This window comes from Calliphora vicina, chromosome 3 (genome assembly GCF_958450345.1).
Source record: "Calliphora vicina chromosome 3, idCalVici1.1, whole genome shotgun sequence".
Lineage (NCBI taxonomy): Eukaryota > Metazoa > Arthropoda > Insecta > Diptera > Calliphoridae > Calliphora > Calliphora vicina.
This window is the reverse complement of record NC_088782.1, coordinates 19,939,682-19,994,508: the sequence shown is the minus strand read 5'-3', so window position 1 is coordinate 19,994,508 and position 54,827 is coordinate 19,939,682. Positions and strand designations below refer to the sequence as shown.

The 54,827-nt window shown below is 31.3% G+C and overlaps 3 protein-coding genes across 5 annotated transcripts; all 3 read right to left on the bottom strand.

Moving 5' to 3' along the window:
• Positions 1-7,256: 7,256 nt before the first annotated feature.
• LOC135955283 (uncharacterized) lies at positions 7,257-9,366 on the bottom strand. Of its 3 annotated transcripts, none has more exons than XM_065505626.1 (3): positions 9,326-9,366; positions 7,900-9,216; positions 7,257-7,698 (listed from the first exon to the last, which is right to left on the bottom strand). In XM_065505626.1, exons 1-3 carry the CDS (start codon positions 9,326-9,328, stop codon positions 7,393-7,395), a joined length of 1,626 nt encoding a protein of 541 aa, XP_065361698.1. In that variant the 5' UTR covers positions 9,329-9,366; the 3' UTR covers positions 7,257-7,392. The 3 variants fall into 3 exon arrangements, with proteins under 3 accessions (XP_065361698.1, XP_065361699.1, XP_065361697.1); XM_065505627.1 differs by having other exon boundaries at positions 7,257-8,106; positions 8,347-9,216; XM_065505625.1 differs by having other exon boundaries at positions 7,257-9,216.
• A 6,157-nt stretch (positions 9,367-15,523) lies between these two features.
• On the bottom strand, positions 15,524-16,988 carry LOC135955237 (pupal cuticle protein G1A). The gene is made up of 2 exons (XM_065505566.1): positions 16,867-16,988; positions 15,524-16,796 (listed from the first exon to the last, which is right to left on the bottom strand). The coding sequence occupies exons 1-2, from the start codon at positions 16,867-16,869 to the stop codon at positions 15,684-15,686; spliced, it is 1,116 nt and encodes a 371-aa protein (XP_065361638.1). The 5' UTR covers positions 16,870-16,988; the 3' UTR covers positions 15,524-15,683.
• Positions 16,989-17,429: 441 nt separating this feature from the next.
• LOC135954164 (uncharacterized) lies at positions 17,430-21,016 on the bottom strand. Its single transcript, XM_065504238.1, has 2 exons — positions 20,927-21,016; positions 17,430-19,301 (listed from the first exon to the last, which is right to left on the bottom strand). The coding sequence occupies exons 1-2, from the start codon at positions 21,014-21,016 to the stop codon at positions 17,430-17,432; spliced, it is 1,962 nt and encodes a 653-aa protein (XP_065360310.1).
• Positions 21,017-54,827: the final 33,811 nt, after the last annotated feature.

Here is a 54,827-nt window from a genome sequence, read left to right as displayed (position 1 = left end):
TATTTTAAAAACTAATTTTATTATAAAACCACTCCACTAAAAAAAATTAATAAAAAAATATATTTTTTTTCTACCGAGGGACAATAAATGTACCAAAACGGGTCAATTAAGCATAGTACGGTACTTTTTGAAACAATGGTTCGTGGATTAATTTTCCTTGCTAAATAGAAAAATATATTAGTTATATTAGTTTCAGTTTCAAATCAGACAAGTATATTTCAACTTTAGAAAAAACTGGTTAATAATTTATTTTGCCATAACTATCAACAGGGCTCAAGGCCAATTTCTGGTTGCTGGTTTGAACTTAGGAAATGCTTGTTTTATGTTACTTACTTCAGAGTTGGAACGCCGAAAAATCTTTATGTTTACACACCTACCGAAAATATTCAAAATATTTGGGGTATTCAAACGGTCTGCTATTAAGTCATATTGTCATAATGTCCTAATATATTATTTCAGTTTAAAGAAATTGTTGTTGTGCTGCAAACAAAAAAAGTGTTATTTTACGACAACACAATAAACATAGTTCAAAAAGTCTTATAAGTTGAAAATTTTTTTGTTTGAAACACAACAAAAAATTTGTTAAAATATATTATTTTATATTAGGACATTATGACAATATGACTTAATACCAGTCCATTGGAATAACGCAAAAAGATTTTTAGATACTAAGATGTATTCCTTATCAAACATTAGATGGATTTGGATATTTTCTTTCGTAAATCGCATATTAGTTGCCACCTTTACATTTGTTATTAAAAATTGTACCAACGTAATAAATTTCATTGTGATATGTTAAAAAGGAAAAATTTTATAATTGAATGAATATTCCAATTTAAAATTTGTTGTCTAAATACGCAGTAGTTTTTAAATATCAGAGAGAATTTTACTCAGAATTTCCCTAAAATTAACCTGTTTGTTTAAAAAATTTCAAATCAATATTTTTGATGAGAAATAGGTGACTTACTGCAATTTTTAATATACATAATTTGAAAGTAAATTTTAATTAGGCTTAAGTTCATTTTATTATAATTTATTTGTAATAATTCAAAGAATATCACTGAATATTAAAATTTTAGACAATTTTCAAATTGGAATGCATTTTCTACCCTGCCAAGGGCATTGTAAATTTTTAATTTTTATCAAAATCGTATGTATTAAGTTGTTTGTGGTATGTAAATCAATTCATTGTTATTTCTAGATACTTGCCCTCTTATAATTAATTTGTTATAGATTTTTTATAAATTGTTATACTTACTTGTTTTATATATTGTTCCTCAACCGGAAACGGTAAATGCCTTCATATCATTAAATCCAAATACTACTCAAATAAAAAGCTTTAAATAAGTTAACTTTTTAGGCATTAAAGATCACTATGAGTAATAGAAGCTTTTAAAAACAATTTAATAAAAATTAAAAAATATTGCATACTAGAAGGCGCCAAAAATCATAAATATGTAACTCTTTAACAACCGATCAGAAAAATTAAGTTTCATATTCAAAATGATTAAAGAAGAAAAAAAACAGACGACGAATTACCGCATTCGATATCTAATGCTTTTCCAATTCAATAAGTAGGTATCTTTAAACAATTTCTTTAAATAAGAAATTTGTATTAATTAAACAATTTCAAATTTCACCCTTTTCTACCAAAAAATTTCCTTTAAAATAATAAATCTCATTAATCAAATCCTGTTTTCTAACAAAATCCTATTAAAACTGGTAACTCTGCACGAATGGCCAAATATTTTAGTTCTCACGCAGTCATTATTAACTTCACACTTTATAAATTGTCGTTCGTCTTTAAGAGCTTATGAAAATAGAGTAAAAGTGTGGTGAATCTTACAAAATCCCTAAAATAATAATTATAATAAAGTAATTTGATGCCAAATCTATTAACATTTACAAAAATAATGTGTTAAAGTTTAGTTTTTAATAAAATAAACCAGTGAAATAAAAAAATCCATGAAATTAAACAAACAATGCAAAAAGTCCTTTCCATGTTGTTATTGTATTTAGCGGTGTTTAGTTGATGCTTTTTAGCTAAAGCCCTTTTTACATGAGTTTGTATGTAAGTGGGTGGCGTGATGATTTGCATTTTAAGGTGTTTGTTATTGTTTTTTTTTTGCACATAGAAAGAGCCTGAGAGAAATTAAGCAGAGTAATATAAAATAAATATGTAAGTGTTTACAAAAACAAAATCAACAAGTGTTGTTGATTTTGTTGGTATGCTAGAGTTGCCAGTATTTTTAATAGTGCGAATAACGACTCAATAGGTTCGGGAATTTATTTTAATAAATAAATAATAAAATTTGTAACAAATAATGTGCGATTTTTAAAGGTAAGTGAAAAAAACATTATTATTAACAACCTTTTATTTTAATTATTAATTTTCCAGGACTAAAACAAATATAATAGAGAATTTTATATAAAAAAAATAAATTTAAACATTTTACTAGGTACTTACTGGTTATTTGAAGTTAATTTGACAAAAAATTATATAAAAAATTCCCAAATTATAATGTTGCCAATTTATACATGTTATGTATTCTCAAATATCGGAATCTTTATTTCGGCATAAAAATCTTGTAAGATTCATTTGTAGGTGTCTTATAAGAATTTTAGTTATTTATTTTGAAACATATTTTAAGAATTAGAGCAGATTATCAAATCAAATACTCTTTGACCTCATGCTAAAAAGCATATAATCTTAAGCTATCTTTGATAATTTATATTTTAAAATAATTTTCAACGGTGGCTACTGTAACGCTAGATTGGATTATTTCGGTAACAAAATTTTAGCGGTAACGATTATTAAAATTTACGAAATATATGTATATACATAAGTTGTTCAAAATTTCGACCTGTACTCTGCGCACAAGGTTTACATGGGCAGCCAGAAGGACATCGTTTAATCGACTCAGAAAGTGATTCTAAGTCGATCGGTATACTATAAGGTGGGTGTTAGACTAATATTTTTGGGCGTTACAAACATCTGCACAAACGCATTATACCCTCCCCACTATGGTGGTGTAGGGTATAATGATTATGTTTTAAAGCATTTATACATGTCTGGTAAATGCTCATATATTCATACAATCATACAAAAGGAATGACAAACTTTTAATAACTATACATAATAAATAAACTTGCATTTTATTTGATAATAACGACAACATTTTTTGGCTCCCTACAAAAGTTGTCACCCTAAACATTAGGGTCTAAAGTGTAATTTTATGGGGAAGTACAACTAAACTGCGCCTCAAATGATTCAGAAAACTTCAGCTGATATCTAGAGTATTTTATTCAAACATCCATAAAGTATGCTAACATTTTAAAGTTTATTATGTCTATTTAGCATTTAGTTAACTCGGCAAATGACAATATAAATTTGTTTTATAAACTTTAAAAAAAAAAAATACAAAATTTGATTACACAGTACAACACATGATTTTGGGACTCAATTCTGACAATTGCACGTGAAAGTAGCCCCAAAAATAAGAACTTCTGCATCATTAGTTTTGTCAAGTTGGCTGCCGTAATAATTTAATGACCATACGAATTTTTTTTCCTCAAGGTGGATTTTTATCACTTTTTCTATATTTTAGCACGGTTATATCTCGTATACCGTACGGAATATCTCTTTTGTGGCTGAAGCAAAGTTGTAGATATTGAATAGTAGGAAAAAAGTACGGAACATACCTACCCGAAAAAGGTGCACCCAGTGCCTTAAAAATCGCAAAAATGCCCATTTTTTAACCAATTTTTCACCTTTTTTGCTCAATAACTGGATTACAAATCCAATTATGGACCGATCACCATGAAATTAGGTCATGTGATTTGTAACTATATGAAAGTTATTAATCATGAATTTTGTATGTATACCATCATTTTTAACAGATTTATTCACTTTAAAGTGATTTTCGGAAGCGGGTCTTATATGGGAGCTATGAATAATTATTGACCGATCATAATAAAATTTTTTGACATGAATTTTATATATATAAAACTTATTTTGAGCGAAATTTGTGTAGATACATATATAAATTAAACATTTATGACCGATAAAGTCCAATTTCGGGAGGGCATTTGTATGGGGGCTAAGTGAAATAATGAACCGATTTCAGCCAATTTCAACAGGCTTCATCCTTGTGCCGAACAAATTATATGTACCAAATTCTTTTATGATCGGTCCATAATTTGTCATAGCTCCCATATAAGACCCGCTTCCGAAAATCACTTTAAAGTGAATAAATCTGTTAAAAATGATGGTATACATACAAAAGTCATGATAAATAACTTTCATATAGACACAAATCACACGACCTAATTTCATGGTGATCGGTTCATAATTGGATTTGTAATCCAGTTATTGAGCAAAAAAGGTGAAAAATTGGTTAAAAAATGGGCATTTTTGCAATTTTTAAGGCACTGGGTGCACCTTTTTTGGGTCGGTATGTTCCGTACTTTTTTTCTACTATTCAATATCTACAACTTTGCTTCAGCCACAAAAGTGATATTCCGTACGGTATACGAGATATAACCGTGCTAAAATATAGAAAAAGTGATAAAAATCCACCTTGAGGAAAAAAAATTCGTATGGTCATTAAATTATTATGGCAGCCAACTTGACAAAACTAATGACGCAGAAGTTCTTATTCTTGGGGCTACTTTCACGTGCAATTGTCAGAATTGAGTCCCAAAGCAATGAACTGAAAAATGTTGTACTGTGTTATGAATAAGGGGGTAAGTAAGGTAAGTAGGTAAACAAATTTATTGTTTATTAATTTCCACATTATTTATTTTTAAACATATATTTCTATCGTGTTCTTAATTTGCTATAATTATTTAATAATCGCATAATTTAGAAAAATAACATAAAAAATCTAAACACAGTTGTCTCTTGTAGCCCCCCAAAAAGAAGGCGTTGGTTTCAAATTCATGCAAATCAAACCAGATTTAGAAATTTAAGATACATTTAATATTAATTTCCTAATTAATATTAAGTTTAACACAAGCTTTAGTTGTTTGGCGATGCACAATAAAATATAAATAAAAAATTAAAAAAAAAAACTAAACTAAAACGTATAAAAACATGTTTTATTTCATTAAATTAAATAACAATCAAAAACTCAAGCATAAGTATTTCTAATAAAACAAAAGGAAAAATAAAAATACATCAATATATTAAGACTTATGTATGAATGACGTTATGTGAGAAAGGTATTTCAAGTTTCTTTGGGGGTTTGTAACGTCTTGAAAAATATATACTATATTGAAAGTCAGAATCTGCAAAAGGCTGATTTGCTTATTTCTGATATGGTTTCTAAAAGTGAAGGGTATTTAGAATTCATTTTATACATCTTCTTTTTTCTTTAATTCATTAAACACAGATGCGGAAGATCTTAACAAAACAACTTAAACAAGAGCAGTTGACAACAATATTTCAACTGCAAAATTATAAAAATGTCATCAATTTCATACAGTCCGTCTCGCACAGTGTGTGTTGTGCATAAATTTTCGTCTCACTTTTAAATTAAACTAGAAATATTTTTTTATTTGTTTAATTAATTATATATGCAAATTTAACATTTATTTAATAATAAGAACTTTTAATAATTATATTTGTTTAGATGGAAGATTAAACAAAATATTGATTCATAAGTACTTAGAGCAAGAATTTTTTTAGTAATTAGCTTTAAATTAGAGATAAAAATGACGATCAAGTTTTCAAATTGTAATAAAATATTTAATGTATGGAACATGTTTAAAATTGGGAACATGTTAAGATCTTTAAGTCTGATAGGTACCTTATGCCCTAATAATGGTATGGTAGTTTACTTAAAAGTATTTTTAGGGCTCAGACGCTGAGGAAAGAAGTTTTCTGACTCTTACTCCACAATGCACTTGTAAACGACTTTAGTTAGACCAATCCTTGCATATTGATCAGATTTATGTGATCCTTTCTACAATAGGATCTAAAATCGATTGAATTTCTTTAATAACAATCCCTGTCGTGTTAATTTCGATGAAATCTTGCCAACTTTTTAACCCTTCTGCTTGAGCTTAGCAATGGAAATTTGAACTAACCAACCTCACCTTATTAAATACTTACGTCCTTATTGAGCCAATTCAGATCAATTTCGTCAAATTTGTTTCGATGTTCGCCTGTTAGTTTTACGGCCTCAGATATCTTACCGACCCGTTACCCGGATTTATATATCAAGAAAATCGGTCCATATTTGGCTGAGATATAAACAAAAGCAACGATTACTTCGTTTTCATCAAATTGTTTTGAATGTATCTTCCATATCCAGACAGTGTATATATCAAATGAAAGGTATTTCAAAAGCCTTTCCAATGAAATTGACTTTTTGGCATTCGTGTACCAGTAATTCTTATACTAAGGTTAAAGTTATTTGCGATTCGGTCCAGCTGAATACAGCAATTTTCTTTAATATTAAAAAGCTGTTGGTACAAAATAGAGTTATCAATGTGTTTTCCGCTGGGATAAACACATTTTTCAAGAAGGAAGCATTCAGTCTCTTTGAAACGGAGTCGGAATTACTTCACTCGATCCGACCGAAAATGGAATACAGCTCTCATGTATGGGTCGGTGCTTCAAATTCTATTTGGGAGCTTCATATTGATTCGCTGAATGTAAGTTGCGTTTCGCTGTTCTAGCGGTACTACAATGGAATGTGTTCTGATGAAATTAGGGAACTTGTTCCTGATAATCGCAGATTTTTATACACGTTTTTCATCAAGAACACATCCATTTGTGGTCCATTGGCCAGTGGATCGCACAACACACTACAGGGAAATATCGTTCTTTAGCCGCAATTTGCGTATGTGGAACAAACATCCCGCTGAAGTGTTTCCTGTCATTTTCAATGTGGGAATGTTCACAAACATTCTCTTTCTCTCTTTCCTCCCATCCATAACCTATTTCCTAGTTCAACACAATGCTTTGCATGATTAGGGGCATCACCTGAGTGCTGGTCCAAGAAGATAAAGGATAAATAATATGTTCTGCAATCTTATTACTTATTAATTGTGAGTTTTGTCTCTTATTTGACAATTTGAACAAACTTCATTGACACTCTTAATGTTAACAGGTAAATACCAGCCGACCACTGCATTAAACTAAGTTTAAACCAAGATCTTCAAATGAATTGCACTCAGCTGGAATATACATATCCCATATTTGCTGCTACAAAACCTATTTACTAAATACATTATCAATTAAAAACCAATTACTTTTATTCGATTTTATTTCGACATTTATTATAATATAAACAAAATTGTCAAACAATTTCACTATACAATATTTATAGCATTTTAGATTCTTAGAATCTAAATATGAATGTCATGAGTTTAGGTGCGTGTGATTTAGAAACGACGACGGATGACACGACGCTTAGCGGTCTTGTAACGGTAGCCTTCAGCCGAGGAGAAGGAGTGAGCTGGTGCGGAAGCAGATGTTTCATAAGAAGCTGTTTCGTATGAGGCAGCTGGGGTAGAGTAGGAGACTGCGGGAGCAGAAGCAGCAACGGAGTAAGAGGGAGCTGATTCGAAGTGAGCAACGGGAGTGGAAGCGGCTACAGGAGGCAAGTATTCAGAGGAGATGGAAGAAGAGGCTCCTTGGTGAGGAGGCAAGTATTCGCTGGACAAGTGGCTGACATCACGACGACGACGGATGACGCGACGCTTGGCGGTTCTGTAACGGTAACCTTCATCAGAGGAGAAGGAGTGAGCTGGTTCGGAGGCAGCTACATCATAAGAGGCAGTTTCATAAGAGGCAGCAGGAGCTTCGTATGACTCGTATTGAGCAACTGGAGCGGAAGCGGCTACAGGAGGCAAGTATTCGCTGGACAAGTGGCTGACATCACGACGACGACGGATGACACGACGTTTGGAGGTCTTGTAACGGTAACCTTCAGCAGAGGAGAAGGAGTGAGCTGGTTCTGAAGCAGCAACATCATAAGAGGCAGTTTCGTAAGAGGCAGCAGGGGCTTCGTATGATTCATATTGAGCAACTGGAGCGGAAGCGGCTACTGGAGGCAAGTATTCGCTGGACAAGTGGCTGACATCACGACGACGACGGATGACGCGACGTTTGTTGGTCTTGTAACGGTAACCTTCAGCAGAGGAGAAGGAGTGAGCTGGCTCTGAAGCAGCAACATCATAAGAGGCAGTTTCGTAAGAAGCAGCAGGGGCGGAGTATGAGACATCTTGGCTGGAAGCAGCTACAGGAGGCAAGTATTCAGAAGAGACAGAAGAACCGGCACCTTGATGAGGGGGCAAGTATTCGCTGGACAAATGGCTGACATCACGACGACGACGACGGATGACGCGACGTTTGGCGGTTCTGTAACGGTAACCTTCATCAGAGGAGAAAGAGTGAGCTGGTTCTGAAGCAGCAACATCATAAGAGGCAGTTTCGTAAGAGGCAGCAGGGGCTTCGTATGATTCATATTGAGCAACTGGAGCAGAAGCGGCTACTGGAGGCAAGTATTCAGAAGACACATCACGACGACGACGACGGATGACACGACGTTTGGAGGTTCTGTAACGGTAGCCATCAGCAGAGGAGAAAGAGTGAGCTGGTTCTGAAGCAGCAACATCATAAGAGGCAGTTTCGTAAGAGGCAGCAGGAGCTTCGTATGATTCAAATTGAGCAACTGGAGCGGAAGCGGCTACTGGAGGCAAGTATTCAGTGGATACTTCACGACGACGACGGATGACGCGACGTTTGTTGGTCTTGTAACGGTAACCTTCAGCGGATGAGAAAGTGTGAGCTGGCTCAGCAGCAGCAGTTTCATAAGAAGCAGTCTCGTAGGAAGCAGCGGGAGCTGAGTAAGAGACAGCTGGGGCAGAAGCAGCTTCAACATGGTAAGATTGAGTAGCAGGAGCTGAGTAAGAGACAGCTGGTGCAGAAGCAGCTTCAACATGGTAAGATTGAGTAGCAGGAGCTGAGTAGGAGACAGCTGGTGCAGAAGCAGCTTCAACATGGTAAGATTGAGTAGCAGGAGCCGAGTATGAAACAGCTGGAGCGGAAGCAGCTTCAACATGATAGGAAGGAGCAGGAGCGCTATAGCTAACAGCGGGAGCTGAAGCAGCATGTTGGTGAGTGGGAGGCAAGTACTTGTTGGTCAAGTGGCTGACATCAGCAGTTGCGGCAGCAACTAAGGCGCACAAAACGATAAAGAATTTCTGTAATTGAGATGAGAAATATTTGTTAGTTTAACAGTTCATTGTGGTTTGTATTTATTCTTTTAGATCTTTTAGATTAACAACTCTATAAGTTTTAAAGTGTACTAACCATTTTGAAGTGCTAACTTCCTTATCGACTTAGAATCGAATAGTAAATGATACTTTCTTCCGTTCTACTCAACGTTTTTATACAAAACACTAAATGCAAGAAATTAACATAATGTGTGCAAAATAATCAAACAAATTATTTATGGCACTTTTTTGTTGCGTTTATTTTATTGCAAATAAGTAGTAGATAAAAAGTTTTATGCAAGCCGGTTTTTTTGTTTCATTTTTGTTATTTTTTTTTGCGTTGTTTTCATTCACTTATTAATTATTATTGAAACTATTTCTAAAGGAAATTTTTTGTTGAGATGCTCGTGCAAATTAGATTTGTTTTTTTTTTCAACTATTGTTTTCAATGATCATCTTTAATGTATAACAAGTTGTGCTTTGTTGGAGTTGTAATTTTGCTGCACATCTAAAATAATAATCCATCAACTTATGCAGACAATTTTATTGCGATCAGTAGCTGCAAGTAGCTTGATGATATCAGTAATATCAGAGCAATAATATGTATCTTGAATTTTATATTGTGTGACAAATTTGTTTTAAAGAAACAATATGAAATTCTACTTTGATATTGAATGTAATTTAAAGGAGCTTATAAAGGATCGCAGTGAGATATTTCCGGAATAACGGTTGAATAGTGTTGTTAATGTTGTGTATCTTTGTTTATTTTTTTGAATTTTAACAATTTAATCATAATAGAAGCAATTTATTCAGTAATTTTTTTTTTTCTGTTACTATTAAATTTTAACTAGTGAGTATTTTCACAGAATTTTATCGATGGTCAAATCGAAAATGTGGAGGAGAGTTCGGAAGCTTAAAATAAATTTTATTTTTAATAACTTTGAAAACTGAATCAACCCTATTGCATTGTAAATTTAAATTATGAACTTCAAATGACTTTTAATTTTTTATTTTTGCATTGAAATTGGAAAATCTCAAATTGCGTAAAAATTTATTTTTTTAAACTCTTTTAATATTTTTTGTTTGAAAATTAAAATTTAAAATCGAAGTTTAAATAGTAGGGTACTCAAATTATTCGATTTTTCTCTTGTTTGAACAAAACGAATAATTCGAATAAGAGATCTTAACTTGATCGAATAATTCGATCACACATTTAAAATTAATCGAATTATTCGAATAATTTATTTTTTTTTAAAAAGTAAAGAATGAAGTTTTGATTTCGGTTTTTTCATATTTTATTGTTAAAGAAAAAAAGTATTGATAAAACAATTTTACAAGCATGCCCTGTCCTCCATCTTTTCACCAAAAAATTGCAAGAGATGTCAATGGTATGAGTCTCATGAGCAATGTATACAAGGGATACAAATTTAATGAAAAAATGTATGTAATCAATGTTTAGAATAACAGATCAAGATCCTTTTATTAATTAAACGCTTATTGGCCAAGTTATTAGCGAATTTAGATATTTTGAGTTTTTATATAAAAAGTCGATTTTGGTTCAGAAATATGAGTGATCACAGATCGAGCTTTTTTTCTTGATTAAACGCTTATTGGCCAAGTTATTAGAGAATTTAGATATTTTGAGTTTTTATATAAAAAATCGATTTTTATTCAGAAATATGAGTGATCACAGATCGAGTTATTAGCGAATTTAGATATTTTGAGTTTCTATATAAAAAATCGATTTTTGTTCAGAAATATGAGTGATCACACATCGAACTCCTTTTCTAGATTAAACGCTTATTGGCCAAGTTATTAGTGAATTTAGATATTTCAGTTTTCATAAAATAAAAAATTGATTTTTGTTCAGAAATATGAGTGATCACAGATCGAGCTCCATTTCTTGATTAAACGCTTATTGGCCAATTTATTAGTGAATTTAGATATTTTGAGTTTTTATAAAAAAAAAAAATTTTTTGTTCAAAAATATGAGTGATCACAGATCGAGCTCCTTTTTTTGATTAAACGCTTATTGGCCAAGTTATTAGCGAATTTAGATATTTTGAGTTTTTATATAAAAAATCTGTTTTTGTTCAGAAATATGAGTGATCACAGATCGAGCTCCATTTCTTGATTAAACGCTTATTGGCCAATTTATTAGTGAATTTAGATATTTTGAGTTTTTATAAAAAAAAAAAATTTTTTGTTCAAAAATATGAGTGATCACAGATCGAGCTCCTTTTTTTGATTAAACGCTTATTGGCCAAGTTATTAGCGAATTTAGATATTTTGAGTTTTTATATAAAAAATCTGTTTTTGTTCAGAAATATGAGTGATCACAGATCGAGCTCCTTTTATTGATTAAACGCTTATTGGCCAAGTTATTAGCGAATTTAGATATTTTGAGTTTCTATATAAAAAATTGATATTTGTTCAGAAATATGAGTGATCACAGATCGAGCTCCATTTCTTGATTAAACGCTTATTGGCCAATTTATTAGTGAATTTAGATATTTTGAGTTTTTATATAAAAAAAATCGATTTTTGTTCAGAAATATGAGTGATCACGGATCGTGCTCCTTTTCTTTATTAAACGCTTATTGGCCAATTTATTAGTGAATTTAGATATTTTGAGTTTTTATAAAAAAAAAAAAAAATTTTTGTTCAAAAATATGAGTGATCACAGATCGAGCTCCTTTTTTTGATTAAACGCTTATTGGCCAAGTTATTAGCGAATTTAGATATTTTGAGTTTCTATATAAAAAATTGATATTTGTTCAGAAATATGAGTGATCACAGATCTAGCTGCTTTTCTTGATTAAACGCTTATTGGCCAAGTTATTAGCGAATTTAGATATTCTGAGTTTTTATATAAAAAAATTGATTTTTGTTCAGAAATATGAGTGATCACAGATCGAGCTCCATTTCTTGATTAAACGCTTATTAGCCAAGATATTAGCGAATTTAGATATTTTGAATTTCTATATAAAAAATCGATTTTTGTTCAGAAATATGAGTGATCACAGATCGAGCTCCTTTTATTGAATAAACGCTTATTGGCCAAGTTATTAGCAAATTTAGATATTTTGAGTTTTTATATAAAAAAGTTGATTTTTGTTCAGAAATATGAGTGATCACAGATCGAGCTCCATTTCTTGATTAAACGCTTATTGGCCAATTTATTAGTGAATTTAGATATTTTGAGTTTTTATATAAAAAAAATCGATTTTTGTTCAGAAATATGAGTGATCACGGATCGTGCTCCTTTTCTTTATTAAACGCTTATTGGCCAATTTATTAGTGAATTTAGATATTTTGAGTTTTTATAAAAAAAAAAAAATTTTTTGTTCAAAAATATGAGTGATCACAGATCTAGCTCCTTTTTTTGATTAAACGCTTATTGGCCAAGTTATTCGCGAATTTAGATATTTTGAGTTTCTATATAAAAAATCGACTTTTGTTCAGAAATATGAGTGATCACAGATCGAGCTCCTTTTATTGATTAAACGCTTATTGGCCAAGTTATTCGCGAATTTAGATATTTTGAGTTTCTATATAAAAAATCGACTTTTGTTCAGAAATATGAGTGATCACAGATCGAGCTCCTTGATTAAACGCTTGTTGGCCAAGTTATTAGCGAATTTAGATATTTTGTGTTTTTATATAAAAAAATTGATTTTTGTTCAGAAATATGAGTGATCACAGATCGAGCTCCATTTCTTGATTAAACGCTTATTAGCCAAGATATTAGCGAATTTAGATATTTTGAATTTCTATATAAAAAATCGATTTTTGTTCAGAAATATGAGTGATCACAGATCGAGCTCCTTTTATTGATTAAACGCTTATTGGCCAAGTTATTAGCGAATTTAGATATTTTGAGTTTTTATATAAAAAAATTGATTTTTGTTCAGAAATATGAGTGATCACAGATCGAGCTCCTTTTCTTGATTAAACGCTTATTGGCCAATTTATTAGTGAATTTAGATATTTTGAGTTTTTATATAAAAAAAATCGATTTTTGTTCAGAAATATGAGTGATCACAGATCGAGCTGCTTTTCTTGATTAAACGCTTATTGGCCAAGTTATTAGCGAATTTAGATATTTTGGTTTTTATATAAAAAAATCGATTTTTGTTCTGAAATATGAGTGATCACAGATCGAGCTCCTTTTCTTGATTAAACGCTTATTAGCCAAGATATTAGCGAATTTAGATATTTTGAGTTTTTATATAAAAAAAACAATTTTTGTTCAGAAACATAAGGGATCACAGATCGAGCTCCATTTCAGGATTAAACGCTTATTAGCCAAGATATTAGCGAATTTAGATATTTTGAGTTTCTATATAAAAAATCGATTTTTTTTCAGAAATATGAGTGATCACAAATCTAGCTCCATTTCTTGATTAAACGCTTATCAGCCAAGATATTAGCGAATTTAGATATTTTGAGTTTTTATATAAAAAGTCGATTTTGGTTCAGAAATATGAGGGATCACAGATCGAGCTCCATTTCAGGATTAAACGCTTATTAGCCAAGATATTAGCGAATTTAGATTTGAGTTTCTATATAAAAAATCGATTTTTGTTCAGAAATATGAGTGTTCACAGATCGAGCTCCTTTTCTTGATTAAACGCTTATTGGTCAAGTTATTAGCGAATTTAGATATTCTGAGTTTTTATATAAAAAATCGATTTTTGTTCAGAAATATGAGTGTTCAGAGATCGAGCTCCTTTTATTGATTAAACGCTTATTGGCCAAATTATTAGCGAATTTAGATATTTTGAGTTTTTATATAAAAAAATCGATTTTTGTTCAGAAATATGAGTGATCACAGATCGAGCTGCTTTTCTTGATTAAACGCTTATTAGCCAAGATATTAGCGAATTTAGATATTTTGAGTTTCTATATAAAAAATCGATTTTTGTTCAGAAATATGAATCATCACAGATCGAGCTCTTTTGTTTGACTAAACGCTTATTGGCCAAGTTACTAGCGAATTTAGATATTTTGAGTTTTTATATAAAAAAAATCGATTTTTGTTCACAAATATGAGTGATCACAGATCGAGCTCTTTTTCTTGATTAAACGCTTATTGGCCAAGTTATTATCGAATTAAAATATTTTGAGTTTTTATATAAAAAAACCGATTTTTGTTCAGAAATATGAGGGATCACAGATCGAGCTGCTTTCTTGATTAAAAGCTTATTTGGCCAAGTTATTAGCGAATTTGGATATTTTGAGTTTTTATATAAAAAAATTTATTTTTGTTCAGAAATATATGAGTGATCACAGATCGAGCTCCTTTTATTGATTAAACGCTTATTGGCCAAGTTATTAGCGAATTTAGATATTCTGAGTTTCTATATAAAAAATCGATTTTTGTTCAGAAATATGATTGATTAAACGCTTATTGTCCAAGTTATGAACGAATTTAGATATTTTGGGTTTTTATATATAAAAATCGATTTTTGTTCAGAAATATGAGTGATCACAGATCGAGCTCCATTTCTTGATTAAACGCTTATTGACCATGATATTAGCGAATTTAGATATTTTGAGTTTTTATATAAAAAAATCTGTTTTTGTTCAGAGTGATCACAGATCGAGCTTTAGATTTATATAGATAGATTTTCAACAAAAATTCAAAATCGAGTTTTTGATTCAAAATGCTCTTGAGTGGTATTCAAATAATTATGTCAATGTTGTACCACGGGAGGCAAATCCATCCAACTGTCCAGAAAGAAAGGATTTTCATTGTAAATGGACCTTTCTTTAATGGGAGGATTTCCGGAAAAAGTGAAGAAAAAAAAAGTGTTTAATGAATTTGTACAATATTTGAATATATTTACATATTTTTGAGAATTTTTATATTGAACGGTCTGCATATTGAAATCAACCTTTCAAAGCCCCCAAATAACTTACACACATGATTCATACATCAATATAGCCGCTATAATCCCTGTTTGGTTGCTAAAAAGCAAAAACTTTTCTTAACCCCTCTTGAAGAAATTTTAAAGAATGGAACATTACTAAATTTTGAAAACCATTTATCTTTTAAAAAACTCTACTTATCGTGAGATTTTCCAAAAAAGAATCTACTAATGAAATTCAATAAAATAAATTAAGAAAATCATAAAATTTTATTGAAAAAACCTGCCTGAGCACAGCTAATGTATGCATATTTATAGCAAATGGATTTCACAATTATCATTGTGAATAGTCGGAGTATTTCCTGAATATTTTTATCTATAATTTGGCTGATAACAAAACATAATTAACAATTAAATAAACATTTGATTTCATTTGAATCGATTATTAAATTTATTGAAAAAAATAAATTTTATTCATTTTCTTTATTATATAAAAAAAAATTGTGGAACAATTTTAACATACAATATTTTAGTTCCATTTAGATTCTTAGAATCTAAATAAATAACTTAGGTACGTGTAACTTAGAAACGACGACGACGGATGACACGACGTTTGTTGGTCTTGTAACGGTAGCCTTCAGCAGAGGAGAAGGAGTGAGCTGGTGCGGAAGCAGAAGTTTCATAAGAAGCTGTTTCGTATGAGGCAGCAGGGGCAGAGTAGGAAGCAGCTGGGGCAGAGTATGAGGCAGCTGGGGCAGAGTATGAGACAGCTGGGGCAGAGTATGAGACAGCTGGGGCGGAAGCAGCAACGGAGTAAGAGGGAGCTGATTCGTAGTGAGCAACGGGAGCGGAAGCGGCTACAGGGGGCAAGTACTCAGAAGAGATAGAAGAAGAGGCACCTTGGTGAGGAGGCAAGTATTCGCTGGACAAGTGGCTGACATCACGACGACGACGGATGACGCGACGTTTGTTGGTCTTGTAGCGGTAACCTTCGGAGGCAGAGAAAGTGTGAGCTGGTTCGGAGGCAGCGGTTTCATAAGAAGCGGACTCAAAAGTAGCAGCAGGAGCAGAGTAAGAAGCAACTGGAGCAGGAGCTGAGTAAGAGACAGCTGGAGCGGAAGCAGCAGCGTGGAAAGATTGAGTAGCTGGGGCAGAGTAGGATACAGCTGGAGCAGCAGCGTGGAAAGATTGAGTAGCTGGAGCAGAGTATGAGACAGCTGGAGCTGAAGCAGCAACATGGTAGGATTGAGTAGCAGGAGCTGAGTAAGATACAGCTGGAGCAGAAGCAGCAACATGGTAGGATTGAGTAGCAGGAGCAGAGTAGGATACAGCTGGAGCAGGAGCTGAGTAAGATACAGCTGGAGCTGAAGCAGCAACATGGTAAGATTGAGTAGCTGGGGCAGAGTAGGAGACAGCTGGAGCAGCAGCGTGGAAAGATTGAGTAGCTGGAGCAGAGTAGGAGACAGCTGGAGCAGAAGCAGCTACATGGTAAGATTGAGTAGCAGGAGCTGAGTAGGATACAGCTGGAGCGGAAGCAGCTTCAACATGATAGGAAGAGGTAGAAGGAGCAGCACTATAGCTTACAGCGGGAGCTGAGGCAGCATGATGGTGAGTGGGAGGCAAGTAAGTGTTGGACAAGTGACTGACATCAGCAGATGCAGCAGCAACGAATGCGCACAAAACGATCAAGAATTTCTATAATGAAAATAAAAAGTTATTATTACACTTGCTTTACTATTCACTTTATTCACAATTATATACTAACCATTTTGAAGTGCTTATTTCCTTCTAGATGTAGAATCCGATAGAAAATGATACTTTCTTCAGCTCAACTGCACGTTTTTATATAAAATTGGGAATGCAAATAATTAGCATAATTTGCACAAAATCATCAAAAATGTATTTATGACATTTGATTTGTTGTTGTGAATCTTTATTGCAAATATCTAAAAAGCATATGCATGCAAGCCGGTTTAAAATTCTTGAATGATTCTAAATTCATAATATTGAACTTGTTTTTGTTCAACTTTTAAATTATTTTTTTTTGATTTTTGTTATTTTTTTTTTTTGGTTTTGCATACACTTTATAACTAGTGCGATCATAAAATCAAAAACTAATGAATTAAAACGAAATTTGTATATATTTTTTTTAATATTTTTTTAAATGTATTTTTATTGTATTCTTCTTATAGTTTCAGGTCGTTGGTATTTTTGTTAGAGATTTTGTTTCCGGTACAAGAAGTCTTAATACTTTAAAATGTTATATTTTGTAATTCTCCCAAAATGGAGAACTAATGAAATCACTTTTTGAAAACTGGGTCCTTTAACTTAATGACGACGGTAGACAACGCGACGTTGGGTCTTGTAACGGTAACCATCAGCAGACAATTCATGGGCTGGGACAGCTTCGTCTTGTTGGACAGGGGGCAAGTATTCGTTGGTGGGGGCAGCTACGACAGCTTCTTGTTGTACAGGGGGCAAGTATTCGTTGGAGGGCAAATGGCTGACATCACGACGGTTGCGACGGTATACAACGCGACGGTTGGTCTTGTAACGGTAACCATCAGCGGCCAATTCGTGGGCGGGGACAGCTTCTTCAACAACGGCGACTTCTTGGACGGGAGCAACTTCAACGGGAGCGGCTTCTTGTACAGGGGGCAAGTATTCGTTGGAGGGCAAGTGGCTGACATCACGACGGTTGCGACGATATACAACGCGACGGTGGGTCTTGTAACGGTAACCATCATCGGCCAATTCGTGAGCGGGGACAGCTTCTTCGACTACGTTGACAACAACGGGGGTTTCTTCAACGGGAGCGGATTCTTGTACAGGGGGCAAGTATTCGTTGGAGGGCAAGTGGCTGACATCACGACGGTTGCGACGGTATACAACGCGACGGTGGGTCTTGTAACGGTAACCATCATCGGCCAATTCGTGAGCGGGGACAGCTTCTTCTACAACAGCGACTTCTTGGACGGGAGCAACATCAACGGGAGCAGATTCTTGTACAGGGGGCAAGTATTCGTTGGAGGGCAAGTGACTGACATCACGACGGTTGCGACGGTATACAACACGACGGTTGGTCTTGTAACGGTAACCATCATCGGCCAATTCATGAGCGGGGACAGCTTCTTCTACAACAGCGACTTCTTGGACGGGAGCAACCTCAACGGCAGCGGATTCTTGTACAGGGGGCAAGTATTCGTTGGAGGGCAAGTGGCTGACATCACGACGGTTGCGACGGATTACAACGCGACGGTGGGTCTTGTAACGGTAACCATCATCGGCCAATTCGTGGGCGGGGACAGCTTCTTCTACAGCAGCGTATTCTTGGACGGGAGCAACTTCAACGGGAGCGGCTTCTTGTACAGGGGGCAAGTATTCGTTGGAAGGCAAGTGACTGACATCACGACGGTTGCGACGGTATACAACGCGACGGTGGGTCTTGTAACGGTAACCATCATCGGCCAATTCGTGGGCGGGGGCAGCTTCTTCAACAACGGCGAATTCTTGGACGGGAGCATCTACAACGGGGGCAGATTCTTGTACAGGGGGCAAGTATTCGTTGGAGGGCAAGTGACTGACATCACGACGGTTGCGACGGTATACAACACGACGGTTGGTCTTGTAACGGTAACCATCATCGGCCAATTCGTGAGCGGGGACAGCTTCTTCTACAACAGCGTTGGAAACTTCTTGGACGGGAGCAACTTCAACGGCTTCTTGTTGTACAGGGGGCAAGTATTCGTTGGAGGGCAAGTGGCTGACATCACGACGGTTGCGACGGTATACAACGCGACGGTTGGTCTTGTAACGGTAACCATCATCGGCCAATTCATGAGCGGGAGCAGATTCAACCTGTTGGACAGGGGGCAAGTATTCGTTGGTGGGAGCAACTACGGGAGCAGCTTCTTGTTGTACAGGGGGCAAGTATTCGTTGGATGGCAAGTGGCTGACATCACGACGGTTGCGACGGTATACAACACGACGGTTGGTCTTGTAACGGTAACCATCATCGGCCAATTCATGAGCGGGAGCAGATTCAACTGGAGCAACCTGTTGGACAGGGGGCAAGTACTCGCTGGTGGGAGCAGCAACTGGAGCGGCCTCTTGTACGGGGGGCAAGTATTCGTTTGAAGGCAAGTGGCTGACATCAGCAGCTACAGCTGCGATCACAGCAAAGGCAATCAGGAAAAATTTCTACAAATCACACAGAGAGAGATACAGTTTATAATTAATAAAATTATTCCACAGATGACTCTAAATCCACAGAGTAGTTAATGTAAAACCTACCATTTTTCGTTTTTTTTTAAATTAAATTAAATAAGCAATCTAATCCAACGACTTTACACTGTATTTTGAATGTATACAGTAGTAACTCTGAAACTAGAATGTTGTAGTCACAGAACTATTGCTAACTATTTATACAAATTCTCTTAAGACAACAACTCTTGTAACTCTTCTTCTTAGACATGGCTTAAACTATATAAACTATAGCAACAACTACAATGATAACAACGTTAACAACAATTTTAAGAGCCAACCACTAACAACGTGAGCAGATCTTCTTCGCAGCATGGATCAGCTGTAAAAGTTTCGCACATAACGTACGCATACGCAGGCACACAGCGATAAAGATGGAAAACAAAAGAAACGTAGAACATTCAGATGACAACAACAGTAACCAAAATACGATCTCACAAAAAGGGATTGTTAATGTATGAGATGGTGATTGTGTTGGCGTTGGTCGATCGTATTCAACTATTGTTGTTGTTGCTAGTTTAGCTAGCTGTTCCAGCTTCTTCTCTCCCAATAATTTATTCACATTTAATTGCCCACCAATTCATCGTGATCAGTAAGTAGTAGTAGTAGTAAATAATAAATATTGTATTATATATTTATGTATTGTCTATTTTTTTTATCTATCAATATCTATGTTGGTATCTATAGTTGTTTATTAATGTGTGTAGTAAGTTTTTCAAAAATATGAATTGGATGAATTGTTTTTTTAGCTTGATGTCGACTTGTGTTATTAATCTTCCTCACATTGAATTATTTAATTTTTATTTATTTATAAAATTTATTAAATACATATCTATGTTTTTTATGCGTTTCAAATAAATAGTTTTTTGGTTATTTTGTTGCCTTGGCAACATGAACCCTCCTTATACTACAACATCCAAATTTAATTATTCGCAATTTAAGATAATGAAAAAAAAACTACTTCATAGAACAAAATTTGGAGAAGAAAACATTAACTCATACCCATTTATCAAAGTAATTAAAGAAATGTATGTACATACGTTTATAAAACAAATTCAGGGTAAATATTTAATTGTTCATTATTATTATTATTTTTGGATTCTTGGTTATTTTTGTTTGTTTTTGATTTCTGCAAATCAATCACGTTTTTGTTCCGTATTTTAATATAAATCAATTTCATATTAACAGTTTCATTTGAACTACAATTTTAAATTATAAAAAAAGATTTATGAGATTTAAAAAAAAATATATGAAATCATTTATCTAATCATTTATCAAGTATCCTCTTCATATTATATTTTTGATGATAGCTCAAGTTTTGATGATGCAAAATGCATATTAAGCACTTCAGAGTATTTTTTGGTTTAGGGGCACATTCTCAGAATTCTTTTTATACTTCGTTGTTACCATAATTAGAATTTAGATTATGCTTAAGTAAAGAAATTACAACGAGATAGGGGATCATTCTTAAGGGAAAGATTTTACGGTTTATAGTCATTTATAGGGTAACGGTTTATAGTCATTTACAGCTCTTGACGAGTAGGCCAATATCCAGATCGTACCTTAACGATGATCCAATCCACTCCTGTACTCCGACTGAGTAACAGAATATTAATGTATAGAGGTGATGCCGTACTCCTCACTGGAGACATTTCTCCTTTAGAAAAGTGAACTCATGCATTCTGTGCTATGTGAACTTCTTACTTGGGTCAAAAAAAACTATCGGGCTATAAACGGAACTAATATTGAATTGGTACTTTATAAGATCCTATACTCTTTAATTTAAAAGATAATACAAGTCATTCGTAACTCTGAAAGCAGGCTCAAGATCTTATCTGCCTTCTTCACATGTAAAAAGACCTTTGGAAAACAATACTTAATTTTGTTTCTAAATTTAATCCTTTTTGGGGTGAGTAACAGTTTCAATAAAGAACATATCAAAGAAAATTACTCTATATATTTGGGGCGGAGATAAGTCTAATAAATATTGAATTGGTGCATCCACTCGAGAATTCAAACCATCACTCTGGAATTAAAAAGAAGACAACTGTCGTGTAGTAATAGCGAACACTAAGCTTTCGTGGAAACTTAATGCTGAGAACAGGAACATTGTCTGAACTCTAAAGTTGTGATTTCTCTACAAGTTAAATATTGTAGATTTTAAACAAGATAAAGAGAATGATCTGTCTTTCAATCATTGCAGCGATTAGGTCCACCTGCTAGTTATTTGATCCTATTTAAGCTCTTTTTGATGTCTTTACCAAATATATGTCCGCCAAGTTGATCCTACCACTAAGGCTTTTTGCGAATTTGCGTTAATAGATGGATGACTGGGTGGGAAATTATATTATTCGTAACAGACAAAGACTAAGAAAGACAGGATCACCTTAGACATTTGTGTTGACGTCAACTGAAACATATTGCTTGGTTTGATGTCATGCAATGGTTAAACCGTAGATCTTTGCCTGAAATTAGTTAGGCTGAGAGATACCAAGTGTACAGACTAATTATAAAATAAATATGATCCATAGTTGAAATCGTAATGATGTCAGGCATTTGCCCTTAACAAGAATTTGCCAGTGTTGTAAATGCTTCCATCCAACTAGTCACTGATGTTGAAGAAGCTCCTCGCTTCCACAGATTTTCAGATGATGGTAACAGTTACAAGACACACCGTCGTTTTGTATAGCCCCGGTACTGTCGTGATGTAAGCAACTTGCCTTCCAATGAATTCTTCCCCCTATAAGAGAAACCATCCCAATTGAAGTTTCTGCTATCTGTTTAAGAAGCAGAAGTGTTTTGATAGAAATGCCCACGAATTGGGTTACAAAATCCACTGTCATTCCATTTGAATTCGTAATTAAACGATCACCGACATTAGGCTTAGAATTAGAATCAATTTTATTTTCTGGCGACCCTGGAAACTTGGTATATCTCAGACTATCTGACTATCTCAGACTATTTCACGCTGGAGATCTCTGGTTTGACATAAATCCTAGATACAAACAGATCGTGGCTAGTCCAGATTGATTCGCCAATAGAAAAGTTTCTAAAACACCTCTGGCCATCGCTTATAGTCAACATGACAAAAGCTTTTGAGGTATTTGATAGGCGGTATTTGGTATTCTCAAAAAGCAATCTTCTCAAAAGGCTTACCCTCGTTACTGTCGTGATGTCAGCAATTTGCCTTCCAATTAATACTTCCCTCTGTAAAATAAACCGTCCTAGTTGTGGTTTAAGAAGCAGTCCTCGCCCATGAACTGGACTATAATAGTTATCGTTACAAAATCCACTGTCGTTCCTTATGAATTTGGCCGGATGAATGACTGGACGTGAATTCTATTATTCTTAATAATGGGATCGCTGATTTTAGACTAAGAATTGCAGAAACGGAATCAGTTTTATTTTTTGACGACCCTGGAAACTTTGTATATCTCAGACTATCTAATACATGAATTTTATTACAAGAGGTTTAAAAAATTAGAATCAGTTGTATTAATGCGATTGAATTAATTCGTATGTGATAACTTCAAGATGCAACAGATCGTGGCTAGTCCAAATTGATTCACAAAAGGGTGTTCATAATCTATTGATCGAAATGTTTGGATGGAAATGTCTTAAGTAAAAGTTTCTAAACGCCTCTGGCCATTGGTTATAGTTAACATGACAAAAGTTTTTGATATATAAGGTATTCTCAAAAGGCAATCTTTTTCAGATCAAGTGTAATTTATAATCTAGACCACGAAGACATACATATTTCGGAATCATCAGGGAGTCATAAATATAAAGAGTTGGCTGGTTTGACGTTTAAAAAAGATAGACATCAGTTTCAAGAGTAGCAGTCATGGAAGGAGAATGATATAAACACATCGACTATTCACATAAATTGTTTGAATGCGATTGAATTAATTCGTATGTGGTAAATTCCAGATGCGAACTGTCAAAAGTGATCGTGAAGTGGACGCTTAAGTCGATTGTTCTTGCCCTCGCTTATAGCTAACAGGACAAAGGCTTTTAAGATAAAGGCAAACTCCAAGTTGCTGAGCTGTATAGACATTTCTAATCTTAACCACGGCAGTACAGATCATTCTGTGGGATCTACGATTCTACACGAAGGAATACTTCGGTATCTTCGAAAGATATGAGCGGTTTAAGGGATCCGTCAAGAAAATCGGTTCAGAAACATTTGACGGATCGATTAAATTATGTCCGCACGCTCATGTCTACCATGTACTAATAAACTAATTCCATAAAATTTGACAGTCCTCTTTTGCACAGTGGGGGATCTGAAAAAAAAGTGGAAATAAATCTGTAACTTCTAAACGAATTGCCCGATTTTAATAAAATTTCCCATGGATATAGTGGAGGTGCTGATAAGTTTAAGTTTTGAATTTGGGCTTATAACACCAAGGGGGGGCCTAGCCACAATGCCCCAAAGTGGGCACCTCGGGTATATCAAAAATTCAGATTTTTGTTTGCGATCCGATTTGAAAGATTTTTATATATATGGAATGTACTTGACGAGATCTACAAAAAAACATGGCTTTAGCCATATATTATCTCTTATAATTTACGAGTTATTCGCATTTGAAAAGTAAAATTTTATTTTATTTACCTACCTTGGTCTGGTTTTTTGCTAATAACGGTTCCAATTCTTTCCCGATTTTCTTGAAGTATAATTTTTTGAATTAACAAGACATGTATTAATAACAGTATGAAAGAATTGTTTAAAAACATCTACTGAGTCAAAAGTTATGTGCATTCAAACAACATTTCGTGAATGACAACATTTCGTGAAATATTATAAATGCAAAATAATATCAAAATTCGTATTATTACATGGTCCAGAGCCTTCCGAAGTAGACCTATGTTTTATATAAAAAATTTAATTTATTTTAAAAAATTAAGACCTGTTTTGTATGTCCCAATATGTTCCTCAATAAATCAAAAAATCTAAACAATCCCAATTTTGGGATTTTTGGGAATTGTGGGATTGTCATTAACAATTCACAAATATCTTTTTCACTTTTGGATTTGGATCGAATGTTTCTATATACATAAGTGTAAAATTGCATTAAAAACGATTCATAAACAAAACTTTTATTGCATTTTAAAAATTAAAATTTTCCAAAAAAATCAGCTATAATATTTTATTCCCATATTTTTGAAAAAAGTCTTCTATAATTTTTTTAATTCTTAAAAATTTTGTACATTTTTGAAAAGAGGACATAATTTCCTACACGTTGATATATAATATGTATATCTTTTCTTTTCCCGTAGCTATATTGTTTTGGTCCAACAACAATATAGCTACACTTAGTCCACATACAAATACACTTCCTTACTAAATATCTAAAATATGTTGTAAGTTATAGATAGACCTCTTAACTATACTAGCTTCCTTTTTGCAAAATCCAAAAATTGCTGCAGTTTCCTATTATAAACAAGATGACGTCATCTAATAAAGTATTATTCACCTGTTTAATTAAATTCTAACATAATTTAAAACAATAGATATTAATGAACTAAATTTTGTTAAAACCAAAAACTAGCACTAACACAGTCATCTCTATATAATTATTAACTAAAGTGCCAGCTTAACATTGCTCAGGGTGTTAATACCAATTATAAATAGTTTGAACAAATTAGTATTCTCCTTGTTTTCATTCATTAACAATTTTCTAATGTTTTAATTTAATAAAAACAAGCCAATTTTAATAATAGTTTTTAAAAGTTTTTATTAAAATTCATATTAAACAGCATAAAATTTGTGTATTTTTTTTTTCAAGATTTTATGATGTGTTTAACAGCAAACGCCTGCTGTTAACACTCAGAACTAATTAAAGCTAATCAAAATAAATTGCAAACATTTGCAAGATAATACTTATAATTTTTAGATTAAATTAAACAAAGAAACTAAATTAATAATTTAAGTATAGATTTTTAGTTGCGGAACCAAAAAATATTTAAGAGACTCTTAATCATATTAATTTAAGATGTATAACGTTTCATAATAAATATAGCCGCAGGCTTTTAAATCAATAATTTGGTGTTTTGTTAAGAAAATTCAAAGCTAAAATATGTATTTAACCAGAGTATAAAGTTATTTTTAAATTAATTTTAGGATTAAACAAAACAAGTTTCAAAACAATAATGTCTTTAAATAAACTAAGAAGAAAACTATTTATAGATTTATTAATTATGAATAGAAAAATAAAAAAACACATAGGCAAAAAAATATGAAATGCATAAGGTTTTTTAAATTATGGATATTTGTATTAAGGAAATTCTATATTTAAAAAGGTGTTAGCCCATACTTTATAGTATAATTTCAAACTACTTGAAACTAGTATTCCGGGGGACATTTGTATGGGAGCTAGGTGAAATCATGGACAGATATTGCCCATTTTCAATATCATATAAACTTTATCAACAGAAAGAATTTGTGGAAAATTTAGCTTGGGCCCTATCGTGTTTTCAACAGACAGACGTACGGACGGACATTAGAATGTCCCTTAGAATTAAATTTTTTAAAATGTTGAAACTGTACCCGCTGAAAACTTTCGTAATAACTTAAAATACCACCAAAAAATTTTTTAGCTTGTTCTAAGAAGGGCAACATTTGCCGACTTTCGATTTAGTTTTGAGGTGCATGTACAAGGGGAAATAATGCATTTTTTAATTTTTGCCATTAAATAATAACTTTTGCAATTTAATTTAAAAGAATCGAAATGTGTACATGATTGTTGTTCAAATAAGATATAAAAGACAAAAATTGGTTAAAAAATTTTAAAGTTATTAAAAAATCGCCAGGCCATTAACGTGTCTCAGGCCACTAGAACAAGAAATGTTGGAACAAAATTAACATATTTTGAGAAATATTAAAAAAAAAGTTTATTTTTACTTAAAATATATCCATATTAACTTGTATATGAGTTTTTATCTTCATAGGATACAGTTTACTTATTCGCAGGTATAACCAAAAATAAATATTTTTTTTAACGGCAGTTTCAAAACTCCAATTTAAAAATATTGTTAAAAAAATGTCAGAATTTTTTGATCATTACATGAGGATTTATTTAGAACATAATGGGGAATAAAAATGTGAAAAAAGTATGTCAATATCTCCTATAGTTTTTCCGTACCTGCGATATAAATTTTGAGATTTTCGAGAAAAACTAATTTTTTGGGCATAGTGGGGAGGATTAATGCGTTTGTGCATTTGGTTGTAACGCCCAAAAATATTAGTCTAACACCCACCTTAAAGTATACCGATCGACTCAGAATTCTGAGTCCATTAAACGATGTCCGTATGCCCGTCCGTCCGTCCGTCTGGTCGGCTGGCTGTCCATGTAAACCTTGTGCGCAGAGTACAGGTCGCAATTTTGAAGATATTTCGATGAAATTTGGTACGTATTATGTTTTCGGCTCATGGACCAAGCTTATTGAAACTGGCTGAAATCGGTCCATTATTTCACCTAGCCCCCATATAAATGTCCTCCCGAAATTGGACTTTGTCGGTCATAAATGTATAATTTATATATGTATCTCCACAAATTCCGCTCCAAATAAGTTTTATATATACAAAATTAATTTCACCAAATTTTGTTACGATCGGTACATAATTAGTCATAGCTCCCATATAGACCCGCTTCCGAAAATCACTTTAACGTGCATAAATCGCTTAAAAATGTTGGTATACACACAAAATTCAACATAGTTAACTTTAATATAGACATAAATCACACGACCTAATTTCATGGTGATCGGTCCATAATTGGTCATAGCCCCCATATAAGGCGCACTTCCGAAAATCACTCAAAAATATAAATTATTGAAATTTTAAAAGAAAATGTTTTTGCTCTTTTACTTAGTGTAAAATCAAGCCCGACCATATAGGGCTTGATTTTAAGTAAAATCTGTTCAGAATATTATATTCCATGTAATTTTAAATATAGTCTGAAAGTTTTCCTAAAATCTGAAAGAGTTAACCCTTAAATCGTGAAGGTCAAAGGTCAAATTTTTCAATATTTGGAAATTCTCATGGGAAAATAGCGAAATGTTATATATTGTTGGGCCGATTTTGATGAAACTTAAGAAAAATTAACCCTTAAGAGCACTTGGGGTCAAAATATTTGTGTTTTTCGTGATTTTAAAAGTTCAGGGTCATTTGGACCCCAAATGCTATATAGTGCTCATATATATCACTACTATATCATTCTCATTTGTTTATGTTTGATTTTATCTTAATTACGATATGGGTCATATAATCTATATTAGAAATCTCCACAATTTAATGCCACCTCCATTTTAAATATCGTATCAGAAAAAAACTTAATAAAATCCAAAAAAAAAGCAAAACCACCGTTAAGTTATGCTTACATGAATAACACAGTACAACATTTTTCAGTTCATTGCTTTGGGACTCAATTCAGACAATTGCACGTGAAAGTAGACCCAAAAATAAGAACTTCTGCATCATTAGTTTTGTCAAGTTGGCTGCCGTATTAATTTAATGGCCATACGAATTTTTTTTCCTCAAGGTGGATTTTTATCACTTTTTCTATATTTTAGCACGGTTATATCTCGTATACCGTACGGAATATCTCTTTTGTGGCTGAAGCAAAGTTGTAGATATTGAATAGTAGAAAAAAAGTACGGAACATACCTACCCGAAAAAGGTGCATCCAGTGCCTTAAAAATCGCAAAAATGCCCATTTTTTTTAATTTTTTACCAATTTTTCACCTTTTTTGCTCAATAGCTGGATTACAAATGCAATTATGGACTGATCACCATGAAATTAGGTCGTGTGATTTGTGTCTATATAAAAGTAATTTATCATGAATTTTGTATGTATACCATAATTTTTAACAGATTTATTCACTTTAAAGTGATTTTCGGAAGCGTGTCTTATATGTGAGCTATGACTAATTATGGACCGATCATAAACAAATTCGGTACATATAATTTGTTCGGCCCAAGGACGAACACTGTTGAAATTGGCTGAAATCGGTTCATTATTTCACCTAGCCCCCATACAAATGTCCTCCCGAAATTGGACTTTATCGGTTATAAATGTATTATTTATATATGTATATACACAAATTTAGCTCCAAATAAATTTTATATATACAAAATTCATGTCAAAAAATTTTATTATGATCGGTCCATAATTATTCATAGCTCCCATATAAGACCAGCACTTTAAAGTGTTAAAAATGATGGTATACATACAAAATTCATGATAAATAACTTTTATATAGACACAAATCACACGACCTAATTTCATGGTGATCAGTCCATAATTGCATTTGTAATCCAGCTATTGAACAAAAAAAGTGAAAAATTGGTAAAAAATTTTAAAAAATGCGCATTTTTGCGATTTTTAAGGCACTGGATGCACCTTTTTCGGGTAGGTATGTTCCGTACTTTTTTTCTACTATTCAATATCTACAACTTTGCTTCAGCCACAAAAGAGATATTCCGTACGGTATACGAGATATAACCGTGCTAAAATATAGAAAAAGTGATAAAAATCCACCTTGAGGAAAAAAAAATCGTAAGGCCATTAAATTAATACGGCAGCCAACTTGACAAAACTAATGATGCAGAAGTTCTTATTTTTGGGTCTACTTTCACGTGCAATTGTCAGAATTGAGTCCCAAAATCATGTGTTGTACTGTGTAATTAAATACAATAAAATAAATTTATAACCAAAAATCAAAATTTACATTTTCAAAAGTGAGAATGCAGGAATAGAGGAGAACTTCAAAAATACAAAACTATTGTATTAATTTTGCTTAATTAAAAAAAAAAACAAAAAATCAGCATTGGTGAAGGGAAGTAAATAAATAAAAAACAATCAGCTTTTATTTGTTTTAATTTTTATGACTTAAATTAGCATAGAGTTTTGATTATTGTATAATTTTCTTAATGAGAAAAAAGAAATTTCTAATTTATGCGGCAAATTTTCTAATGGCATAATAAAATCGCACATATTAATTGTTTAAACTAACATAAATATATCAAGAAAACAGTGATTAATTATGGTCTATTTTTATAGTAATACAAAAAAATAAAATAAAAAACGACACTATATCTTTATTTTTAATAGAAAACTATAAAATAAAAATTTTAACGATTATCAGTTCAACGCTGCTATAAAATTTACACAAAAAAAAGAGAAGAACAAATCTAAAACTGTGTCTATATTTGTGGCCATTGGCTATAAAACATAATTAAAATCTTATTATTTATTTAAAATGTTTGAAAAAAAATTAACGACAAATTTGCCATTTTAAATGTTTCATCTCTGTTAGTTTTTTTTAGCGTAGTTTTACTTATATTTAGAGTTTTAAATGAAAACGTTTTGTGTTATATTGAGGTTTTAATAAAATTGGTATACCCTACACCACCTTAGGGAGGAGGGTATTATGCTTTTGTGCTAATGTTTGTAATGCACAAAAATTTTAATCTAACACTAGCCTTATAGCATGCCGATCGATCACTTTTTGAATCGATTTAAAGATGTCCGTCCGTTTGTCTGGCTGGTCGCAATTTCGAAAGTATTTCAATACAATTTTGCACTTGTATTCTCTTCGGGCCAAAGACGAAGCCCATTGAATCGATTCATTATTTCACTTAGTCCTCATACAATTGTCCTCCCGAAATAGGACTTTATCGGTTATAAATACTTGATTTATGTATACAGATATCCACACAAATTGTTCCACAAATAAAGGCACCTACAAAATTTTCAGCAGATCGATTCATATTTGACCATAGCTCCCAAGTAATTGACCATAGCTTCCGAAGCCCCTGGTATCTAGAAAAAATACAACACAAATAAGTCTTATATAGAAAGAAATCACACGACCAAATTTCATGGTGATGGGTCCATAATTGGCAATAGTTCCCATACAAGGCCCACTGCCAACAATCACTTTGAAACTTTAATAGAATAATGATTTGTTCATACTCAGTGTAGGGTATTATATGGTCAGGCTTGACCGACTATACTCTCTTACTTGTTTATTCTACTTTTTTATTTTGGTGAATTTAAAATAAAAATACTCGTATATGGTCATCTACATAAAATAATGTTAATTAGAGAATGGCTTTTTTTCGAAACAATATAAGTGTGCGAATTTAAATATGAATTAGGGAAATGAATAAACATGAACTATTTTTGTTTTAAAGTGATCTTAAACGAATATTGTGGATGCTCTATAGCGATTGATATTAATTCTAACTAAAAAAATATATACATAACTCCTAGAGAGAAAATAAATCCTAATATTGATTAACATATAATATATTGAAGTTCCTAAGATATTTAGGAATTTCGGAAAGAGCATTTCAACAAGCATTAATAGTTGACTTTTGTAGAAATTACAAACGGATTGACTACCCATTTATAACTACTATTACCACATTTGAGAAGGGGCATAAAAAGTAAACGAAACAGATACAAATATTTACATTCTAATAAAATAAAAAAGTTAATTCTAAAAATAGAAGAAATATATGTATGTGTTTATTTAAATTGACAACAAAAGATTCTACTAATTAAAAAGTTTGAGAAAAATTTAACAACAAATTAAAAAAAAAGTTTGAATGTCTAAAATGAAATTGGCGCAAACTTAGTAGACAAACTGAAATGAAATGCAAATTCGCTGTATTTCGAAATTCAAATTTATCAGGACAATATTCGTGAGGACTAGCTGTTAAAACTTCGAATATAACAAACTTCACCATGTAAATGCTAAGTTCGTGTACATTTACAGAGAGCTTTTTTATGATTTTCATTATCTTAAAAAAAATCTAATAATTTCTATATCTAATTCTAATTTATTTCGAAAAAAAAATTGTTGACTTTTTTTTAGCCAATCAATAGGATCTCTTTTGAGCAAAAAAAGGTTTAATTTGAAAAAAAGTTTCATAAAGTCAAAAATTGTATGTCTTGAGTTACAAAACATTTATTTTGATATATATCCCACTCGCATTTCACTAAGCGACCAAAAAGGTATTCAAGAAAAAGACATAAGCTTTATTTTGAGAAAAAAACCTTTTTGGCCAAAACGACAAATTTGGATCCCCTCTAACTCAGAGAGTTCTTGATCGATCTTGATTTTGTCTAAATTACTATCAAATAGGAAGACATCGGTTTTAAAAATTTGTTCACTTGACATGAAATCTCAAACATATATTGGGTGTACGTCTTAAAAATGAGGTAAATATATTTACAATAGATGGCGTAGCTTTTGAATGCGGGTTTTGTTTTTGAAAACTAATATGTCATTTTGAAGGGTACATACATACATATCTGTCATTACTGTCACTTTGTTATGGATCATTATAGTGTAAACAACAAAGTTTTTTACTTCGAAAATGTCGAATTCCATGTCAACAAAGCATCATATGCGGGAAGTTGTGCTTTACTGAAGCACACCGATTGCTCACCAAACCTTATGGTGAATGTGTTCCATCGGTTTCAATGTGCGAGAGAAGGTTTGTTCGGTTCAGAAAAGATCACCCAGGCCATTCAAAAATGTTGGAAGATCAAGAATTGGAGGCATTATTCCATGTACATTGTTGTAAAACTCAACATGAGCTTGCAAAATCATTGGGAGCTACTCAAGCAGCAAACCTGGAAAGACGATTTTATGTCTGATTGTATGTCTAAAATTATGTTTAAACGCTATAAAAGAAAATCATTTTTGCACCGAATCATTACTTGCGATGATAAATAACATGAAGCATAAGAGATCGTATGTAAAGTCCGGCCAACCAACCGAACCGACACCAGGTTCCAATCTATTATGAGCTGCTGATATCTGACCATAGATATATATTCCGTGAAGAATTTTTTATGGGGGCCGATTACGTAATTTTCAACAGAGCATGTCCTTTTACCAAAAGAACAATGTGTGCAAAATTTCATGATATTATCCGATATATATTTAAAGAAAATAGCAAAATATTTTTGAAAAATAATAACTTATTTTGGAGGTTGTCTGACATTTTGATCCATAACTCTAGTTTAACTTGATCGATTTTGCCCATTTTCAATACCAGACATTTGTGATCAACAAATAATTCATTTCAAAAAAATGGAAAAGTACACTCTGATTTATTTGCATTTTAAAAAACAAACAAGAAAAAAATTCAAACAATTTTTTTTTTTTTGTGGAATTTTTTTCATGTTTTTATTGTGTAAAAATGTAAAAAAATCGGAGTGTAATTTTCCCTTTTTTTGAAATGAATAACCTTAATATTTCAAAAAAATTCTTTCTACCTTAGTTCTTCCCTGTGCGTTCTACAGAATATGAATATTTCGATGTGTTACAAACGGAATGGCAAAAACTAAAAAGTCGAATTTGGGACGATAAAAGGCATCATGAAAATGTCACTGTTTGGTGTGGATTTTGGTCTGGCGGCGTAATCGGTCCATATTTCCTTGAGAACGATGTCTATGATTACAAACTTATTTTCATCTGAATTGGATGATATGGACACTAACGACATGTGGTTTTAATAGGACGGCGTTACGTACCACACAGCTCATTTCACATTGGACATTCTGCATGAGCGATTTAATGTTATAATTATCACCAGGGAAACCAAAATGCAAATGCATGTTTTTTCTGGTGAGTCTAATGAGCACATGGATAAGATATTTACACGTTTCAGAACTATTTAATTTGGCATCGATTTGTTAGTGCATATTTTTGCATATTTTACCCTTAAATGCATATTTTTGCATATATTTGTTTTAAGAGCATATTTAGTCATATTTTTGAGTTTTTAGAGCATATTTTACTGTTTAATAGCATATTTTGACTTTATCAAAAACAAATTTTGTCTTACTTAGTATTCGCTGTTGTGTTACAGGTTTTTACTTCCTTTGTATAAAATTCAAAATTGAAAAAATATATGGCTTTTTTTAATATAAAATAAGCACTATTTTAATAATAGCGCCATCTAAATATAAAATTTTAGTTCTAATTCAAACTTAACCATTCTAAGTGTTAAAGAAATATTATCTTTTAAATTTGCTCCTATAACATCAATTGATGTCGAAAGAACATTTTCTATGTATAAAAATGTTTTCAAATCCAATAGACAACGATTTTTATTTGAAAATTTAAGTCAAAATTTTGTAATTTATTGCAATAATAACCTTAATTGAAGAAGTGACTTTATATTTATATAAAATATCATCAAAAAATACCTCTCGAGGCATTTTCATAACTTAAGTTCCTATTGTTTTTATGTTTTATTTATTTTTTGTTATACTTGTTTTAGTTCTTGTTATTTTTGTTTATTTTATGTTACTTTACCTTTTTAGAAATTAATTGTATTGTTTTTTTTTAAATAAAAATATATTTTTCGGTTAAAAATTATGTAGTTTTTTTTTAAAAGCATATTTTTTAAATTTTAAGAGCATATTTTAAAGTTTTTACTGCATATTTAAAGCGCTTAAAACGCTTTTTTTAGAGCATATTTCCGGTTTCCCTGATTATCACACATGGAGATAATATGAACAGCCCACCGAGATTTTGCGATTTGACCCCGTTAGACTTTTTCTTGAGGGGTTTTCTTAAGTCGCAAGTCTACAAGCTGTATTTTGTTCATATGACATAAAGTATATGTCAACTGTTAAAATCTCCCAATTATTGTTACCGTTCTGTCCTAACAAATATGTAGATCTTCCTTGTATTTACGGCATTCAAATTTCTCGTAGGAATTTCATTTTTTTTATCTTGAAAAAAAATATATATTTTTCCCTCGATTATTCGAATAATTTGTATTATTTTTATTATGAATCATGATGAAGGGCAGACAAATTTTTATCGGTATACATTTAAGGGTTTATGGCTGATCATAAACACCCATATAAAATATAAACACGAGTCGCGTCAATCCAAACCAACAAAAAAACATTTTAATTTTTAAAAACAATTTCTCAACGCTAAATTACCACCAGTATTTGTCTAAATTTTAATAATTTCCCATAGAGTTCGTCTTAACAAACTACAACCTTAAATCTGCTAAGTTTTTTCATAATTCTTTCTAATAGTTTCAAAATCCATAACACATGTATTGTTAAGCTCTGGTTTAACATCTTTTTGCAAAATATAAATTTAAAAAAAAAAAAAACATTTTAGTTTTATCTACAAAATAATATTTTTACTTCACATTATTATTTATTTAAAACTTGTTGATAATAATTTTTTGTTTTTTTTTCTGTTTTTAATTTAGAATTTTGCATAATCCTGCTTTGGCAAATTTCGAGACGCTTTGTCTCTTGAAACCTTTTATGATTAACATTAATTAATATGCAAATTTTATACAAAATGTTCTTTCACGAAAAAGTTCTATTTGATTTTAGCCGTTTTTTTTTTTTTACTTAACTAATTTTTATTTCTCTATTTGTTTTAATGTGACCTGAAGAAGTATGAGAGGAGAGTGTGTGAGGTTTTAATCAGGTTTTTAAACTCTAGTGCGTGGTATTAAGATTAATTTACTATTGTTAACTAAACTAACTCTTTCTCATAAATCAAGGTGGCAAACACAAAAGAGAGCTAAATGGCTGGGGAGTTTGAAGTCAATGATGTTTATGATCATCATGATCATGTTCATAATGGTGGTAAATAAGAATAAAAACATGAATTAGAACAAGTTCTAAATTAGAAAACAAAAGACCTACAAACTTAAAATTCTAGTTGTAGTTTGTTTTTCGCCAGCAAAATTATATGAAAACTAGAAATAAGAGAATACATAAAGTTTGAATTTAGAACAAATGAAATATTATTTAACTATTGGATATTTTTAGTAACTTGGCAAATTGTTAGTTACTGTAGGGCAAGATCGTGTAGGGGTTTGAAAGCAGTTTGTTTGTTTTTAAGAAAATAAACAAAAATATTTAACAAAATATTCCCATTAGTTTTATTAAAGATCCTTACCCCCATTAACACGAAGTCTGGTTATGCCTTAACTAATAGTTATACGCTCGGTTAAAATTATTTTTGTATGAAAACTGTCGGTATAACTATTAGTTAAAACATAACCAGACTTCGTGTTACTAGAGGTTATTTAAGTTAAATAATACAGAACAATTAAAATTATAATGAATTAAAGAAAACTGTTTTTTAATCAAGACTCAAGTTCAACATTTTTAAAAGTAAGAAATTTGTATGAAATTTTTTTTATTTAAGAAGTTTTGATGATATCTTTATATTGTCTCAACTCCCATCTAAAGATGAGCTCTGGGCATAAATTTGTTTAACAGATGATTTTGAAAAGACTTTAAACTCTCTTTTAACGTTAAACTCAGACTATATTTCAGACAGATACTTAGTTTAAAGTTCATCTAAATTAAGGGACTGATTCTGAAACACACTAATACTCGTGGTGCATTCGCTATGGCTGTTTGACCGTCTGTGTAAATCAAGCTAATGACGAAAATATAAAACCAAAATTATTGATATTCAACAAGGATATTTATTATTATGCTAGAAAGTTTGGTATTGAATATTACTAAAATCCTTTTAGAACAAAAAAAGTTATGTAGCAATCTGAAAGAGAGTTTATTTTTTCGTTACGAAAAACGATAACCAGAGATTGAGAAAATGGGACTGTGAATGAATGGCACAAGACAATATAAAATCCTTGAACACAATTGTGGTGTAAATCTATTAGTGCCAAATTATAGCTTGTTCTGTGGATTACACTGTAATCCTGACAAGATCGTCTTCGACCTTATATGAGCTCATAGTTCCCCATATGATTGTCAATTTCGTTCATTGATCTCTCTACGTTTTCACAACAATACTTATGTACTAGGGTATTCGAATTATTCGATTTTTCTCTTGTTCGAATAAAACGAATAACTCGAATAAGAGATTTTAACTTGTTCGAATAATTCGATCACACGTTTAAAATTAATCGAATAATTCCAATAATTTAAATTTTTTAAAAAAAGTAAAGAATGAAGTTTTGATGTCGGTTTTTTAATATTTTATTGTTAAAAAAAAACAAAAAATTACGTTAAAGTTAACAATTCAAGTGTTGATAATGTTAAAAAACATTCGAAAACAAAGTCCATCATTAAATTTGCAACAGAAATATTCTGATCAGATTAACTCCAGAACAATCTACAAAACAATTGATTAGCAAACCCTTTAGTTTCCGTTTTGGAGCTATGCTTTAAAAAATTTGAGCTAGTTGGACAGGATCCTGAATTCAAATACAATATAAACGTATTAAGAACTTTTTTATGTCGTTCATTAATTCAGATTTTAAATTGAGTAACTAATTCTTTAGTAAATTAATTAGTCACTATTTCTAAATTATTTATAACAAATTGTATTATACATCAAGCTCTATCAACGTTGCCGAATTTTTGCTTAATAAAGTGGTCTTGGGGAATTACACAATAAAGGGAATCTGTCCAAAGTTTGATATCATTGTCAGTGAACGTGGCTAATTTGAAGTCAGGCAGTGCATGATTGATGCATTTACAAATACGCAAAAAGTTTATTACCATGTTAGACAAAGATTTTCAACGATGTTCAAAATCATGTATAATACGAACTCCATGCTTTTCTTGCAACAAAACTATATTGCAATATTTGTGTTTATCATTCGATTTATTAAATATTTTGCAACTCTTATGTACGCGGTTTATAACGTCAGTTATATATATTTTAAGATCATGTCCTTTATCTATTTCAATGTAATCATTACAAATGTCATCCTCAATATCACTTTCGACGACCGTTTCAAAATCACATTCTCTATCACATTCAACTCCACTTTTATCTAAGTTAATATTTTGATTATTAATTGCGATTCTTCTAATAGTTCGCCAGCTAAATAACAAATATTTTATTCCGTAGCTTTTATTTTTATTGGTTCAAGTCCTAAGTTAGAAATTTCGAAAGATTTGTTTTTAGAATTGTAACTTCTTGCAGTAATATTTATATATTTATAGAAGGAGCTATAGGAACACTCATCTACAGTGATAGAAAGTCCCTTTGTCTTTAGTTATTTGTCGAATTTCTGAAACAATACTATTTTTGTGAGTTATTATTACTTATTTAAATTTGAAATTATGAAAAATTTTAAGCAATTTAATAAATTTAAATATATATGAACATTTTTTCGTTTTATTCGATTATTCTACATAAAATTGTTCGAATTATTCGTTATTCGAAAATGGCCATTTCTAAATTGTTCGAATAATTATTCGTAAGAAATTATTAGATTAATCGAACGATCATTAGTCGAATGAATACCCTATTATGTACATATATGTTCGGCAATCATGTAGTTTAATTTGTAATGCAGTTAATTTTCCCAGCCTCCTCTGTCCGTGATCGATTCAGAGGCCTGCTGGATTTGAAATGAAACATGAATATGTTCAAGGTTGGTGTATCGTAGACGAAACCTTAATCTTATTTATTTAGCAATATATTGTAAACTTGGACAATATTGGAACTGTTGGTAGAACGGTTGACTGGTAAATCGATGGGACTCTGATCTCACTTTAATATCCGGCAACTTCTAACTACAAACAAATTCAAGAGGAGATCTTACATTTTAAAGGAGATATTCGAAGAATTACAAAGTTTTTATAATCTGAAATATTGCAACAAGAAGAATTCGTGAGTTCATGAATATGTAAAAATTTTTCCAAAGTAAAGTGTATCCCAGAGTCGGACGGGGCACGGTTTGGACTATAAAGCGGGTGAGACAAAACTTCCCAACCACTTCATTCTAAATACTTTTTAACAGGTATTGCAAGATGTGGCCGATCGTTGTTATGACGGAATATTACGGTTTCATGTCTGGCCATTTTTCTTCGCAAGTAAAGATTCGGTGCAAAAATTATTTTCTTTTTTTAGCTTTCAAGCAGCATTCGGACATGCAAAATCTTCTTTCAAGGTCTGCTTCAATTCGTATGGTACCCAATTTCCCTGCTTTTGGATGAATCTTGCTGTTCGCAAACGATTTGAAATTGCTGTTTGATTAGCTCCCACTGATTTTACAAGCTATTGCTTAGTTTTACAACAATCTTCATAGAGTAATGCCTACAATTCTTGGTCTTCAACCTTTTTTGGCTGGCCTGGGCGATCTTTGTTTTCCGTATCAAAATCACGACTTCTGAACCGAACAAACCATCTTTCGCACGTTGAAATCGATGAAACACATTCACCGTAATCTTTGGTGAGCAATCGGTGTAAAGCAAAACTTCCCGCATATGACGCTTTATTGTTATAAAATTCGACATTTTCGAAGCGAAAAAACCGCTGTTGTTTACATTATAATGTTCAATAACTAAGTGAGAATAAATCGAGCCCTTAGCGGCAAATTATCGTAAGCGACAAAACACAAATTTTACAGGAGAAGGTTTTTTCGATTATTTTGAAATTTATACATAAAATTAAAAATGTTATGATGCGATATAATATAATTTCGTTCAAGCTATTTGTCTATTTTTCAAAAATATTTATAACTTTTGAAAATTAAAAATTCATGGAATACTTTATTGAAAAATATGACAAAAAAAGTTTTTTATTGAATTTTTGCATAGCTAAAAAATTTTCGAATTGAAATCAAATTGTTATTTATGAATAGTTTTTAATGAAATTTCACAGTTATGTAAAATTTTCTATTCAAAATGGAAAAATAAAAACGAATTTTTAAATTTATTATCAGCAATCCCGCAATTCCCAACAAATTCTTGAAAAATCCCAAAAATGGAATTTTTAGTATTTTGGCTATAATATCCATACCAGGGTCTGAGCTATCGGAACCCTTTACAAAATAATTAAAAGCATATTGGGCCATCTAAAATCGGTTACTATATTTTGATATCGAATATGCGATTTGCGAATTTTTGTCCTAAATTTTAATTTTACATAAAAAAATAGGTGTTTTTTGAATGGACCGGTCCCCTCGGTAAGAACAATTTTTAATTTTTTTTCAATTAAAATATTTGATGAAAACTTAGCTTTCAGAAAGTATAAATTCCTTATACATCCTCTTAGAATTTTTTTGCGATAACTTAAAAAGAATAAAAGTTCTTTTTTCCCAAAAAATTAGCGAAAAATCGGCTTTTTAAAATTTTTTAAATTAAAATGCATATAACTTTGGACTTAGTCATTATTTTTAAACAATTCTTGGAAAATTTAAACAATCGGAAAATATTTGGATACGCTGTTATCAAAAAACTGGAATAGGCTATGTAAAACTGTTTAAAATTTAATTTTCAAATGCGAATATATCCTAAGCTATAAAGATAATTGATAGCCACGACTAGGTATTTTGTAGATTCTATATCTGTAATTTTTTTGAAATCGGAACACAAACGAAGAAATAGGATCGTTTTAAAAATGTAACATACCCGAGGTGTCCTACTTTGTGGACCCTTGGTCGCGCCCCTGGTGGGCCCATGAGGTCCACATTCAGAACATAAACTCAACAGCACTTCTTCTTTGCGCATGTGAAATTTCATTTAAACCAATCTAATCATTTGGAAATTACAGATTTATTTCCCTCTTTTTTTTCTATACCACTGCACAGTGGTTTAGAAACTTTTTTTTTTTGGAAATAATTCGGTATCTCGGGAACTATTGGAGATATTATTACAAAATTTCACATGGTTAGAGCTGAGGTGTTTTTGAGTTGAATTGCATTTGTTCAGCTTCCTAGGGGTAATACGGGCCAGTTTGTGCCCCCTCAAAGTTGGTCACCTCGGGTCTCAAAATTTTTAAAAAAATCCCCAAAAATTCATTTATGATCCGAATGAGCTGCGAATGAGAATATGAAAAAACGTACAAATTTGTCAAAGCGGGCAAGGTTTGTGGAACTTCTGAGGAGTAAATAAAGGCTTTTTATATAAGTATTTGATACTGTTGAAAACATTATGACCTGAGGATTGATATTTTAGTAAAATTAAATAATTTTATAAAATGTTGGGACTTCATTTACCTTAAAAACTAAAAAAAGTTTCATATGGTGATTTTCCACGAATAAAAATATAAAATTTGATTTAATGTAAAATTTTAAGGGTTAAAGATATCATAACAAAATTGGGAACTAATTTAGATCCAAATGTCCTTAAATGAATGACATTATAATTTTTGACATTTTTTATTTTCAAATACCGAAATTCCTAAAACGGGGAAAATGTGTTCCAAAAACTGAGTTCTTTTAGAAAAGTGCCTACTGTGACGCTATTTACCGTGTGATAGTAAAACAACTTTCTAAGTATTTAAACAACATATAGGGTTATACAAATACGGAACTTTTTCGAGAATCGGTGCTTTGCCTTTTTAGAATTTTTTACTGAAACCTAAATATTTTTTTTAAAATTGTCCAAGTTTGGATAGGTCTGGGGGATACTGTGTCCGCTTAAGTGAGCCCAATTTTACTTTACATGCTTTTGCATTAAGTTTTCTTTCCGGAACATATAAAAATTGTATATAGTCCCAAAGAAAATTTGTTTGTACAAAAGAAAAAATATAGGGACTTTTTTAGGAAAAATCGTAAAAAATTAGGCCAATTTTACATGTTCCAACTTTGGATGCGTGTAACTTTTTACACGGACGAGATAACTGTTACCAAGTTTTTTTTATTTTATTTAGAATTTTATTGCCAATATAGCTGATATTTTGAAAAAAAATTCGACCCTCCGTAGGGCCGCCATATCTAAAAAACAAACAAAAATCGAGCAAAATTATAAAAAAAATAAATAAACCTAAATATCTCTTCAACTGAAGGAGATAACCTACACATGTAAGCATATTTTTTGTAGATCTTCTCAAGGACTATTAATATTTTAAATTTCAGCTCATTCGGATCATAAATTAATTTTTGGGGATTTTTTTAAAAATGTTGAGACCCGAGGTGACCAACTTTGAGGGGGCACAAACTGGCCCGTATTACCCCTAGGAAGCTGAACAAATGTAATTCAAATCAGAAACACCTCAGCTCTAACCATGTGAAATTTTGTAATAATATCTCCAATAGTTCCCGAGATTCCGAATTATTTCCAAAAAAAAAAGTTTCTAAACCACTGTGCACTGTGTGTCGCTTACGATAAAATTCGTTTACTGTAAAATGTAAACATTGACTTACGATAAAATCTTACCCCCTATAATTTTAAAGTTATTAACAATTTTAATTTTAGCAATAAAAAAAATTTTTGGAAAATGTCGCTTACGATAATTTGGCGCTAAGGGCTCGAAATGATATAAATGACATTTAAGTTATTAAAAACAAAATCCGCGTTCAAAAGATACTAGATGGTGTATCTTTTGAACGCGGTAAATCTCCAAGAGTCGCAATTTCTGCCATGGTAGTCATATAGTTAATTCAGGTACTTAATTTTCATTTGGCTTAAAAATGACCCCATACTTTATAAGTAACCTAATATTAATGCCCACTTTTAATACTAATGGTGGATGAAAAGCAAAATATTTGCATTTGTTTCATAATTAGTGCCTATTTTTCTAGTCAGTCGTTCAAGTAAACAAATTATTATTTATACATTCCTTATATAAATTTATAAAATAATTTTTTGTTTACAACTAAGTCAAGTGCTCACGCCTAATTGTGACGTAATGTTTGGGAGAAGATTCAAAACATCCGCAATAATTGTTTACAAAAAATCTTTAAAATGATTAAGCATTTTATAGATTCTATAAAATTTAAATTACAATAGATTACAAAATGTTTACATTAAAAAATATTAAAAAAAAAAACTTTCAAATTGTCTAACCCTTATTTATGTCTCAGTAATAATATGAAACTTTTGAGTTTCTTTTAAGCCTAAGGGCTTTCTAACTTCTATTTAAGAAAGGCATAAGAAATTGTTAATAAATTTAATAATGGTTAAATATAAACACTTACTTCAATTCTCAACAAAATTCTTATAAATGTTGAAAACTGAAAAATATACTGAAATGGTATTGGTTAATAAAGAATTTGTTTAAAAATTGTTAACAAGTCAAGTAAGTCTCAAGTAGTTGTAGCAATATGTGTAAAACTCTCGAGTCATCAAGCTGTGATGGAGGCATATATGTATAAAATTACTATTATTTTATATTCTCTTTCAGTGTTTTATAAGTACAATTTATTAGTTTCATTTTACACTTTGTATCTATTTTCTTATCTTACGAATATGCTGAAATTTTGCTGAAACATGTTCGTCAGTTATTTGATAATATTGACCCCCAAACAAGCCTCTTTTTTGAAATGACAATAAACTCATCATTAATTATAAAACTAATTAAAAAAGTTATTTTAAACTTGGAATTTGGCACGCACATTTAATTACAATTTTGTTCTAAAAATAATTCAAACGCCCTCTAAAATCATTAAAAATATGACAAATTCATTAGAATCTTCCTAGAAGAGTTTGGTAATACGAACTTTGAAAATGCACTAATATTCATTTGGAACACAATTGGAGTAAATTTAACCTTGATTTAGCCTTTAGTGAATTTTACAATGAAACTGCCGATTCTATTTTTTCATAATTTGAGTGGGTTTCTTATTTTTAACATTCAAATATTTTCAAATAATGATTTTATTATAATACTGGCTGACCCGGTTTGCTTCGCCACCCCAATCGTAATTAAAAATGGTTAAATAACGAAAATGTTACACAGTTTTTAGGAATATATGCTTTTGCCATCGATAGTTTAATAATATCATCCCACGTTCGGTATGTAACGAGGGTGGGTCCGCGACTTTTTGAATTTCCCGACTCTTAACTGAAAGGGTAACACTGCTCCTGTCAACTGGCATCTGTCAGTTGACTCCTTTAAAAATTTGAAAAAGCTGCTTCATTTACTTTGTGTTTGACAGCCATTGATAGCTGACTACCTCGTGACTTGAGGAGAAATTGGAAAAAAGTGAATTTCGTCTGCAAATTAACCTTCGCTTTACCAAAGGTTTTTTATGTTCATGGTTTACCAATACCCACCCGGGTGACACTACTCTTCTATAAATATATGCGACGAACGAAATTTTAAAAAAATTGAAAAAACCTTATAAAAAGTTTAAAATGTTTCTATTAAATTCTATAGAACTCTAAAATTTGTTCAGTGAGTACAAATTTCATTTAAATCGAAACAAAATTAAAAAAAATATTAATCCAATAAAAACCATGTGGTCACCCGGGTGGGTATTGGTAAAGCGAAGGTTAAGCATTAGTTTTTTAGGGAAAAAACAAGACTCTAACCAAGGCTTAGCGTGATTAATAGTATGGGAACTTTGCACCATCAATTTCAATGATAAAAAAGTGGTATATTGAATTTCGTTATGGCGGTACAAGCACGGAAGATGCCTAACGTTCTGGACGTCCAGTTGAGGTTTCTACAACCGACACAATTGAAAATGTTCACGATTTGTTGTTGTCCGACTCTGTGATTTCAATTTTGAATGAACACTTGTGTATGAGAAAGCTTTTCGCCAGATGGAAAAAATGTAAAAAAAATCATGAATTAGGTTACGAAATGCTCTCTCTTCAGCCCTATCCTCCGGATTTAGCTCCTGACTACGTTTTATTTCCAAACTGAAGACATGCCTCAGCGGAAAGATATTTGACTACATTCGAATTTCTAAAAGGCCTTTCTTAGGAGATCTACAAATGGAGAGGGGAACCTATAACCTACGTTTGTTGTTTGGGATGGGCGATGTTACATTAGTCAGTTAGTCACTCAGTAACATTCTTCTTTAATATTGTATATATAGATTTATATCGTAAGTTAAATTTAAGAAAAAACCTTAATAAAAATGTCAAGTCTTTTGACAAATTTTCATATCAATATCTCTTCAAAATGTATTTATTATTATTGCCAAAATAAATAAGTAGTTTTTTGAAAAAAATAAAAATAAAAATATTTCATTAACATCACAAACAATAGCTCTACAACTTTATTATATCGTCTAAATGAAATAATTCAAAATAAATTTTCAAGCTGACTTTTAAAGCTTAAACAAATTTGCATTATAACTGAATATTAGACCAGATATGAAATATTATTGTTTTCAGAAGACGACATGTGCCATAATAAAATCAAATTTTATATGGCCATTATAACACGCTTAAGTATTAAATATTTTTATTACTTATTTATTTCGTTAGTTTATATATTTATTTATTTATATTTTATAAAATTATTTAAATTTCAATTTACATATTGGTACTTCAATTGACCATATCTGTACACCGAAATGCAGATTTTATTTTTCGTGTAGCTCATAATTTATAGTAGAAAATGTTTAGAAAAAAATTGTATTGTATACAAAAAAAAACTAAATGAAATACAAAAAATACGTAAAGTTCATTGATCTGCTGGTTTTTAGATATTTGATTTTTTTCTCTCTATGGTGCCTTTTATTGGCCCTGTTTATTATCTTTTTCTCTTCTTTCTTACCACTTCAACATGTATTATTATTTTCTTTGATTTCAAACTTTGCATAACGTAAAGTTGTGCGATTGTGCTGCTACACGTGTCTTTTTTAATTTATTCACAAATTGTATAATTTATGATGTTTTACTTAAGAAATTGTAAATGACAGCTGATTGTGTTTTTTGTTTTCATAATTTAAACAGTAGAGGCTTTAAATATATGGATGCATTCAATAAAAAAAAATTTCACTTTCAATCAGCTTAATCGCTAATCACTCATAATTTTTTATCAAAAATGTATATATAAGCCATTGTATGGTAAACATTACATACAATATTTATAGTGCTGATCTTTTGAGGCCAAGAACGAATCAGAGCAATATCGGATACTCTGTTCTAAAGTGTATCACAGAGAGAGCGATCTGCATCGATCGTAACAAATAGTAGTCGAACGGAGCACGGTCTGGACTATAAAGCGAGTGAGGCAAAACTTCCCAACCACTTCAGTCTGAATACTTTTAATAGGTATTGCAACATGTGGCTGAGCGTTGTCATGATGGTATGATCAATTTGCTGCCATCAAATACAGAGCATTACCTTAGAGTCGTGGATATTTGTTTTTGGTGTCGATTCGGCTGGTTGGACGTGCTTCACATACGATCTCTTACGCTTCGGATGCATAATTCATCGCAAATAATGATTCGGATGCAAAAATGATTTTCTTTCAATGTCTCTCGGCTTAAATTTCCCAGCTTTTAGAAGTATCCTGCTGCTCGCAAACGTTTTGAATTTGCTGCTTGAGTAGCACCTTATGATTTGGCAAGATCTTGTTGAGTTTGACAACAACCATCATGGAGTAATGCCTCCAATTCTTGGTCTTCAAATTCCTATTTTTTAAAATTTTATTAAACCGTGTGCATCGCACAGTGGCGCGCCATGGCGCCATTTGAGCTTTTTCGTTGCAAAAATCATAACGTTTGAACCAAAGGAGATAATCAAAAAATGTAAAAGGCATATGATAGATAATTGATTAGCCTATAAAATGAGTGCCTACTTATGGGTTAGCAAAGTTGAAATTTGTGGAAAAAAATTTTTATGGGAAGTAAAATAAAATATTTTTTTTAAATTTTTAAATTTTTTATGTTTTTATGATTTCAAATTATTCCAGATGTCATTTTTGAAACCATGTATTTTTCAAAATTTTACCTCTAGCAAAAAATGGGGCAAGAACGGGCAGCTGGGAATTTTTGCATTAGGTAAAATAATCAAAGAACTTATTTTGAAAATATGGCAAATATAGAAATTTTTAATTTTTTTTTATTTTCCTTCAAAGTTGAGAAATATTGAAAAATGGATAGTTGGTAAATATCGATTTACCTGGACAAATACAAAGCAAACAGTACAATTTTTGTTTATTGTTTTCTTAATAAATTATCTATCAAAATACTTAATCAAAAATAATGACGATCAGTTACATAGTTATCGATATATTGTATCTAAAAGCAGACCAAATTACCTAAAAATTGTCTGTTTTTTGACTTCTAAACCAAAAATCTGATTATTATAAGAGTAACATTTTTGAAATCGTTGGACAATTTACTGTAAAAAATGTTTATTCAATATTTTTTAGGGGCACATGAAATTTTAATTTTTGCAACCTCAATTGTTCTACGGGCGCCACTGTGCGTCGCTTCGTTCTGCGTCGTTTTGAAGTTGCGTATTTTTAAAATTTCTGTGATTTCGAAGTTGCGACGATTTTGTTTCAGTTTACGTTGCATGGCTTCGAAGTTGCGTGGTTAGTGTTTCGATTTGCATCGTTTTTGTTTCAGTTTGCGTCGCATAGCTTCGTAGTTGCGTCGTTAGTACTTCGATTTGGGTCGTTAATATGAAAATGTTTGTAATGAAAAATCTATTTCTTTATTAATCTAGGATCCAATTAAATGAAAATCAATACAAATGTATGGGAAATTGTGCTTCGTTTCGATTTGCGTTGCGTTTCTCCAGGCCCAATTAGCGACACAAACCGGGGTATTAGTGTATACCCTTCACCAAATTATGGTTTAAATTGTTTAAAGAAAAAAATTAAAATTTTAGTAAAATTGTTTTATGCTAAATTCCCAATTTTTAATTTGATAAATTCACTTAAATTTATTGTTGGGGGATTAAGCTAGTTCCTATGCGCATTTCACTGGTTGCTTAGGCTAGATCATCAGGAAACCTTTTCCCAAAAGTCTTTTTTTTTAAAAAAGTTTTTTATTAAAAAAAATTAAAATTTTTTATTGAAGAAAATTAAAATTTTTTATTGAAGAAAATTAAAATTTTTTATTGAAAAAAATTTTATTGCGAAAAAATTTTAATTTTTTTTAATTTTATGACTGAAACATTTTTTTGATAAAAAAAATTCGTTTTTTTTTTGCCGATTTTGATCCATTGTAAGTCAGACATACTACGGCCTTATATACTTCGTTGCAAAGGTCTTTGAAATATCTATCATTTGTTATCCATATTGTCTATATTAATGACAATTTCTTATCCTTTCTTTAGATATAGATAAGAAATTGGTAAAAAATCGAGGTTGTCCTGGGTTTTTCCACATATCTCAGCCATTTGTTGGCCGATTTTCTCGATTTTAGATGGCAACCGAACAGGGCCTATAGCGGATATATTGATGTATGAATCATGTATGCAACGTTTTTGGGGGATAGGGAAAAGTTTTTGCGGACAGATGGACATGGACTTAGCAAAGAAAAATGTAGAAATTACAAACGGAATGACAAACTCATATATACAAAATCAAGATCCTAATTTGTTTCATGGTGGAAACTAGTTGTGTTACCTAGTTGACTTATTTAGCCTTCATTCAGATCAGGTTGTGATCATGAATTAGAACACGCAATGAACTAAATGCATTAATTTTTTTCTTTTTCATTTTAATCCAGAACAAGTTTTGAACGATTTTGGACTGGGATCTTGTATAATTAAAACCGCAATGTGTAGACTATTTAATTGGGCATTTATCTAACTTCTATTAACATTTAAAAACAACTATTTATGCACAAACTATTTTTGAAACTTGTCTTATGACTTAGTTTTCTAAATCTCTAACTATGGATTTGTGGTTTTATGAAACATTCGTCAGATGCTATTCTACAAACAAAAACGAAACAATCAAGATATTGAACAAAATTTTCAATAAAATAATAAAAGCATGTTAAACATCGATTGATATTTGTTTCCTTTTTAAAGCCTGAAAGGAATCTTAATCAAAATTAGTGTATTTCTGTAAATAATGCCCTAATTTCTGCAACCATAGATAAATACGCATAGATTGGAAACTCTGCTGTAAAAGACCTAACTCAGTTGTCAAAACATAAGAAGTGAAAATGTATTTGAAAAAAAAACTATGTGAAAGCAAAAACAAAGCTTGTGTTATTGTGTTATTATTTTGAGTAATTTTTTTTCCAGTTTCCGCTCTATGTGTATTGCTCTATATCTACAACTATTGACAATTTGTATCAGATTGTAAAGCTGTGGGATTTGTTTTAATGTGATAACTAGAGCTGGTTATGAAATTTTGGACTTTTATGGAAGAAATGTGTAATTATTGTGAATATTTTACAAACATTTAAAATGCTAATAAAACATGTATAACAAGTAATAACTAACAATTTCGCAATTAAGGGCTTTTGAGAAAAAATTTCAGTGACTTCATCGCCTTACAAACTTTAAAGAAATTAATTATTGCTTTATTTACTTTTGGAACAACGCAGTTTGTCCACTTTGTATACAGGAAACAACAATCTAGAATTTCCATTCTTTTGTCAAAATTTAAACAACCAAACAAACTCATAAATTTTACAAAACACAAGACATTTCAAATCATTACAATAACAATAGATAAACAACAAAATAAAAACAATAAATATTGATGTATTATTTTAACACCAAACATTGAATGTATCATGTATTTGAAAGAATTTATTTATCGTTTAGATCAGTTTAGATCAACATGAGCTTTGTCATAAACAACATTCACTTTTAACGCAAACATGCAGACAATTTACTTCCGATTAAAATTTAAGTGTTCATCTCTGATGAAGATTATTGAAATGCTAATAAAATTTAGGCTGGTATTTGGAAAACATAATAATACAACTTATTAAACATTCAGATTAATCTTTTCTTCTTTAACAACTTTTATACAGTTTCAATGTTTCTTTTTTGTAGGCGATATTGTTAAAATTTTTAGTTTTGTAACTAAGGCCACTTTAAAAAAATTAACGGCTATTGTAATTTTTTTAAAGTGGCCTTAGTTAGGGGGTTTTTGTTGGCAAAATTAATTTTTGTTTTAAGGATTTTGAAATATTTATTCGTAAAGTGAGGCCATCATGTCCCAAATTATTTGAAATTTAGTATTTTAATTAAAAATTTTAAATAAATATTTGTAAAATTTGTCGGCTTTTTATTTTTTTTTTAACTTTATGTTGACGTCAATAAAAGTCCAAAATTATTTGAAACATAGAGCGGAAACTAGAAAAAAACTCAAACAAAAAAATTACTCAAAATAATCACGCCTACGAGTGTTGTTTTGGTTTTTTCTATATAGTTTTTTCTACTAATACATTCTCACCACTTCGGTGTCTGACAACTGAGTTAGGTTTTTGACAGCAGAGTTTCCGCTCTATGTCTATTCTCTATGGTTTTAAACTTTTATTTTTTTTAAACCCTATATTGACGTCAATAAAAGTAACTGTATTTTCTAAAATATCTGGTTTTCTGCTCTCAATTAAATTTTATTTAAATTTTATGATAAGCACACAGCCACCCAGAGCAAATCAATATCGTCACTTCAAAAGTAAAAGCAATTCTTTAATTTGATCTTCTTTAGCAACTTTCAAACATAATATCATATGACAGACAACCTAATGTTAAGTTTGATAGAGCCCATGCAAATTTTCAGCTCTTCATCATGCTTTTTTAATTTAATTTGAAGTTAGTTTTTAGCTGTAGGTGGGGAGCAATTAATGGTTTAGCTTTGACGAAAGTCACAGTGGGGTTAATAGTAGGGTATTCATTCGACTAATGATCGTTCGATTAATCGAATAATTATTCGAACAATTTAAAAATGACCATTTTCGAATAATGAATAATTCGAACAATTTTATGTAGAATAATCGAATAAAACGACTAAATGTTCATATATATTTAAAATTAGTAAATTGCTTAAAATTTTTCATAATTTCAAATTTAAATAAGTAATAAAGACTCACAAAAATTGTATTGTTTCTGAAATTCGACAAATAACTAAAGACAAAGGGACTTTCGATCACTGTAGATGAGTGTTCCGATAGCTCCTTCTATAAATATATAAATATTACTGCAAGAAGTTACAATTCTAAAAACAAATCTTTCAAAATTTTTAAATTAGGACTTGTACCAATGAAAATAAAAGGTATGGAATAAAATATTTTTTATTTAGCTGGCGAAATATTAGAAGAATCGCAATTAATAATCAAAATTTTAAGTTAGATTAATGTGGAGTTGAATGTGATGGAGAATGTGATTTTGAAACGGTCGTCGAAAGTGATATTGAGGATGACATTTATAATGATTACACTGAAATAGATCAAGGCCATGATCTTAAAATATATGTATATAAGTGATGTTATTAACCGCGTACGTAAGTGTTGCAAAATATTTAATAAATCGAATGATAAACTCAAATATTGCAAACTAACGTTTTGTTGCAAGAAAAGCATGGAGTTCGTCTTATACATGATTTTGAACATCGTTGAAGATCTTTGTCTAACATGGTAATAAACTTTTTGCGTATTTGTAAATGGGTCAATCATGCACTGCCTGACTTCAAATTAGCCACGTTCACTGACAATGATATCAAACTTTGGACAGATTCCCTTTATTGTGTAATTCCCCAAGACCACTTTATTAAGCAAAGATTCGGCACGTTGATACAGCTGTATTATACATCAAATACAGTTTGTTATAAATAATTTAGAAATAGTGAATAATTAATTTACTAAAGTTTTATTTACTCAATTTAAAACCCGAATTAATGAACGACATAAAAAAGTTCTTAATACGTTTATATTGTATTTGAATTCAGGACCCAAAACGGAAACTAAAGGGTTTGCTAATCAATTGTTTTGTAGATTGTTCTGGAGTTACTCTGATCAGAATATTTCTGTTGAAAATTTAATGATGGCCTTTGTTTTCGAATGTTTTTCAACATTATCAATACTTGAATTGTTAACTTTAACGTTATTTTTTGTTTTTCTTTAACAATAAAATATTAAAAAACCGACATCAAAACTTCATTCTTTACTTTTTTAAAAAAAAATTAAATTATTCGAATAATTCGATTAATTTTAAACAATTTAAAATCTCTTATTCGAATTATCCGTTTTATTCGAACAAGAGAAAAATCGAATAATTCGAATACCCTAATTAATAGGTCAGTTTCCGAAATCGTACAAAGCTTGTAATTGACTCATTACGAAAAAAGATATTCTCATCTTACAGTGCTAAAGATCGTTAAAGCTCTGTTATGTTTATCGTAACCAACCAGCAGAGACCTGCACCGAATGTCTAAGAGTCGGTTAAGCCGCGCCGCCGAGTCGTGATATATTAGGACATTATAACAATATGACTGATAAGAGACCATGTGAATTGACCATATATAATGTTTTTGAAATTCTTGGTTATCGAAAAAGCTTTGCACGATCAGCGCGTTCGCTCTAATGTTCTTCCTGCTTCTCGGAGCTTTTGGGCATTCGTTAAAGTGACAATCAATTACTCAATAACACGGTAGATTACTATAGGAAGTCGAAAGAAATATTCGAGTTTCTATCAAGAGAGTCTTTGAAATTGTTCGTGGCAATGGGGTCGATTGAATAGAAATCTCCGTCCCCCTTAATTTTCATTCATTGATCGTATTTGGCATGGGGTCCAAAGGGAGATAAAATGCATATTGTGCAAATCAATAGCCATTTCATTAATTTCATATTTAGATTTACTATTAAGAATTCTAATATTCTGTCACTTCACCACCCATTCACCACATTTGTCGTCAATTTTCCAAGAGGAAAATTTTACTTTACTTCTTTAATATGAAAAAAGTGCTGCTGAAGCACACCGATTGCTTACAAAAGCTTATGGTAAATGTCTTCCATCGATTTCAACGTGAGAGAGATGGTTTTTGCGGTTCAGAAGTGGTGATTTTGACTCGAAAGACAATAATCGCCCAGACCAGCCAAAAAAGTTTAAAGACCAAGAATTGGAGGCATTACTCCATGAAGATTGTTGTAAAACTCAAAAAGAGCTTGCAAAATATTTGCAGCTACTCAAGCAGCAATTTCAAAACGTTTGCAAGCATCAGGATTCATCCAAATGCAGCGAAATTGGGTACCATACGAATAGAAGCCGAGGAAATTTAAAATGCGATTTTGTAGGTTTGAACGCTATAAACAAAATAATTTTAGCAACGAATCGTTACTTGTGATGAAAAATGGATCCATTACGATAACCCGAAGCGTAAGAGATCATATGTGAAGCCCGGACAACCAGCCGAAATGACACCAAAGTAAAATATCCATTGCGCTCAGGAAATGCTCTGTATTTGGTGGAACCAAAAGGGCCCAATCCTGCACCGAACGTAACTGGATCGTTTGAAGCGAGCATTTGCAGAAAAATGTACAGAATATGTGTCCAGACATGAAACCGTAATATTTCAACGCTAGGCCACATGTTGCAATATCTGTTTTTTTTGCCTCATCCGGTTTATAGTCCAGATCGTGCCCCGTCCTACTACTATTTGTGCGATACAGAATGCTCTTTCTGGGATACGCTTCACTTCAGATACATCCTTGGCCTCAAAAGATGAGCAGTTCTTTTTGGCTCGGAATCCATGTGTTGCCAGAAAGATGGGAAAAGGTCATAGACAACAATGGCCAATACTTTGTATAAATTTATATTGTACAAATGTTTCATATACCTATACTTTAGCGCTATCTAGGAAGTTATATATATTAATATATTTGTAAATCAAATTTATATTATTAATTATATTTCTTTTTTGTATTATTTAATTTAATTATTTGCTTTAATATTTATGCATTTAAATTAATTCATTTTAACCAATAAAATTTAATAAATTAATAAATAAAAAAGAATTCGAAAGTTGTTGGTTTTGCAAATTAATTTAAAAAAGGAATTGTTTAAATGTTTTAAAAATAATAAAACTTGTTATTGACTAAATAAATGCTCAAATTTAAAAATTATAATAAACAATAATAATACTAATGTTATTGATAAATAAATTATATAATCTTTGATTTTATTTAAAAAAAAAAACATTTGTATGTAAAGTCATTATTAACTCGCAGGTTTATACTAGATGAAATTATCAAGTGATGACAGCATAATTGTACTTTCTAATCGTATTGATTTATGCTATATAAAATTTTGAATAGAAACTAGTTTAATATTTTACATTTTCAATGAAGATTTAAAAAGATAAATTATAAAGATTTTTGTATACATTTTTATTCTCTTCATCACCATCTCAGAACCAATAAAGTATGTATATAAATATATATTCTAAATCCTCATTATATACTAAGCCGATCTAGGTAGCTCGCCTTGAATGGGGAACATTTCTCAATTAGGTTTTCGTTTCTTGGAATTTTAATAGAAGTTCTTATTTAACCCTCCGTTACTCGCAACTGATCTGGTTGATACAGGCAAACATTTTTTTATTGTAAATTTTTTTAATCACCCTTAATTTTAAGCTCTTTTTTGATAAAATGAAATTTTTACTGCAATTTTTTTTGTATTACTCTTTTACATTGCATTTAATATTGTTTTTATGTTTTCGAAATAAAAAGTGAAGAGATTATTTTCAAACGCGCCTTTTTTATTGATATCAATTTGATGCATTCCGACTAGTCTCGATTGAAAATGATTGCGACTAACGGAGGGTTAAACATTCTATTAGAAGACATTCTAATATCGAGCCCTTAGATCCAAATTATCGTAAGCGACATTTTTAAAATTTTTGTTTTATTGCAAATTAAAATTAAAATTTTATGGACCTACTGATGTTTTAGCGTTCTCAGAATATCAAAATTCTTAATAACATCAAAAATATAGGGGGTAAGATTTTATCGTAAGTCAATGTTTATATTTTACAGTAAACAAATTTTATCGTAAGCGACACACAGTGGTATTGAAAACAAGTAAGAAAGCTATATTCGTCTGTGCCGAATCTTATATACCCTTCACCAAATTATACTTTAAAATAAATTTTTTTTTAATATTTTTAGGTAAACAAAATTTATTTTTTTTTAAATTGTTTTTCAAACTTGATTTTGACCCATTGTAGGTCCAACTTACTATAGCCTTATCTACATCGTTGCAATGGACTTTGAAATATCTATCATTAGATATCCATATTGTCTATATTAATGACTTAGTAATCCAGATATAGATAAAAAATAGGTCAAAAATCGAGGTTGTCTCGGTTTTTTGCTCATATCTCCGTTATTTATGGACCGATTTTGCAAACTTCTCGAAAGCATGTCTGACAGAATTATTGAAGATTTGGATCCGTAAGATATCTGGGGTCTTCAGAAAATTGATTTCAACAGACAGACAGACAGACTTACAGACTGACAGACAGACGGACATCGACTCCGCTATCTATAAATCTGTAACTTATAAAAGGTTAGATTGGTTTGAATGAAATTTCACATGCGCAAAGAAGAAGTGTTGTCGAGTTTAAGTTTTGAACGTAGACCTCATGGGCCCACCAGGGGCGCGACCAAGGGCCCTCAAAGTGGGACACCTCGGGTATGTTGCATTTTTAAAACGATATTATTTCTTGGTTTGAGTTTTGATTTCAAAAATATTATACATGTAGAATCTTCTCATCAAGCACTACAAAAAACCTCGTCGTAGCTATCAATTATATATTATAGCTTAGGAGATATTCGCATTTGAAAATTAAATTTTC

Excerpts from the sequence above, each read along its gene's own strand:
- LOC135954164 (XM_065504238.1), bottom strand. The coding sequence starts at position 21,016 with ATGTCTCCAGTGAGGAGTACGGCATCACCTCTATACATTAATATTCTG. Across the intron at positions 19,302-20,926 it reads TGGATTGGATCATCGTTAAG|AAATTTTTCCTGATTGCCTT; the intron begins GTACGATCTGGA and ends TGTGATTTGTAG.